General features: G+C 31.9%; 3 protein-coding genes, 1 long non-coding RNA gene and 2 other non-coding genes across 8 annotated transcripts; all 6 read right to left on the bottom strand.

The window, feature by feature from the left end:
* Positions 1–15,034: 15,034 nt before the first annotated feature.
* LOC108470800 (uncharacterized) lies at positions 15,035–16,446 on the bottom strand. Its single transcript, XR_001869389.2, has 2 exons — positions 16,002–16,446; positions 15,035–15,741 (listed from the first exon to the last, which is right to left on the bottom strand). It is a non-coding gene; the product is annotated as an uncharacterized LOC108470800 (long non-coding RNA).
* An 8,989-nt stretch (positions 16,447–25,435) lies between these two features.
* Positions 25,436–27,697, bottom strand: LOC108472648 (probable WRKY transcription factor 74). The gene is made up of 3 exons (XM_017774199.2): positions 26,434–27,697; positions 26,228–26,353; positions 25,436–26,102 (listed from the first exon to the last, which is right to left on the bottom strand). Exons 1-3 carry the CDS (start codon positions 27,138–27,140, stop codon positions 25,955–25,957), a joined length of 981 nt encoding a protein of 326 aa, XP_017629688.1. The 5' UTR covers positions 27,141–27,697; the 3' UTR covers positions 25,436–25,954.
* An 8,461-nt stretch (positions 27,698–36,158) lies between these two features.
* Positions 36,159–36,243, bottom strand: LOC128284606 (small nucleolar RNA snoR114). Its single transcript, XR_008275031.1, has one exon. It is a non-coding gene; the product is annotated as a small nucleolar RNA snoR114 (small nucleolar RNA).
* An 8-nt stretch (positions 36,244–36,251) lies between these two features.
* TRNAG-GCC (transfer RNA glycine (anticodon GCC)) lies at positions 36,252–36,322 on the bottom strand. The gene has a single exon. It is a non-coding gene; the product is annotated as a tRNA-Gly (tRNA).
* Positions 36,323–40,158: 3,836 nt separating this feature from the next.
* LOC108472010 (uncharacterized) lies at positions 40,159–40,665 on the bottom strand. The gene is made up of 2 exons (XM_017773541.1): positions 40,531–40,665; positions 40,159–40,422 (listed from the first exon to the last, which is right to left on the bottom strand). The coding sequence occupies exons 1-2, from the start codon at positions 40,663–40,665 to the stop codon at positions 40,159–40,161; spliced, it is 399 nt and encodes a 132-aa protein (XP_017629030.1).
* Positions 40,666–55,690: 15,025 nt separating this feature from the next.
* LOC108472806 (tubulin alpha chain-like) lies at positions 55,691–57,275 on the bottom strand. 3 transcript variants are annotated; one of them, XR_008274774.1, is made up of 6 exons: positions 57,043–57,274; positions 56,741–56,944; positions 56,541–56,592; positions 56,242–56,301; positions 56,073–56,136; positions 55,691–55,939 (listed from the first exon to the last, which is right to left on the bottom strand). XR_008274774.1 is itself a non-coding variant. In XM_017774363.2 (5 exons), the coding sequence occupies exons 1-4, from the start codon at positions 57,051–57,053 to the stop codon at positions 56,259–56,261; spliced, it is 315 nt and encodes a 104-aa protein (XP_017629852.1). In that variant the 5' UTR covers positions 57,054–57,275; the 3' UTR covers positions 55,691–56,136; positions 56,242–56,258. The 3 variants fall into 3 exon arrangements, 2 of the variants coding, with proteins under 2 accessions (XP_017629852.1, XP_017629851.1); XM_017774363.2 differs by having other exon boundaries at positions 55,691–56,136; positions 56,741–56,949; positions 57,043–57,275; XM_017774362.2 differs by lacking the exon at positions 56,541–56,592 and having other exon boundaries at positions 56,741–56,949; positions 57,043–57,272.
* Between the last annotated feature and the right edge of the window lie 14,814 nt (positions 57,276–72,089).

Below are 72,089 nucleotides of genomic sequence, written 5' to 3'. Positions count from 1 at the left end.
TGCGGCATTTACGTCCATACAAAGCTTCATAAGGTGCCATCTTCAAACTCGATTGATAACTATTATTGTAGGCAAACTCTACTAATGGTAAATATTTTCCCAACCGCCTTGAAATTCCAATTACACAACATCTAAGCATATCTTCAAGTACCGAATAACTCTCTCGACCGACCGTCGGTTTGAGGGTGGAAAGTCAGTACTAAAACTCAACTTTGTGCCCAAAGCCTTCGTAATTTCTTCCAAAACCGTGAAGTAAATCTTGGATCTCTATCTAAAATGATCGATAATGGTACCTTGTGTAGTTTGACTATCTCGACATATACAACTCGCCAACTTGTCAAGTGAATAATCCATACTAAATGGGATAAAATGAGCCGACTTCGTTAACTTATCAATCACAACCTATCTGCATCTTTCTTTCTCGGTAAACGGCAATCTGTCACAAAATCCATAGTAACTCGATCCCATTTCCACTCGGGGACTAGCACAGTCGCAATAAACTCGAAGGTACCGATGTTCGACCTTTACTGCCGACAGATCAAACATCTAAAACAAATTCGAAATGTCCTTTTCATTCCTACCCACCAAGACATTTTTTTAAATCATTATACATCTTTATACTACCGGATGAATAGACAAAGAACTACTATGTGCTTCCTGTAAAATCTTTCGAATAAGCTCATCATTCTTGGTATGCATACCTGTCTCGAACATCAAACAACCGTCAGAACTGATCTGAAAATCTGACTCTACATCCGACTCGCACTGATCTCTTTTGGTTAACAACTCACTGTCATTTTTTTTTTTAAGCTTCACAAATTTCTTCAAGAAACATCGGTTTAGCTCTCAACTCAGCTAAGATAAAACCATCATCTGATAAGGCTAGACTAGTGTTCAAAGCTCTTAATGCAAATAAAGATTTCTTACTCAAAGCATCAGCAACAACGTTTGCCTTACCTGGGTGATAATCGATCATTAGCTCATAATCTTTAATCAACTCTAACCATCTTCTTTGCCTCAAATTCAAATCTTTTTGAGTCATCAAATATTTCAAACTTTTGTGATCAGTGAATATGTGGCACTTCTCACCGTACAAATGATGTCTCCAAATCTTCAGCGCAAAAACAATGGCAGCTAGCTCTAAATCATGTGTCGGATAGTTCTTCTCATGTGGCTTTAGTTGTCTAGAGGCATAAGCAATTACCTTCCCTTCCTGCATAAGTACACAACCAAGTCCATTCATGGACGCATCACTGTAAATCACAAACTCCTTACCTGGTTCTAGTTGTACTAAAACAGGAGCTTTAGTCAACAATGCTTTTAACTTGTCAAAACTCTATTGACACTTCTCAGTCCATTCAAACTTGACATCCTTTCGCAGCAATCTTGTCAGCGGGGTAGCTATCATGGAAAATCCCTCTACAAATCGCCTATAATATCCAGCAAGACCAAGAAAACTTCTAACTTTTGATACATTTCTAGGAGGCTTCCAATCAACAATGGCTGAAATCTTGCTCGGATCAACCTTAATACCTTCACCTGAAACAATATGTCCAAGAAAACCAACTTCTCGTAACCAGTACTCACTTTTGCTGAACTTGACATACAACTGATTATCTTTCAGAATCTGTAAAACTGTTCTCAAATGCTCTGCATGCTCAGTCTCATCATGAGAATAAATCAAGATATCATTAATAAACAAAACTACAAACTTATCCAAATACGGTCGAAAATTCGGTTCATTAAGTCCATGAAAATGGCAGGAGCATTAGTCAAGTCAAATGGCATCACAAGGAACTCATAATGACCATACCTAGTCCGGAAAGCAGTCTTCAAGACATCTGACTCTTTAACTCACAACTGATAATATCCGGATCTCAAATCTATCTTGAAAAACACAGTAGCTCCCTTCAATTGATCAAACAGATCATCAATTCTAGGCAATGGATACTTGTTCTTTATTGTTACCTTGTTAAGTTGCCGATAATTTAAGCACAATCTCATCGATCCGTCATATTACCTTGTTTCAATTCCAGGAATTCCTTTCTCTTCTGGTCAATAAACCTCTGACTGATGTACTTTTTACGAAATTCCTCCTGAAAGAAATCCCAAGTGACCCTCTCCTTTGGTACAACTGATACAAGTGTCTTCCACCAGTAGTAGGCTGAGTCTCTAAGAAGTGATACTACACATTCCATACATTCCTCGGGTGTACAAGATAACTCATCAAAGACTCTGATAGTATTTTCTAACCAAAATTCTGCTCTTTCTGCATCATCATCTTTTGTTGCTCGGAACTCTTCTGCCCCTTGTTTCCTGATTCTATCAACTGGTGGCTTTTCTCTTATCACTGTACCTGTGATTGGGGGAGCTTGAGCTACATGGGTAGCCTGAGAATCATGAGGGGGTGGAGGTCTAACTGCCGGATTCGTACGAACGAACTCGGCAAACAAATCATTAAAAGCTTGGAAGAGAGCTTCTCGAGTCACTCCTCCCTGATTAACTGTTACTGGCCTATTCTCAGATGGCGCTGCCCCTTCTACGGGAGCAGGCGCATTACTTTCTACATCATCATCACCAGCTCACTCGGGATCCATTACAATAAAACAAAATATTTAAAAATCGTCAGGAGTCGTCACACTATCAAAATACAAGTATGGCATGTATAGCTAGACTTTTTCTCACACTAACATTCCGAGAACCGACTAAACCTGCTCGATACCAATAAATGTAACACTCCTTACCCGAGACTGTTTCGAGAATCGAGCACGAGGCATTACTAAACTTATTCTATCCTTTAAATAGGTTTAAATTGTTTATTTAAGCATTTCGAATGTGCTGCCATTCTGCGTCAGAGTCGCCTAAAATTCATATCTTGAGTTCAAACTCGAAATTAAGATCCGTAAATTTTCATGAAACTAGACTCAACAAGGATTATAACCATATAAAGTATACCTTCTAATTAGTTTTTTACAATTTATGGTGAATTTCCAAAGTTGAAATAGGGTTCTAGAAATCGCTCGACCTTGTTTCACTAAAACTCAGATATATCATGAAATATAATACCTTTACCTATTTTTCTTATTCCATAAGAAAATAGACATAATAAGCTTTAATTTCATATATTATTCATCTTCAAACTATGTTTATACAATTTTTAGTGATTTTTCAAAGTTACGTCATTCTTTGTTACTTGAATCATTTTTAGGTTACTTTCACATTTTCATAATTTTCATGTGATAATCACCATTCAATCATACATATTAATAAACATGCATATCATCGGCCATTTTATTAGCTAATCACTAGCAAGTATTTACACATCATTCATTGTTCATATTATACCAAAAGTGGCTAAGTTTCTATACATGCCATACACAAAACAAAACGTCTAATTATACCGAGTTATTTCTTTGATAGTGTGATCGGCCTCGACATTTCCTTCGATCCCCGAGTGACTAGATAAGTACTATAAGAAGAAGAAAATAAAGAGATTAAGCACTAGGCTTAGTAAGCTTACAAGCAAATAAATCACAACATTCAACATAATGGATAATTATGCATAATATCATCTAACATCATAAATTTCTTTACTTCTCAATTTCTATCTTCTTCTTTATTCCTTTACCTTCTTTCTTACGACCTTTCCTTTTCATAAGTATAATCTACTTTTCCTTTGCTGTTAATTCACTGTAATTTAACTCGTATCCTGACCCGTTGAACCACTCGGAATACTAAGGATACTAGGGTCGTTCTGTCTATCAATATCTCGCCAATGCCATGTCTTTGACATGGACTTACATAATTCTTCCTGTCTCCAATGCATATATAATATGGACTTACATGGCTCAATCCTGTCTCCAAAGCCATATTTCTAATATGGACTTACATGGCTCATTTACGTTACATCTGTCAACCCTAATATCCTAACATTCCTAGGGTTCAACCGGGCTTTCTAACACTTTTCCTCTGTCACTTCACCTTAAATTCGACTTTAAATATTTTCATAACATAATATATAAATGCTGAAATTGACAATAATAATGTAAAATAAAAGAATATTGCATTTATTTACTGTAAACTTACCTCGATACAAAATGTGACTAAACTTTACAATTTAGTCCTTTACTTTTTCTTTTCCCCGATCTACTCTCGAATTTCGCTCTTCTTGATCTATAATAGCAAATTTAGCTTATTTAATATCAACATTTATCAAAACAACCCTTTACTCAAACTTTGGAAAAATTACATTTTTGCCCCTAAACTTTCACATATTTGCACTTTTGCCCCAAGGCTCGTAAATTAAAATTCATCCTATTTTCTTATGTTTTATGACATGCTGATCATTTTTCCCTTCTATGGCAACATCAAATTCACACACTAACATGTACTTATGACTATTAGGTATTTTTACCGATTAAGCCTTTTTACTCGTTTTCACTTAAAACCAAGTAGCACAAGTTGTCTAACATAATTTAAAACCTCATATTCCATCATAAAACATCAAAATATACAAATTTCACCTATGGGTATTTTTCCAAATTTGATTCCTAACTTAAATTATTGCTAGCATAAGCTTTATCGAGCTACCCGGACTTCAAAAACGTAAAGATCATTAAAAACGGGGCTTGGAATCACTTACTATGAAGCTTGAAAGTTGAAGAAACCCCAGCTATGGAGAGAGGTAAGGTTCTGCTGGTAACTTGAAGAAGATGATACAATTTTATCATCTTTTTACCTTTTATTAATGTTAATAACCAAATGACCAAAATGCCCTCCTTACTAAACTTTCAAAATTCCTTCCATGTCCTAATTTTGTCCATGAACTTAAAATTGGTCAAATTACCATTTAAGATCTCCTAATTAATATTCCAAAATAATTTCATACTAAAAACTTCTAGAATGCAAGTTTTGCAAATTATTCGATTTAGTCCCTAACCTCAATTTAAGCACTTTATGCATAGAATTTTATCACGAAATTTTCACACAATCATGTAATCATACCATGAACCTCAAAATAATAATAAAATATTTTTTTATTTTATTTTTTTTTACCCTGAATTTGTGGTTTCGCAACCACTGTTCCGTTTAGGCCCTATTTCGGAATGTTACACGGACTGAGTCGGATATAAATGGCATGCTATATGATTGGAAGTGTTCAGGGATACTTCGACCTTGAGTCGATGAGGCACCATAAGTGTCGTATTGTTACTTCGACTTCGAGTCGATGAGGCACCTTGTGTGTCGTACTGTTACTGTTGCTTCGGTTTAATCCGATGAGGTACTAAGTACCGTACTACCACTGTTTACTTCGGCAAAGCCGATGAGCTACTAGTGCCGTACTGGTGTGTTGGTTGGATCCGTGTATCCGTCTAAGTCCGAGCTATGTTAATAGGTGTAAACTATTGCACTGAATATCAAAACGATCAGACATCGGATGAATAACTGATTGTTATTGATTGTTTGATACTGAATAACTGATTGTTATTGAATAACAATAAACAAATAATTGTTATTGAAAAATAATGATTAATACTGAGCTTGTAATAAAATAGAGCACTGAATTAAAATGTGAATATTTGAATAGTTATTGAATTTAAGTAGTGTCATATACATATTTTATAATTATTTAAGTGATGGTTTATAGAAATATCACTGAGTGCATACTTAGCATACGGTTTGTTTCTGTGCGCAAGTTAGGTACAAAAGTGATTAATGACTCAGCATCCAATCCGATCCCGAACTCAAATACGTGGTGATGTATTTTTCTCTTTTGAAAATGGCATGTACCTAGGTCGTAATATGTTGTTCTTTTGTTAGAGAAGTATTACTAATAAATAATGGTAATAGTTGTTCCATACAATTATTTATGTCTTAAACACAGTCTATGTCATAGCTTTGGGCAATTTTGTTAAATGATAATTTAAATGAATCAATTAGACATCTTATGTTAGATTGTTAAAAACATAAAAATGTTAGAACTTTATATTATTAATTTTATTATTATTAGAGATGTATAAATTCATGAATTGATTTGTTTGGATTGGTTTTGGATTGGTTGTTTGAAAATTACAGGGAAGGTTAGATATTTCTAAAGGGATTATATTGAATTTTTATTAAAAAAAATGAATGATTTATTTATTAAGAATTATCCATAAATTGTCCGATTTGTCTAGTAATGCCTCGTAACCCTGTTCCGATAATGGTTTAGAATTAAGGGGTATTACATTATGGGTTTGGGAGGGGCTATGGGCAATTTTAGGAATTGTGTGAGAAAAACTGATATAATCAAAACTTATAATGACATTGTTAAAAATAGATATAATCAGAACCATGTCAATTAGATGTTAACAAATTCTTTTTAGCATGTTCCACATCATTATTTAATAGAAAATTTTTAACAGAGAGGCTAATTTGCACGTTTCAAAATGTATAAAAGTTAATTTGCCTACTTTTTTAGTAGAAGGGTCGAAATGCAATCTGTCTCTGAGTACAGGGGTTTTTTGGTATTTTTACCCTTTGCGACAAATATCAGTAAAGCTACGGGCCTTGCTGCATCAAGGATTGCTTGAGGGTCGCAATAGGTTCAGTGGAACAAACCCCTTGTTGGGGTTTGTCTCTTGAATATAGATGGAACAGTTAAGCTTGGCTCCCGAATGGCTTCTACTGGTGGTCTCTTGTGAAATGAAAATAGTGATTGGATTGAGGATTTTATGTTGAATATAGGGGTGATTAGACTTGTCCATGAGCTGGGCCACTCGACCTGGCCTGAAAGTTCGCCCGAAAAGTGAGAGGATTTGGGAAAAAATATAAGCCTAAAAAATGGATTTGAACAAAAAAATAAGGCCTAATTTTCTAAACAGGCTATAACACCCCTACCCGACCCAATCATTGAATCTGAGCGCGGGTGTCACAACTAAATCGGGTTATCGTTCATACTACGATTTCACTAAGTTAAAAAAAATCATATTACTTATTACAAAAGTAAACTTACATCAGAGATAAAAATTTCCAAATAAGTTTGCTATCCCAACTATGGACTCTAAGGATTCTAAATAAATACAACATAATCGTCCCCTTGACAAAGTCCCTAAATGTGCCCCCTTCTTATGTGCATGACTTAATCCTACAATGAATTATTGATTCCACACGATCTGGCTTAGTCCCTTCCTCGAGTCCTTAATTTCGTATTTCCTACGAAACACATACCACTTTTTGATAAGTTTAGATGAACTTACTGAGTTCCTGTATTACTTGAAATTTAACCCCGTCTTTCAGGGGTTTAAATTTAAAGAAACTAAAAATATATAACTCTCTACTTGTGCGGGTAACTTATCTTAAACTCATCATAGTGGATTTTTCCTATTCCTAGTCTTATCCACTAGTTGATAGATCATTGAGTGATTGACTTTCGGCCATCTTACCGGCCTTCGATCAGCCTTTACCTGTATTCCTTCTCTCTTTTTTTTGAGAGGGAAATCTTCTTTCCACCATGTTTTTAAAAGGTAATCAATAATCTACCCTACTAATAGCCTATGGGTATTTTCCTTTTGGCTATATTTCCATATCAATTTAGTCCATGGTATACTTTTTCATTATCATAAACTTGTATGACTTATTCACCTTCCATTCATTAGCATAACTAACAAGGTCCCATTCCACTCTGGCGGACTAAATCCTACTTAATTTAATTAGTGATTGGATTACTTCTTTGTAATCTGCTTTAGTAGCTTTACCTTACCCTTAAGCGTAGCACGCCATTTTACTACAAACCATTATGGATTTAGTACTCAACCGAATATCGTTGTGTGACCATTCAAGTTCACAATTTCTCTTTCATACTATATCATCGTATAACTCGCCATTTGATTGATAATTCCTCAATGGTTTCCTCTTTAAGAGGAATAGTCTTGACATACACTTCTATCATCCCGTATATGCTTCTTTGTCAATGGATTCTAACCAACTTTCTTGTAGACCAAACTCGTTTTCCTTGTCTCACTTTACTACCTTATAGGGTCTCTCTGAACACCCTATAGCGGTTCTTAGTGGCGGATCTATATATACGATCCCCTAATAACTCTCTCTTTCATTTGCTTATACACTACACACTGTTGACTCAATAATTCACACGTTTCATTCTCATCGGTTTACCCTTCTTAAAGCTTTTCCAGCTTCCATGATTATTGTTTTAGCAAACTATTTCTCTTCCTACTTTTCTTTTTTCCATATTTAACTATTTTCCCAATGGTCTATTGGCTAGCTATCGTTTAACATTTCTTACCTTTTTCTTTCAACCCTTTTTCCTTAGTGGTGGGATTTCCCACAATTACTATCTTGATTTTTCACTCGTGTTTGTCATCCCGGCAGACTCTCCTACTTTTAAAATCCCGTCGGACTATCTCATGTTTAATGTCTCATCGAACTATCTATGATGTCATAGCATCTTTCAGCTATGGTCTTACTCATTATACCGTTAAATCATCCTTTGATGTCATAACATCTTTCAACTATGGTCTTACTCAATATAACCCTGTGTTCATTATCCCAATGGACTACCTAGGTTGCCATAGTCTAAATATGGTCTTATACCTTATATGTTTCCCACGTTTAATGTCCTAGTGGACTATCAAATGATGCCATAGCGTATTTAAGCCATAACCTTAATCCCATTTACCATGATGCCATAACATCTTTCAGCTATGGTTATACTCATCTCAGATGTATAGCCTCTGATTGGTCCCATGACCCAGCCAAGATCTTTTATTTACTCATCCCTACAGATTGATGCTCGAACACCGCAGTGTTCCCTCCGCAAGGCCTGGAGCTTCACATATCAAGGTTTGCACTCAATAAGACTGTATGTCGGTATCTATCAAATTCATACCTTTTTCTCGTTCTTAACTTTGCCTGACCTATAGTTATCACCCCCTTTCATATTATGCATGCTTTAACCATACATACCATGCAGAACATCATTAAGCAATGCACTATGCCAGATATTCATTCAACAATCATCTATGTTTACTATCAACATTAACATGGTAATTTCTGATAATTGCATATAGCAATCAGAGGACAAAGTGTAGATACTCACCTAATGCTTATTTGCCTTGTCCGCTTAGCTTTCCCTAATGCCAAAACTTTCATTCTCCTAATAGCTAAAATGACAATCAAATCCTGTGTTAAACCTAGTGTTTTCACTTTAAACTTCAATTTTCTAGAAACATGCAGAACCCTTAAATTAGTTTTGAAAACTCTTAATTTTGTTTTCTAAGTCTTACATATACTGAAGGATTTAGGGCCTTACCTCCTTATTGGAATTTCTATTTTTCCTATTTAAACCTCATAATTATCGCTCCATGTAGAGCATTCATTAACCATCTCTTATTTAAAACAACCTAGAAAGAAGATGAAGAAGAAAGGAAAATGAAATAGGATGGAGTTGAATCCCCCTAGGAAGTTATTCCCCAACTATATATATAAACCCCCATGCACGACCTTCCACCTTATCACAACCATTCATCTATAATTATTTTGTCCCGAACTAAGGGATAGGCTAGTTCTAATCCAACTGGACTAGATTTGGTTCTCAACCCTATCCAATTTCGGTTATTATCTTTTCCTGATTTTTTAGTAAAGACCGCCAGCTTTTGATGTCTTTCAATTTAACCCTTAAAGATTCCTAGTTTCTAAGTTTAAAGGTAGCTAGGTGTGACACGGGCCAGGCCTTAGGTAAGCTTTTTTTGGCCCGGGTCTGGCTCGACCTAACCCTAATTTGCAAAAAAAAAATTGCTGCAGTTTTTTATACTTTTTATACTATTTTTTCATTGTTTTGCTATCATTTCGCTATTATATTGCTACTATTTTGTTGTTATTGTTCAATTATTGTATAACTTTTGGTTTATTATTAATTTTGTACTATTTTAGAGGTATTTGCTTGTTAAGTTGCACTTATCTTAGTGTTATTTAAGTAATTTTTAATTTTTTCCATTTGTTGGGAAACATTTATTTTAATGTTTTAAATGTATTTGATGTATTATATTTTTAAATTTATTTTTATATAAAAAAATTAATATGGGTAGGTAAGGCTGGGCTTAGGTTTTAAACTTTTTATTCGAGTCAGGCTTGGGTAAAATTTTAGGCCCATTTTTTGGGTTGAACCTAGAAAACGGGCCTAAATTTTTTACTTGGCTTGGCCCGGCCCATGGACAACTCTAGCTGTGACTAATAGGGTTCGTGCTAAACTTTAGGTGGTATGTGGGTCTATACCTTGTAAAAACTTTAGGAGTAGTACGATTGATTGTTAAGGAGACCTCATGAGAATTGTCATACAATGGACACATTGATTAAAGATTACTTAGATTTGGTCAACAAAGGTTGGGTCTTGAAATTCAACATATTTTAAGTGAAGGTAATAAATATCCGGATCACATGACGAATTTGGCCCATGATTTGAGTATGGAGGGTGATACTTCAGAGGAACCACAGTTCTAAGTTGATTCAAGTTTAATTTTTTAATTTAGAAAAAAAAACAATAACACTCATTAAATTCAAATAGCACCATGTATCCATTTTTTTTTCTTTAAGAAATTTTCAAATTATAATCATGATTGAAGAACGAAACCATTAAGGGTGTTAAGAAGGTTATGTTCAACATTCAAATACTTTATTATCAATCTTCTCATTATCTAAACTACAACTAAAGGGGAATACAACATAAGAAAATCTATCTCCGAATCAGCCAAGAGTGTTTTGCTTAGAATCTTAGCGAAAGCAGTAACTATTGCAGCTTGGGATGGAGGAAAACGGTGGTGATGATAGGGTAGGAGGCGATGGGATCTTCCTTTTGGAAAAAAAATTAATCCAATTATCGGTTAAGTGTTTGATGGTAGTACCAAACATGACCCCAACTCTACTTTGCACAATATGAACAGAAAAATCCTACAATCCGGATAGTTTTAGGGTACCGATGAAAATCATCTAGAAGATGAGGAAAAAAATTGAGATTCAACTGGCAAGGCAAAATCTTTTCATAATTGTGTTTGATACTGAAGAAGATCTAAAAACAGTTATGGAAGGGCGACCATAGCTATTTCAGAAAAATCTTGTGCTATTTGATCGGTTGGTTAAACCGATGGAAAGAAGTTAGATCTGACTTAATTCTTCCCCATTTTGGATTAAGATCGGACCGTGTTTACCAGAATTTGACAAAAAAGATTTATTGCATGCCATTGGGGTTACTTTTGGAGGAGTAATTAAATTTGAAATAAATGGAGATTTGTGTCACCTTAGAATCAAATTGGATGTGTAGAAACCTCTCCGTAGAGGTATTTTTTTTGTCTCAATTGATAATCAACAGAAATCGTGGATCTTCTTTAAATATAAGAAGCTACTGATTTTCTACTTTGGATGTGGAAGAATGGGCATGGTTTCAAAAATTGTCTTGGGCTAACTCCTGCAGAAAAAAATAAAATTAGAAACGATCCACTATACTCTTTAGCATTAAGAGCTGAATTAAAAATTAATTGGGAAGGAGAGTATGAAATTTAATGCCCTCTAAAAAAAGATGATGCCTCAATGCTTTTATATAGGGGTCAGGGAGATGCTACTTAAGTTTATTAAACAACCAGAAGATGGGACTGCTATGGTTTGGAGTTTACAAGATAAACTAAAATCAACATGATTGGAGGAGATGGAGAAAAAATAGGAAGAAGGGTCTGCAATGAAGAAAAATGAAAGGGTAATTAAAAGAAATAGTATGTTAGAAGATAAATCAAATCTAGTCAAGAAGACAAGCTGGAAAAGAATTGGTCCAGTGGTCTTGATGGGTCAAAGTAATAAAGATAGCATAATAAGGAAGAGGAAATCTGCAGAATTAGAAACTGAAGAATGATGTACAGGAAATCCTTGCGAAGACGGAGTAAAAAGAATGAAACGTAAAGGAAAAGACATACAAATCGAAGTTTTCTTAGTTGTGCCGGCAGAAAACTCAAAACAAATTTGTGTTCCTAACTTTTATAGATCGGTGGCTGCCAAAGGGCAAGCCAACTGGACGCAATGAAAACTATATGTTGGAATATCCGTGGATTGGGGAGTCCACTGGCAATACGGAGGCTGCGGTATTTGCTTAAGCTGCATAACCCCCAAATGGTCTTCTTAATAGAGATAAAAATTTATGAGAAACGTATAAAAAAGGTCAGAAAGAAATGTGGTTTTATGAATTGGATTGACGTAGAAGCAAAGGGTTCTCGAGGTGGGCTATGTTTGGCATGGAAAGGGGATATTACGGTTAGCTTAAGAAGTTTCTCAAAAAGCTATTTTGATGTGATGATTAAAGAGGAAAATGTCAATGAAGAATGAAGATTTACAGGATTTTATGGTTCACCTTATGTAAACAATAAGAATATTTCGTGGAATTTGTCAAGGAAACTAGGTTAATAACAAAATCATCCTTGGTGGTAAGTGGTGATTTTAATCAAATCATGTATTCCTTTGAAAAAACGTAGAAGCATACCAAGGGAGGAGAGAAGAATGGAGGCCTTTTGTGATGTTTTAGAGGAATGCCAATTAATGGATATAGGGTATTCGGGGGTTTGGTTTACATAGAAAAGGGGGAATCTACCGGAAACAAACATTAATGATAGAAAAGGGGGAATCTACCGGAAACAAACATTAATGAGAGACTTGATAAGGGAGTTACAAATGAAAAATGGATGCCTCTTTTTCCAAAGGGTAGCATTCAACACTTAACTCATTCAATATCGAACCATTGTCCACTCCTTCTAAATACAAATAGTAAAAATATTTTTATGGGGTCCCAAGGTTTAAATTTGAGGTGTGGTGGACCATGGAGGAGTCTATCAAACAAGAAATCAAGGATCTTGGGAGTCATCAACAGGTACGCTAATTGAAAAACTTGAAAGGTTGCAGTTCAGATTGAAGAGATAGGCAAGCATTATTAAAAATGTCGAGAGGGATTAAAGAGAAAGCTCACAAAAGAACTTGAAAATCTAACGGCGAAAGAGAGGGATGAAGATACGATGGCAAAGCTTATTAATACCAATATTCAACTTAATATGGAGATTGATAAAGATGAAATGTATTAGGAACAAAGGGCACGAGTCAATTGGCTCTAATTAGGGGATAAAAATTCTACATTTTTTTACGAGTATGCCTTAGTTCGTATACGGATAAACATAATATCTAGGTTGGAATTAGATGAAGGAGGATAAATTACTGACGAAACAAAGATCAACGAGGCTGCTACTTTATTTATTCAGAAGTTATTTTCGTCTAATGGAATTGGGGATTTATCCCACCTATTAACATGTATTGAAGTCAATATCTCCTCTGATATTAATATAGATTTATTATCAGCTTATGTGGCAGAAGAGGTTCATTCAGCTTTGAAAGGAATGGGGCCTACTAAAGCACCAGGCTCTGACAGTTTTCTGGCATTGTTTTTTCAAAGATTCTGGCACATTGTAGGTAAATATGTCAAAATTTTCTGTTTGGGAATTTTGAATTATGGTAAGGATTTTGACTCTCTTAATCTAACGGATATTATGCTTATCCCACTTTCGTCCCAAGAAGATTAATTTTTGACAATGTAATTTTAGCCTATGAAATTCTATATACTTTTCGTTAGAAGCGTATCGGGAAAAAAAATGATATATGGCAGTGAAGCTAGATATGAGAAAAGCTTACGAAAGAATTGAATGGGGTTTTCTAAAGGAAGTAATACTATGGATGGGCTTTTTAAGGGAATAGGTGGCACTAATTATAAAATGTATATCCACAGTTTCTTATGCAGTAAACATTAATGGGAGAACGGGAAACATTTTTCAACCTACTAGAGGGTTTCGACAAGGTGATCCACTTAGTCCTTTCCTTTTTCTGATATGTAGTGAGGGATTTTCATCTTTGATGAGACTGACAATGAGAGAGGGTTTGTTAAAAGGAGCAAAAGCTAGCAGAAGGGGACTAGAGATATCACACTTACTTTTCACAGATGATTATTTTCTGTTCGGTGAAGCAAAAAATAGAGGGGCATTGATATTAAAAGAAATTATGAAGGAATACGAACGATGTTCAGGCCAATATGTGAATTTTAATAAATCAACGATCTTCTATAGCTCAAACACAACAGAGGGGAAAAAATAATAAATCTCGACATTATTAGGTGTAAGAAGCTCAATAAACCTGGAAAAATACTTAGGACTCTCTAATGTGGTGGGAAGACAGAAGAAAGAGTCCTTTCAAAATCTCAAAGATAGGGCTTATTTATGAATTGAAGGATGGAGTACAAGGCTACTATCACAAGGGGGTAAGGAAGTCTTCATTAAATCAATACTCCAGGCAATACCAACTTAAGCTATGTCATGCTTTATTCTACCGAAATCTTTATGTGGGAAATTAGAAAACATTTTCGCTAAATTTTGGTGGCAAAAAGGCCATGGGAAAAAAGAAATACATTGGTGCCAGTGGAAGCATATGTGTCGTTCAAAAGAAGATAGGGGAATGGGTTTTAGAAATATGACTCAGTTTAACATCTCATTACTAGCGAATCAGGGGTGGAGGATTATAAATAACCCAAACTCTCTAGTTGCGTGAATGTTGAAAGCAAAGTATTTTTCGAATGATGATTTTCTAAATTCGTGATTGGGAAATACAAGTTCTTATATATGGAAAAGTATCTGGGCGACGAAGGGTGTTTTGGCGAAAGGACTTTGTTGGTGGATGGTTACGGGTATGAATTTTCAGTTAATAACGATGCTTAGATTACAGAGGCAAAAAATCTTAGTTTATCTTTGTTTGTTTATAATATGCGAGATTCTAAAGTTTTTGAGTTAATTGATAGTAATGAAAGAATATGGAAATAGGAGTTGATTGTCAATACGTTTTCGGAGGAAGATGTTGGAAAGATCCTCCATATCCCATTGGCAAAAGAACCCCACGATGACTTTCTTGTATGGGGCGATAAATCTTCGGGAGAGTACTCGGTCCGTAATGCCTATAAGCTATTGCAAAATTCTGGTGAAAACTCTAGAGCTTATACTTTACAAACCGACTACAGGAATTTCTACAAAAAAACTTTGGCTCCAAAATCTTCCTACTAAAATCAAGATTACAATCTGGAGAATATCATGGAATTATTTTCCTGCATGGGTTAACATGCAGCACAGGAAGCTAGTTGACATTACAACTTACCCCTGATGTAGAGAAGGAGCAGAAACAATTTATCACCTCTTTCACGAATGCCTTATTTCAGTGGAAGTTTGAACAGCATTATCAATCCCAACTATTGTAATGGATTCTAATCTGGATTTTTTATAGTGGCTTACTTGGGTTTTTGTTCAATAGCCCCCTTTTCAATGCCGACTTTTTTGCTGTGCACTATATGCTAGAATGCATGATAAGAAAAATAGCACTGGTCAGGAAATAACAAGTTTTTTCAATAATTATATTACCGAATTAAATGGCGTTAAAAAAAGAATTCCTATTGTTTTAAAGGGGTTTAGAAAATGGAGCTACCCATCTGGTGAGTTCGTAAAAGTCAATTTTGATGGAGCATATGATGGGCGTCATTTCCAATCGGCTTCGAGGATTGTGGCCAGAACCAATGAAGTGACTGTCCTCTTATCTTGTTCAGAAATTCATCAAGAGGTGGCATCGACCTTCGCTGCTGAAGCGCTCGCATGTCGAAAAGCAGTCCAAATAGGAATCAAAATGCAGTGGCTGGAGATCGTTATCGAAGGTGACTCATTATCAATAATAAAAAAATACAAGGCAAAAAGTCAAGACAAATCATAGGTAGGAGTATTCATACATGATATTCAACAGATAGTAGCTAGATCTAGAAATTTAGTGTTTGTATATACTCCGATATCAGCAAAGCTAGATCTAGAAATTTAGTGTTTGTATATAGTCCGAGATCAGCAAACGTTTTAGCAGATATACTAGCAACAGAATCATTGAAAAAGAAGGAGGAGGTGTACCTAGTTAAAAGCGTCCCTGGATATGCCGATAGAGTGTGAGAACCGGATTGAGAACGGCTGGAGAAGAGGAAATAAGGAAGGAAATCCTCAATAAAGTAGATGAATAGGTTTTTTGTGATAAAGCTTTCCTTGAGAACTGAAACCATCCTAAAGAGAGAAATGATGGCTGATAGACAGAATGGGAATCAGTGATTTCTGATTGGGTAACTTTCGGTGAATTTTGTGTTATTCTAGATTATTCTGAACTAAGTTTTAGGGTGTTTTCTCCTTGGGCAATTTTAAGTTTTTGGGCCAATTTCTTTTATTTTGTTTTCTTTCTTTTTGGACCGTTTGTTATTTAATTTTGTTTTATTTAAAAAAATCCAGTCAATTATTAGTTGAAAAAAAAAAAAAACTACAACTAAAGGGAAAGTAGGTTTTAGGGTCAATAAAAATCACTAGTATCAAGGTTGTTGAATGTCGCATCTCCCATTCACCAATGACATGATCATGTTCGTAGAGCCAAAAAAAATTGATTCTACTGTTAATTTAGATTACCACAATTGAATTTTTAAGGTTTAAAATTTGAATCACTAACTTGTTTATCTTTTCTATATTTATATTTCCACATGGCTTTTCTGTTAATGTATTTGTATTTCCACAAGAATTAATATTAGTTAAAAGTCCCTATAAAATTTAAAATTTAAAATTTAATTTCTATACTTTAATTTTGAGATATTAAATCATTATACTTTTTTTATTTAAAATTTTGGTCTCTCTGTCTAATTTTTTTGTTAAAGTTAACGATGTCAAAAGTAAAATAACTTTCTTAGCCCTCAACTTTATAATTTTTTTTATGAATTTAGTCATTACCTTTTAAAAGCACATGAAAATTTTAAAAATTAGGCTTCGTTTATTTCATTGAAAATGGCTTCTGGAAAATGTTTTCTGCATTATTCTATGTTTGTTTCATGGAAAACAATTTGGTCAGCGGAAAATGACTTACAAGTCAATCGAAAATAGATACTTTTTTCTGTAAAATAACTTATCATCTTGAAAAGTAAGTCATTTTCCATAACAAAGCTCCTTTACGAGTGATTTTACTTTTATATAAAAATTAACTTAAGTCAAGCTTAATATTATTATATTAATAATAAATTTTATTTTTAAAAATATTAAAACTAATAAATTATTAATATAAAATATTATAATTTTCAATATTATTAAACATAAATATTTAATTATCTATATCTAATCATATAATAAATTATTAATATAATTTATTAATAAATTATTTAATATTTAGATCTTAATTTAATAATTAATTAAAATAGCTTTAAATAATATTCTTCATATATTATTGAAAAATATTCAATATTAATATTTTAATAAAATATTTATTACAATTATAAATATATTAATAATAGATGTTTTGTAGTATAAAGATTAAAAATGCCATAAATCTATATACTACTGTACTTTTATTTTCAAGAATTTAGTCCTCTATTTATTAGATTTAAAATCAAATCTAATTGTTAACATTGTTAATTTTTTGTCAATTTTGTTGATGTTACATTTTAAATAAAAAATACTCGTATTCAGTTAACTAAAAAATGATGTTATAATGAACATGAATTTAACAAAATATTTTTAATAATGCTAAGAGTTGAACCTGAATTTTGATATTTAAAAAGTAGAACTAACCCAAAAATAAAAGTACATGGATTAAAATTTAAATTTACGAAGAGTATAAGGACTTATGACATATTTTAATTATATAAATATGATTATTTGTTAGCTTCCTTTATTCCTTACAACTATAGTGTGTCAATAGTTACTCTCATATATGTAATATATGTAATTTAAATTAAGTTTTAATTTAGCATTATTTATTATTAATTTTATATATGACATTGATTATTACAAAATATTTTCTTATTATAAAATAAATTTTGATTGTTAAAAGGAAATTGCATTATATATATTTTATAACAAATATATTTATGTCGTGTTTGTTTTACAAATAATAATGTAAAATATAAATTTATAGATATAAAATAAACTTAATTATACAATGAAAATATAAGAAAATATCAAATGTATGTTTGTTTAATTGAAAACAACTTTTATGAGATATTTTCAGGAAAATTGTCAAACAACATAAAATATTTTACAGATTCATCCAAATACCGAAAATATTAGCTTTTGAAAAAAAAAGTAAGTCATTTTTCAGAAGCCATTTTCAGCGAAAAATGGATCCTTATTTTTTATATTTTAAATAAAAATAAAATATTACAATTAAAAAAATTAAAAATTAAAATTCAAAAAATAAAAATAAATTTTAAAAATATAATTTTTTTTTCTAAAATTCAATGTTATTTAAATTGGATTGGACCGACCAATTGGATCGAGAATCAACTAGAATACCGGTCCAATGAGAGGTAAAAAACTAGTTGACCTGCAAACCAATACAAACTGATTAAACTGCTCTAAAAATAATCGGTCGGACTGGTCTCTCTAGGAACCAATTGATCAGACTAGTTCAAAATCAATTCAACTAGGCCATATCGGTTTACAAGTCAACCAGGTTTTCACCTCTTACCAGACCGAGTCCCAATCGAGTCGATCTAGTTTAGATAAGATTGAATTTTAGAACTTTTGTTTATATTTTTAAATTTTTGAATTTTAAAGTGTTTTTATTTTTTCATTTTTTATTTTTAAAAGTTTTAAATTTTTATTTTAAAAATTGATATTTTTTTATTCTCTTTAGTTAAAATATGAAAAAATTAATTTTAAAAATTATGTAGTTTTAAAGGGTAAGGACCAAATTGATGAAAATATAAATATTGAGGCATAAAAAAGTTATTTTATCTTTAACAATGTTAACTTTAACAATAATAAGATTTTTAAATAAAAATCAAGAAATTCAATGTCTCAAAATTAAAATATAGAAATGAAATTTTAAATTTTCAAAAAATATAAACCAAAACCCTTTGAAGAATATTGAGGTGTACTTCGAAAATCCAGCCAAAACCGTTTGATTTCTGTATCTTCAGTTCAGTATTTGCAAGAGATTAACCCACGTATTGCTTGAGGTTGGGGAGAATACATATCTACATGATTTGGGGTGGAGTATGCGAATATGCGTTATTCTTGAAGAGAGCAGAACCTTCTTTTCTTTCTTTTATGGTTTTTTTTTTGTAATAAATTGAAAGAAAGTTAAATCAAATTAAATTGAGCAAAAAAAATCATTAGTTTTGTCCTATTGAAGGAACTATGAGACCTCAATCGGTGCAATATTAAAAATTTGTAGATTTGATCCCCATGTTAAACTCAACTTTGCTAGACAATCGGTAACTAGATTACATTTTCTAGGAATATATCTTATCTGCTATTGTCCTTTAGCTCTCATAATCTGTTATCCTCCTAAGCATAATGATTTTCGAATCCGCCATCACATTATTTTATAAAACTCTAACCACTTCCAGGTTATATGTTTGAATAATGGCCCTTGTGAAACTTTTGTTAAGTAGAATAAAAAGACCATCTAAAATGCCCCATAATTCAGCCTCAAAAGCTGTTCATCTTTTCAAATAATATCTAAACCCCAAGATCCAATTCCCATACTGGTCTCACAGCATACCACTTTTCGAAGCATTCCCATTATCTCTTGCCATTGCTCCGTCAGTGGATAAATTCACCCATGTTCCTTCTAAGGCAACATGTGAATTAGTAAGATGGCTAGTGCACAGGACTCCCAAAAGGCTTAACTCATACTGCTTTGCCCAATTAAATGAAACCTTGACAATCTCATTACCCATCCAAGTTAAGCCTTGGAATATAAACAAATTCCAGTTTTTCCTGGTTCTCCAATAAAAAAGACCATACATGCAAGACCACGTAACCCCTCTACCAAGTACCTTCACATGACAACCAAGATTAGAAGTAAACCAATCATTTATAGATCCAGAGAAGAACCTGTTATGCTGGCTGAATTGGACAACTTGTTTCTAAACTTCCTTTGCAATTGGGCAGTCCCTAAGCATGTGCAGGATATCCTTTGTACCATGAAAATTTTAATGGGAAGTAAACAAAGTTAGTAATTGGATCAACATTTTCAAGTCTAAAAAATACTACAAAGATTTAATGTCTTAAAATTAAAATATAGAGATTAAATTTTAAATTTCGAAAAAGAGCAAAGATCTTAGGCATATTTAAACCAATTTTTAACTTGCTCATAATCTTTCTATCAATTGCTCTACATCAGTCATCATTTCGGTAGGTTTTGAACTTGAGGATGATGAATATATAGGTTGCAGAAATTGCCAACTTACCTATTAATAATCTAGGTCTACTATTGGAAAATAAGCTACTGTAAAACAAATTTGTTATCATTGACTGGAAAATAAATAACGAATTAAGAAAAAAAAAATTTATTGTGCTATGGTAAACCCACTGCCTTAGAAACGAATCTGCCCTGATCGGTGTAATCGTATAGTAGACGTCGTCCCCCAAGGTTAACATAGTGCTTCAATATTTGTACACCCGAATAAGGAAGATGAAACTCGATTGGTGTTGCTCTTCTCAGGGAAACCACAATAGGATAAATTCTCAGGAAAGTTTGGAAGGGTCACAGTCGATCCTCGCTTAAAACCCAAACTCCTAGATAAAACTTTTCTTTAAAGTGATTTAGGGGAAAATCGACAAAATTTATAAGGAAATCGAAAAGAAAGGAAGAAGAGGAAAGTGTTTTTTTAGAGAGCATTGTGTTTTCTGTTCTGCGTGAAAAAAGAGGAAATCAGCTCTCTATTTATACTAGAAACGAAAAGGCAAAACGGTAAATAGGCAGGGGCAAAAGAATAAAAGACATAGGAACAATTTTAAAATTGTCCCACTATTTTTGCGTCCAACAACAAAAAATATATCAGTTCCAAATTTTTCGGAACAATAAAATTGGAAAAAATAAATCTGTTTAAAGATATTATTTTCTGGAAAAATAATAAAAATTTTATCCAAAAAGATATATAGGTGGTACGTGTTAATCCTAACACGAATGGGTGGGCAATAACGGCGCGCGTGTGATAGGCCATAGGCCTAATTACTCTATGAGAGCAAGAAGTAAAGCTATATAAGAACTCGTTTGTTAGCTTGTACTTAACCAATGTGGGATATACCCACTAGCAACAACCTTTTGCATTACCAACAATCCCCCACTAATTCAAAGTAATTTGGAGATTTTGTAAACACGAGAAAAAGTAAAGTTTTTTTTTAGTTAAAATGTAAGAAGAGCAACAATTAAATTAGTTGCTTAAGCACTAGTATCTTGTGGATTTGAACTAGTACATAGTGAAATAAGTGATTCTTCTCTTTAACAAGTGAACGAATCTTGAACTTGTTAAAATAGGAGTTAACTCATGACACACAACTAATCTCAGATCCAATTGATGTTCCCCGATAACTCAACAAGTTTTAGCCAATGTACCTTGGGACACTTGTAAGTGCTCTAAAAAACTACCCAAAAAGTTTCTCATAGAAGTTGGCTAGTCCTTCACACTTACGTAGGTGATTTCATCAAGTCTATCTCAACATAGACCACCCGAATCAGGGCTATGAAATCATTAAAAGCTTTCATTAAGGTCATCCTTTCAAATTTAAGTTCGGTAAATTTATCAAGTCCATCTCAATAGGACCACCCAAAATTTAGGCTATGAATTCATTAAAAGTAAAACCTCATCCTTACACATGTACATCATTCGACATAAGGATAGGTAAAATGTATAATATGAGTCTTTCCATGGTTTTATTTGACCATATTGAACTTAAAAACTAAGGTTTTGTTTAGCATTGCTTTTCAAAAGTACTTTTGGGGTCAAAAGCACTTTTCAAGCAAGAAGCAATGCTAAACAAACAACTTTTGGAGTTAGAAGTACTTTTGAAAACTGCTTTTGAACTTAAAAGTAAAATAAGTTTTTTTTAGCTTTTGCTATTGACAAAAGTGCTTTTGGACTAAATAACAGCTTTTAACCCTTATAATATATTTTTATTTAATATTTATATTTTGTATGTAATTATTTTCCTATTAAAATTTATTTTATATCTATAATATTATATTTTTAAATTTTTATTGGTTATGTTTTATTATTTAAAATATAGCTTATATATTCGAATTAAATTTTATGAATAATTAATATTAATTTTTAAAATATTTAAAATTTATATTTCATGTATTAAAATATTAACAACAAATTATAATAAATTATTTTTTATATTCTTACTAAGATATCATAATATTAACTAATTTGAACATTATTTAAATGCATATTTATTATTTTATAACATTATGTCTAAAATAGACATTTTATTTGTCAAAAGCACTTTTTGACAGCAATACTAAACACTTAAATTTTAAATCAACTTTTCAAAAGTACTTCTCAAAATTATTTTTCCACAGCACTTTTTAAAAGTACTTCTCAAAAGCAATGCTAAATTAGCCCTAAGTTCGGTATCTACCATAGATTCCTCAACCACTAGGCTTAAGACCCATCCTTCTCAACGAATCAAGAACCATTTTCCTACTTAACCATTTGGTTAGTGGGTCAGCTAGATTCCTTTCAAACCTCACGTACTCCAAAGCGAGTACTCCATTCTTTATTAAATGTCTCACAGATTCATGTCTTATTCGAATGTCTTTTCTTACCATTGTAAACTGGTTTTTCCTATAAAGGAATCTCTGCAAGTAGATTCCTAAGCCACTCGGCCTTTTGCTAGCTAAGTCAAGAGTTATAAACTCTGACTCCATCGTGGAGTGAGCAATATAGGTTTGTTTAGCAAACTTCTACGAAATGATTGCTCCACCCAAAGTAAAGATATGCCCACTTGTCTCATCATTACCTATTACCCAGTTTGCATCACAATATCTTTCAAGGACTGCAGGGTACCTAAAAAATTCTAACTCTCAAGTTATAGTACCTTTAAGATATTTAAGCAAATGCTTTAAAGCATTCCAACGCTCATTGCTTGGATTATGGGTATATATACTTAATCTACTAACTGCTTAAGCAATGTCTGATCGAGTGTAGTTCATCAAGAATATAAGACTTCTAATAATCTTAGCAACTCTAATTGTGAAACATTATTTCCTCTATTCTTTAATAGATGTATGCTAAAATCATAAGTAGTTCTCATAGAGATTACATCAAAACTATTAAACTTTTTTAACACTTTTTCTATATAGTGAAATTGGTTTAATGGAAATTCTTTTTCTAATTTTGTAACCTTAACACCTAAGATTACATTTACCTCTCCCAAATCAGTCATTCTGAATCTAGTAGATAAGAATTTCTTGGTTTTGTTAATGACTTTTATATTAGAACTAAAAATTAATATGTCATCTATATATATACTTATGATGACACAATCAGAACTAAACATTTTAGAATGCATACATGTTTCTGCACTATAACTATAAAACTAAAATTGAGAATAGTCTTATGAAATTTCTCATACCATTGTTTTGGAGCTTGTTTGAGATCGTATAGAGATTTTTTAAGCCTGCAAACTTTACCTTCCATACTAGGTGCCACAAATTTTAGAGATTGCTCCATATAGATTTCCTCATCCAAATCACCATTTAAGTTGTTTTTACATCCATCTGATGTACCAGCAAATTATTAATAGAAGTTAAAGTAAATTTTTCTATTTTCGCGCCCAACAACAAAAAATATGTCAGTTCCAAATTTTTCAGAACAATAAAACTGGAAAAAGTAAAATTGTTTAAAGATATTATTTTCTGGAAAAATAATAAAACTTTTATCCAAAAAAATATACATGCTATACATATCAAAGACACATGTTAACACAAACCAAAATAGACAACTAATAGCAACATGTGCATGTGATAGGGGGAATGTACATTTGCTTGAAACAGCTCCCAAGTAATTGTTTTACGTCTTTGGGCACGCATGGAACCTTTTATTATGTCGCGCCGAAAATCCGATTGTTGCGAATAACGTATTAAAGCCACTTCGTTTGTTTGATCAAGATCATTAGCATCCTTAGTATTAGTATAAGTATGGCGTTTGCCTAGTTATTAGTAAAAATCACTACGTGCTTAGATTTTCTTGAACAAATTTCATGCTCTGCTGTTACATATTCCTTGTTTTCTCCATTTTGTTGTTCTGAATCGTCGATTAATTTGTATGACCATCAAGGAACTTCTTTACTTATTTATTTTATTCCAATAGATTTTTTTTTCTAATTGTTTGATTGTTGGGATTAGTTATAACTATATTGAAAAAAGAATTCAAAATTCTGACTCGATCCTTAGAATCGATATTTCCTTGTTCATCTTCTATCAATGTCAATAAAGAGAATTCTTTTTCTAGTGCTAATAATTTTATATTGAGTGTATCCAGTGTCCGTTCAAATTCGTGATAATCAGTAGTAAAAAATAGAGCATGAATTTTATTTATCCAAAACGGATCTGTGTTTTTTATTTTATTTTATAAGTTTGATTTATGCTTAAAGGAGAACTCCGTTTTTTATTCTTCCGCGGTAGGGTCCATGCAAGAAAGAATCATATAGTTTAGGCAAATATTCTATTTTAATGTCATTATTAGAGAAACAAGTCCTTATCTAAACATTCGACTCTTTATAAACTCCTTACTAAAATTTCTTCTTTTTAGTTCATTGATAAAAGTCCAATCAATATACAATTCATTAGAAAACATTTTTTCTGGTGTGAAAATATATATATATTTGTATCATTTCCCCAAAAGTTGCTAAACTAGGTGGATCCGTAAAATATATATTTTTTCTTTTCTATCACTTTGACATGTATAAAAAAAATATTGTGACATTTCATTTTTTATAGCATTTTCAAACCGATTAATTTTTATATATTGCAAATGTCGAATCCATCGTTTAGAATAAAAAAGATTATTATTCAATGAAAATAAGAAGTAAAACTATATAAAAACGCTCTTGATAGCTTGTAGTTAACCCACGTATGATATGTCTACTAACAACCCTTTGCATTACCAACACCTACCTCATAGGGCAATTCCAAGAAGGCTTAATGATTGGGAGCTGAGAATCAATAGAGTTAGAGAAAGGCATTATGGTGTGGAACAAGATGCTGAGAAGGTTATGTTTTGAGAAATATGGCAAAGATAGAGAGAGAATGATTGCCAACCGATGAGAATAGAAAAATGATGTTGGACCATAGAGGAGCATTATTGTAATTATTATTTTTATCTTGTTCGCAAGTTCACCGATTATGAAAAGATAAAACTATTAAAATTTGGAATCAACAGTAACTTATAAACATTCTACTTCAATTGACTTTTAATCGGTTTTTTCGATTTCGATTCTCATTTCTTTTCGGTTCATTAATATTTCAGTTGAATATTAACTTGTCGCAAGTGTCTGCGTTCGGTCTCTCGTACACACATGTATATAACTTAAGAAAATTAGGAAATCAATTCATAGCAGCATAGTTCTTTTGGCACTGCTGAATTTCATGTTACATGATTTTGGATAACCTTTGTAGTTTTCCTTCTACAATGTCACCACAAATCATACATACAATCAACCTTACAAATCCAAAAACATTAAGATGAAACATAGGGTTACACAAATTCAAAGTTCAAAAAAGTTCACAATTCCTATTCTCTCTCTCTCTCTTTATATATATATATATATAAGAACAATGTTAATCTACCAGCTTAAATTTAGTTTGAAACCCCATATTAGGTATGTTGATGCACACTAACCCCACTTCCCCTACTCATAGTATGGACGGTGTTTTCACTAAGGGCCAATACAGATTCTCAAATACGGCTCCATTGTCGATGCAACGGATCAACAATGTACAATAGCTATCTATTTCACATTTAAGAAGCAAACCGGCTTTTGTTTTTTCGGATTTTAACAACAGGAAGGTTTGGTTTTTTTGAAGATGAAAGAAGGCATTTTCATGTATGCGCAGGGTGTGCTGAGAGTAACCTTGAATGGTTATGCTCGCCTTCGTACGTGACGATCAACATCGAAGGGTCTTCCAAACATCTCTCAACATGCTTCCTTGCTGGGCACCCTCTCACACTGCTACACTTATAGTATCCCCTGCATCATAAAAGCTTCTCCCTTAACACCATAATCATAGCAATTGTGTACAACATGCTACGGATCATTAGTAGATAACATAGCTGAAACTAGTTGGCATTGCATCAAGGGATTGGGAGGGTTACCTAGGGTGTGGAGAACCTTTAATTGGCTTTTGGCCATATTTCCTCCATGAATATTCATCAGGAGGAATATCAGCAACTTTGTTACTAATAGCAGGCACTTTAATAGACCTTTTGATCCTGAGTTTCCTATAAAACAACACACAGATATGATAAGTAATTAGCGTGAACCAATTAACACATGGAATTTTTGAGATAAGAAAACTGACCTCCTCTTTGAACAATGGCATTTACCAGAGGAACCGCATTTCATACTACCATCTTGTCCTTTACCTGAACACCTCTTTCTTGAATGTTGAGAGATATGACCAAAATGGTGTGGCATGCCAATTAAATGGAAGGAATTCCCATCCAAGTTTGCAACACTACCATCCAGGCTCAAAGATGACACAAATGATCCAGCTGATGACATGGTTGGTGTGCAACTAGATCCATCAAATTTAAGGTTTATACCACTGTTACTCTTACCAAACACCATATCTGCATGATATTTCATTTGTTGTTGTTGTTGTTGAAATTGCAGCCTTTGCTGCATCTGTTGCTGCTGCTGCTGAAGATGAACAAAGCTGAAATCTTGTGATGGTTTAACTTCAAGGGGTGGTTTTTGGAACAGGTTAGAAGGGTATACTTGAAGAGGTTTTGGAGATAAAATTGTTCTACAATTGGGACTTTCTAGGAAAATATTTTGAGGCGAACTTGATCTAAACATCTTGGATTTTCTTACCCTTGAATGACTCAAATCATTGTTGAGAAGAGACACAACTTTTTTGAACTTAAACACAGCTTCACTAGTTTTCATCATTAAGTTGCTGTACTGAAGTTGATCCTTTGGTAAAGACAAAAGACTAAGAACTCTATTACAACTCTCAATAGCTGCCTTGTTTGCTTCTTCAACCTTCTCCATACTTAAAAACATCAAAAAACAAATCAAACCCAGATTCCTAAAAACACCTTAAAAACCAAAGTAGCAAAACGTTTCATATGTTTCAAATGATGTCAGATTTTAAATGATTAAACACCAAAAGGTGAACCAAGACCAAGCCTTGGAAATTGGGCATTTCTCAAAACTGAAAACTTTTGAAGCAAAAGTAAACAAGATTGAAATTAAAGACAACACATACGAAATATTGGCCGTTTTCATTGACAAAAAAGAGGGATAAAAAAAAAAACTGGGTATGAAATAAAAACAAACAAACAAACAAAAACTTGAGAAAAAAAAAGCTCAAATTAACCTTGATAAAACTTGAACATATAGAAAGAGAAAGTCCTAGATTTTATCCCATTAATTGAAAGGCGTGAAAGGGGACTTTTACTTTGTTTAAGAGACTTGTTAAAATCGCCCCTAAAGAAAACAAAGCTCCTCTTTTTTCTTTAACTAAAAAAAATGAAAAATTTGCAGAAAAAAACAAAACAAAAAAAAAACCCAAGTGTTTCTGTGGATGTTCAGAGGCAAAACATAAAGTAAAAAGAACTCAAGTCTCTGTCGAAGATCCTCATTTGGGTCCCAATAAATGCTTTTTTTTCCCCTCATATTTTATTTTTATTAATAAAATCCAAAATAAATATGTTATTTTTTCAGAAATTGAGAAAAAAAAGGCATTTCTTTTGATTTTGCAGTGATATTATACAAAAATTAATCGTGTTAGTAAAGAAAAAGAGATTTTGTGTAAAAAAATAGAAAAAATAAAAGAAATGTGGGGAGTGAAAAATGGGGTCCTGGAGTGGAGAGGGCAAGCAATATTAAAATGACACGTGTATAAAGAATGTTGACTAGGCAGGTATTATTGTCTGGTAGTGCGTAATGTGGGATCCATTATGAAGACCTAGTTGACTGACAGAGATTCTCTTTGTCTTTGCTTTTGTTGGATTTATTAGGAATTTTTATTTTATTTTATTATTGAATTTGGGTTAATTTGAAATTTATAGGATTGGAATTTGAATAAATTAACTGTATTACGAAGGTATTAACCTGAATGATGATAATCTCATTATGAAAGCTAAAAGCATGATTTCATTTATTAACATATGTACATGGTTTTGGCTTAAAAGGATGATGGCTTCAACATAATATATATTTATGTAGGGTAAATGTTTAGCTGTAGAAATAAAATTATAAAATTTCATATGTTTTGAAAAAGTTAAAATTTCATTTAAATTTTAACATATATATATATATATTATATATCCATTTAGAGTGAAACATATTTTTACTAATAATATCTTTAAAATTTGAAGCATAGGAATAGGAATGACATTGACAGACATCTACCCCACCATCATTTCCTCAAAAAGTTGATATATTTATCAAATAATTTTTATGGATTGACATCATAATTTTCACCAATTAAATTTCATTTAGTTGGAAACCTAGACACCCTCTAATGATATCCCACTAAGCAAAGACAAAAAGAGGATGATAAACCCATTTTTTTAAGTTAAAAGCAAACTTCATAAAGCAATGAAAATTTGAATATATGTACAAAATATCTAACACCATAAATAATAACATATTCAGAGAACAAACTCCCAGGTTCACATGACAAACATTATCTTGTTTGGAAGTCATCAAATTTGTTGACTTATATGCATTGATAAGGGTTGGGTCATATCAAATTCGGATCCCACTATTTCATATTTGTCAAATGCAATACATCATACCTATGTCCTAACAGACAAATACTAAGAAATCAAAAAGAAAACAGCAATATTAAAGTCCCTAACAAAACTAATCACTATATTAAAGTACGTATGAATTGATGCACTTTTGCAAAATCATTGCAAAAGTATGTATGAATTGATGCACTTTTGCAAAATCATTGCAAGTGCAAATCTCAGCAACAATAGCTCTCTTGTCACTCCATCTTCATGTTCACCTTGTATGCTCGTCTCCTCCTTAAATAAGAATTGTCCATGCGATTGTCTCCTTTCTTCTGCACCAACCAAGGTAAATCAGATAAGGATAGGTAAATGTGGATCTTTTTCACCTTATATCTGTATCCTTGTATCCCGATCTAAAAGTATCCCATTGTGAGAACTCGTTTTATATACTCCTTTTGCCTCCTTAATCACTCAATTGGATTGGGATTGACTCCTTCTTATAGGACTTTATTTCTATGAATCCAAAATTTACACCAGGTGATTGTAAAGTAATCAGATCACCCATCAAGAAAAATAATCATTTTGGGTTATAGCCATGAAGTTATGCTATGGTTACTTGTGCAGAAACCATATTTTGAAAAGAACATTTTGTATTCATGGATCGATCCTGTTTTGAATCACAGTTTTGCACGGTGGAACTTCATTTAGAATCTTCCAGAGAAACATAATTACCTTGTATGGTAATTTTAGTTTCCATACAAGTTGCCATATCTTCGGGATTGTTGAACTAGGCATGTTTGAATTCCTTACCTGTAGATTAGTTAGTTCTCGAAAATAAGCAGTTTGACTAAAAAATATCCATTGTGAGTATGTTTCCATCTTAGCTTCGTAGGTCCTTCGGAAACGATCTTTATATCCCACCATCTTTGCATATCCATGTTAGATATCTCATTTCTAATTATTCCTTGTCTCTGTCTGATTCATTTCTTTCCATTTGTTAACATTGTGCCATGTGATGTTATTCCTGATAACCTCTTTCCTCTTCAATATGATTTTCCACTTCTAAGAATCTTCCCATTGTTCCTGTCTTTCGAGTAAGTTTTTAGTTGCACCGTATTTCTTGACCAAGTTTCTTTTAAGAGCCAACTTTGATTGTCTGTTGTTCTACATGCTATTTTGGTTTGGCCAGCAGGGCTTTGTTGAAGTTTTGCATCCTTTTTTATACTAAGGCCCCTTGAATTCTTGCTTAGGTAAAGATGGTCCAAGTTTAAATAGTGAAATTTCCTTGTGTTCTCTTCTTCTCCCCACCAAAATTCTTGTATTACCCGATCCATCTTATGCAAATGTTTTTTAGGGCTTAAAAAGAAGAAGAAGAAGAGAATTGGTAAATAGGTAAGCTTTCTATTTAAGATTTGATTAGAGTCCGTTTACCTCCTTGGCTGAGTAGCTTGGCTTTCCACGAAAAAAGTTTTGACTCCGGATGGGTTACAAATTTGGGTGCCAATTTTTTATTATCGCGGGTTCTGATTTGTTGTAATTTATACTCAATCTTAAAAAGGAGCAAGATTCATCTAGTATGTTTTTAACTAAATGGCATGATTCCTATTATCTAGAGGTGTGCATGGGTCGGGTTGGGTCGGGTTCGGGCTGGGTCCAAACAAAATTTTAGACCCGGTTCGGCTCGGTCCATATTAAAATTTTTTAGTTTATTTCATTAAATAAAAATTTAAAATATAATAAATCAAATACATTTAAAAATATAAAAACAAATATTAAAACAAGAAACAAATAAAAAGTGAAACAAACAATTTTTAAAATAATACACAAATTGAAAATATAATAAAAAGTAGTTATATTAAAATTAAAAATAAAATGTAAATATAATTAAAAATAAAAAATATATATATTTAGTATATAATTCGGGCCGGGCTGAGCCGTGCCCGGGCCAAAAAAGTTTTACCCGAGGCCCATCCCTTTTCTAAACGGGCCTCTTTTTTTTTGTCCAAATCCATATTTCAGGCCTATATTTTTATCCGAACCCTTTCATTTTTCGGGTGGGCCTTCAAGCCGGGTCGGGTAGCTCGACCCATGCACACCTCTACTATTAACTCTGAAAAAAAAATATCATTTGCAAAGAGTACTCCTTTCCACTTTGAGACTCTGTATATTTACTAATCGTTAAGGAAAGCATAAAATAAATAGGTAATATAATGACTAAAAAATCACATATGTCAAAAAAGATAATTTTGGAACCCCATTTTTATAAATTGGGTTTGTAAATATTAAATTAAAATTTGTACGGAGTTGATCCAATAGAATCTTAAAGTTTAGTCCTTTAATTTTATCTATTAATTATTTAATTTAGGTATAAGGACTAAATTATAAAAGTCTTATAACTATAAGTCAATGACCTAAAAACTTAAATTACAATTACCCAAAGGTCTAAAATGAAAATTAAATTGATTTCTAATATATATTAGTGGATGTTGGTGGATTAAAGAATTAAAATGTGATTATTAACTTAATAATTAAGATTAATTAAATAAAAAATTATAAATCATGGTATAAAAACTAGAGTGATCATGGTTTGGGCGGCTGGACCGGCTCGAAAACCAAGGCCCCGAAAAATGGGAGGGTTTGGGTAAAATATAGGCCGAAAAATGGGCTTGGGCAAAAAACGAGGCCGTTTAGAAAGCGGGCAGGCCTCGAGTAAGAGTTTTTGGCCGATCCTGCCCGGCCCGGCCAATTATATATTAATATATATATTTTATTTTATTTTAATTATTTTAAAATTTTAATATAACTATTTTTATTATATTATTAATTTGTGTATTGTTTTAAGAATTGTTTTAGTATTATTTTATTTGTTTTAATATTTGTTTTATGTTTTTAAATATATTTGATTTATTATATTTTAAATTTTTTATTTAATGAAATAAAAAAATTAATATGGGCCGGGCAGCTAGGCTCGGGCTTCATAATTTTATTTCGGGCCGGCCCGGCCCATGATCACCTCTAACAAAAACCATGTTCGGTGGGAAGAAAGAGTTCTCTTCTTCTTCACCCTTCAAACCGATTTCCATGAAAGAAATATGAAGCTTCAAGGATTCAACTTTCAGTTATTACAATTAAGTCATTTAGTTAGTTCATGTACTAATTTGCAAAACTGTTAAAGTTTTTGAAAGTTTCCATTTTTTATTTCTTGAAGAAATTGGTGTTAAATTGATATATTTTAAGCTTAGATGTGAAAAAGGACTGGATTGTAAAATTTAATTGTTAGTTTTGTTCATAAGAAAAAAAATTTGAATAAAACGTAAAATTAATAGTAGAAATAACAAATAGGAGGTCTCTAATGAGTAATTGTGAAATCGGTTTTAATTTAAGAGTCTAAATTAAAAGTTATGTTTGTTCCGCTTTTAGGGACTAAATTGAATAATTTGTAAAATGTGTGAGATTTAGTATTTAATTTTGATTTGGCTGGAAATTTTATACTGTTTTATTATTGAACTATTAATCATAGCTAAAGACAACGCAAGATCGTCAAAAAAGAAAGAAAATGCGAGAGCTGACGACAAGTGACGCAAGTTTTTAGTTTGTATCTCTATGATCTGAGACCAATCTAGTTACTGTATATTCATGATGTATTGCATTATATAATATTAAAATAAGTTATTAATGCTTATTAAGTTGGAATGCTCCGGTTAAAATTGAATATCGAGACATGAGCTAAATTGAATAGAATAAAAAGTTGTATGAATTAATTGATATAGGAAATTGGTATGAAATTGAACTCCACTATGTTATATTATATGATGAATTGATGTTGAATTGAGAATGTTGAGATATGAATTGAATTATGTGACGAAATTGGAAATTGGTTAATCTATTAAATGTATAGGTTTATACTTTGATTTAGTCGATGATGCACTTACGTACCAGTATAATTGCTTCGGTATATTCGATGATGCACTTTTGTTCTAGTATGATTGTTTCTGTTTATCCGATGATGCACTATGCGTGCTAATATAATTGCTTCGGTATATTCGATGATGCACTTTTGTTCTAGTATGATTGTTTCTGTTTATCCGATGATGCACTATGCGTGCTAATATAATTGCTTCGGCTTGTTCAGTGATGCACTATGTATACCAGTATACATTCTTCAATTTATCCGATGATGCACTATGCGTGTCAGTATACTTTCTTCTGTTTATTAGATGATGTAATGTGGTGCCAATTTGAAATGCTGATTGACTAATCTGAGTATCCGTTGTGAAGATTGATATCTTCTTGACTTTCACATAACTTACCATCTTCATCCATAACTGTATGTATCGTATTCCTAATTCTTCTTTTGTCTGCTATAAAATTAAAAATACCCGGTATTCCTTTCTCTTTTAGTGATCCAGTTTTTCCTTGATTTTTGAAGCCATAGAATATGCTCTTCCTTCAAAGCCTTCTCCAACTCTGATCTTATAAATCTTTCCTCTTCAATAGATTTGAGATCCATAATATTTAACTTTTTTTTTCCAATTGCTATAACATTTCCCAACTGCTCTATTAACTCGTTTTTCTTTTTATGTATGTTTTCAAGTAGTGATGGAGCTCGAAAATTTTTGGAGGGCCGAAATTAAATTATATATTTATAATTTTATTATTTTAATAGTCCATATTTTTATAATTTTTAAAAGATTAAATAAAATTTTTATCATTTTAAAAAGTTAAAATATAATTTTAGTATTACTAATTTAAAATTTTATAAATTATAAATTAAAAATTTACCATTTTAAAGAAGTCTATGGCTGCGTAGGTCTCTTAGTGGGTCCACCACTGTTTTCAAAGCTTACCTTGTTTCGTTCCTTTAGTCTATCCTTAGTGACTTTTAGCTTGGAAAAAAGTTGGTAAGTCGGGAATCCATCGACTCTTACTCTCCAAGCTTCTTTTAACTACATCCTTGCATTGAGGTTCCCCCGATAGACATTACATATTTAAAAAAAATTTAAAATGTAAATCTTTTAAGACATGGTTTGGTACGATGGAATTATCACTTTTCAATGTGTTTAATTAGTCGGAGTGAATGTAACATTTCTTTAGAAGTTGTTTCCACAAGTTTTAGAAAGTGATTTCTTTCATAATTAATAGGAGAGCTACTTTCTAAAGTAAAAAAAAAAAAATGCTAGGACAAATTAGCCTTTCTTTTATTGTTTTTAGGGTATTAATTTATTGATAAAAGAAAACACAATTATTGTTTGTTCATTTGTGCTCTGAAAGTTATTCGTTTTGATACTCAAGATAATATATCTGCTCAATTGAACTTTATAGATGATATAATAGCCTTTCAATTGATTTGCCTCAATTTTGATTAGACTATAGACTATTTAAATTATCTACTAATGTAAGTTGTCTTCTTACATTATAATCGGACCACAAAATGTAACTTAATATTAATTATATATTAGATAATCAATGAGACAATATTTGCTTATAGTTTGCTTTATGGGCGAAAATCGTTGAGGATAATTACAAACAATACTAATGAGTAATGGAATTTTATTTAAATCAATTATAATTACAAAATGAAAAATACACTACACTTAGCGCTTTAGATCCTATCATCTCCATCGTTCAATCAAGGCAAATAGAAATGATAGAATGCAAGTGGCTCTCCCAATTTGGCTTGCGTGATATAGAAACCGATATCTATTAACTAGGGAATGATTCTCACATCATGCGGACCTATATCATATTGTCGTAAAGCCAAGTCACAATAAAATACTCCAACATCATTGCATCTTAAGCAACATGTCCTTCAAATCTTAATAATTTGGTAGCCATTACAGTATGACTGGAAATTGTAGTTTGGAGGTACTTAGCTATGTAATGTTTAGGGTAAAACGTTGAAGACTATTTATTTTGGTTTGTTGTGGAAACTAAAAAAATTTAACTGCTTATTTATAGGTTTTAAAATCATAGTTTTGTTAAAGCTTTTAAGTGAAACTTGACTCCCATTAGTGTTGACTTTAATATATATCATTATTAAAATTTAATTAGATTACATTATCCTTTAAAAAATTATGTTCACAACTTGACACTTATAAATGTCGAGTTTAGCATTTAGGTTTATCCATAATCACTTTAAATTAAAATTAAAATGTTACCGTTTAATTTTCAAATATTATAGCATGAACTTAACCAATACCGCAGTTGAGGTACAATAATAATATCATAATAATTACCCTAATTTCAACGAAAAATTTAAAAATGAAATCTGAACTCAACACTTGTAAATATCAAAATACCCGTAAAACATTGTATTTTAAAAATTAAAATTTCCAAAAACATTTTAATAAATAACATTAAAATCCCTCATATACAAGTAAAGAAATACCAACATAGGCATGCACGCAACTTTGACTTTGGGGTTTGTCTTGATGATTAATTTTTGAAAAGAGGGCGTGCAAGCAATAACGAATATTGTTTGATTAGTTCAATGAATTGAACTCGATAAGACTTGAAATCGCCAAGATTAGGGATATTTTTCACAAATAACCTAAATAAATTAATTTTTTATGAAAATAACTCACCTATAAAATTATGTACGAAAATGACTCATTTTGTACAATAAATTTTGATGTTGTCGTTGTAATTGGCGGTACCATCTGTCATAATGGGGTAATCATTGGCTGATTTAAAAAAAAATTTGGATGTTGCCGTTACCATCGGCAGCACTGAACTGAAGTGTGATTAAATAAAACGTTTAGGGACCTGATAAAATAATTCTCCTTTTTAGATTGGATGAAAAATGGGTGCCGCCATATAATTTAAATAGCCTTTAAAAAAATATAAGAATTCATTTTTTTTAAAAATAATAAAGTTTAAAAAAATTAAATAAAATTTTTATTCAAATTACTCAAATTTAAAACTTGAGGAAAATTTTTTAGGGATATACTTAAGTAATTTGATCAAAAATTTAAAAGCATTTAATTGGGGGTAGCCAGCAGTTATAGCGACACCCATTTTTTCATCCAATGATTTATATAATCACACTCTAGCCTGGTGCTACTAATGGCAACGATGATACTAAAAAAATTATTTTTTAAAAAACTAGCCAATGATTGGCCCATTATAAAGAGTGGTGCCTTCAATGACAACAGCGACACCTAAATTTACTGTTCAAAATATATTATTTTAGTACATAATTTTGCGAGTGTGTTGTTTTTGTAAATAATTAATTTATTTGGTTATTTCTGAAAAAAAAAAGAAAAAGAAAAAAACCAAGGTTAGCGATTGATACATATTAAATATGAAAACAACCCGTTCAAAACGGGAAAAAGAGAAGCTCAGGTTTGCGAATTCTAATCGTTGGATCAGATAGGAGTGATGGACCCTAACCAACACGAGCGCAACTCTCTTCATCGCTCCCACTGTTTGCACCAGCCGGGAATCGAACCCGGGTCTGTACCGTGGCAGGGTACTATTCTACCACTAGACCACTGGTGCTTGTTGAGCTTTTTCTTTCAGTTATTTTTAGTAGAAGATCAAATACTAATTCATCTTTTCTACCATCTGAATTGGAAGGGAAAAGGCTGTGTAAGATTTCACCTTAAATATTAATATATATTATTATTTATATATCGAATGGTCCATTCACTATTACTTGTTGAGTCTTTTTTTTTTTTGTTTTTTTTGCATAATAATTTTTTAGTCTTTTAATTTTATAAAATAATTTATTTTAGCTTTTATTTATATTCTTATTTTTAACTCTTAAACTTACAATTTTTTATCAAATCACTTTTAAATTGATGAAATTTAACAAATATTAACTTTCTTGATATAGACATATGGTTGGATTGCCACATATATGTCATATCAACAATTAATTAAATTTTTTTAAAATAAAATATAAAAATTATTTAAAATTTTATAAAAAATAAAAATATGATTTTTAAAAATAATAAAATTAATTGTTGGTATGACATTCATGTGTATGTCTACATTAGCAAAGTTAACGTTTGTTATCTTTTCTATATATTTCGGGGTGATTTAATAAAAATTGCAAGTTCAAAGGTTAAAAAAGTGAAAAATTAAATGCGAGATTAAAATGATTTTTTATAAAATTAAAGAGCTAAATAAATCCTTATTATTATGAATATCTTATTAAGTGGATGTCCATCATGATTAATATAAAGTTTTAATGTATGTTAAATTCTAATAGTTATTAGAATTAGATCTCTATTTCTATTATACTTTTATGCCTATAAATAGAGACTCTGATGAAGCATTGTAATTATCCCTTTTGATCAATAAATTACATTCTCTATTGCTTTCATATTTTCTTTATTCTTTATTCCCTCCGTCTCTCTTTATTTTATAATACATTATCAGAAAGATGATTCTCTATTTTTTTTCTTTTAAAATCTCTCGAAGTCGTCCCCTAAATCCAATTCCTCTTTCATTTTAAAATTTCACCTTTACAACTTCATCTTCAAGATGTTGAAAGATTCAATCCAATAATGGATCATGGTGGTGACGATTATGTTAAAGATCTTCAGGTATATTTTACTATTTTTATTTATTATATCATATTTATTATAATTGGAGACTAATCATGACAACATTAATAGATAGTTTATGATTTAAAATCCACGTATGTTTGCGATGATGATTATGAAATAAAGAATCTATTGAGATGTTTATAAGCCCGTCCTACTAGATTTGTTGCATTCCCCAAAAGGAATGTCAACATAAAAAAAAATTAAATATATAATCATGGACAACTAAAAGTGGGAACATAGTAATAAATAAGAGAACAATTAGAGTTCTCAAGATAACTCATCAAATGGTAAAGATAACGTATGTTATCAATGTGATATGAAATATTATTGGCCACATATGTGGCATATGCCCAAATATTTTGTTTCTGTTAATATTTTTTGAGGAAGAATACGAGAATGTAGTAATAAATTCTATCATTATAGATAGAAAGTATTTATCTAATTTTGTACTAAAACAAACAAATATTATTTCAATATTTGATAGTATAAAATTAGTTGTAATACCCCAAACACGGCCTAGACGTTATGGCCAAATTTGTCGATGTTACATGAGAGTGATTTGAAAATGCGTTAACCTTCAAATCGTTCCAATTATTAACTTTTACTTAGTTTAGGAAACCGTGTTCTAATTGATTTGATTTAAAATGTTTCTTTTATGCGGAAGCTTTTGAAACCCAAATAATATTTTTTTTTGAAAAACCGTTTCATTTACGAAAAACCTTAGTTTAATTTTAGGAAAACTGTATTTTGTTGCGTTGTAGCTTATAAATCCATAATTAATAGTTCAAAATCCCAAATTAAAACCAAACAATCCCAAAGTCCATCATATATAAAATATCAACAACAGTAAGCGATGTAACCACAAAAACTGAAAATAAGTAGTTTGGTAGTGGTGGTCACCGTTGAGCCCTCCGCTGCACCGATCCGTCAAGTCTGGGGATTACCTAGATAGATTAAACAAAAAAAGTGAGTTTTCGCAAACTCAGTGTGTAATCCCCACAGGGATCACACATACAGAATACACATCAGGTGTCATAAATAAACAGTCTGGGGCAGGAGCCCTTTCAGAATCAGTTAGGGCCTTAGCCCATCGAATACAGAATCAGATTCAACTTAGGGCCTTAGCCCATGTCAGATACAGTATGCAGACAGAATATCAGAATCCTACCCACCAGCCTTTACACACCATCTCCGTCCAACCCTACACACCATGTGGAGATAAGACTGACCCACCCATCCCTACACACTAAACTGTACCGAAATGTGACACATAATCAGGTAATTGCAGCTGAGCTACCAGATAACGGGCTTAAAAGCCTTTCAGAATACTTCCTCCATATAATATCATCTCCATCCCGATGCAATGCAACATACAAAAATGACATGCTAATACGAAATTTATCAGATCATACATTCAGTTCAGATATTGCAGTTCATGCTCGTTGCAGAAATCAGACAGTCAAAATACTCAATGAGGGGTCTAAGTAATGCTTATCGACCCTATGACAGGTCACAGTCGACTTGGGCGACCCGTGCAACTTTACAGAGTTTTCCAAAAAAATAGGCTCACAAACCCATGTGGTCTGCCTGTGTGGGTCCGCACGTCCGTGTGGCCCACAGGGCTCAAATTGGTCTTGGCCGTGTGGATCACACAACCTGGCCCAAAATTCCACACGTCCGTGTGGCCCACACGACCCAATAGGTCGAGTCCGTATCTCGCACAAGGCTTTGCCTGCCATTACACGGCCATGTCATACGCTTGTGTCTTGCGCGCACGGCTTGGTTCATCGATCACACGCCCGTGTACTACCACACGGCCTACCATACGGGCAACCACACACTCGTGCGGCGTTGACAGTTTCATTTTTTGGCTTTCATCGATTCTCGTTTTCTGTGTCTTCGAGTACACATCTGGTATTTATTTGAATCTAAGACAACCCCGAGCACTCCAGAACCTATTATTGACCGATAAATATCAGATTAACACTTGATACGCAGTAAAACAAGATTGAAACGAAAATCTTATAAACGTAAAAACTGCTTACCGATAACAACCAAACTCAGACCTGATTCAGGTCGAAGAATGTGACTTCTAGCCTCCCAGCCGCCTCTTAAACACGGACTAAACTCATTAAATAAAGATTCTACTGCCCCAGAACCAAAACGTTAATAACACACTTACCAAACGTGCAATAACGACGCAGGACAACCGAAGGCAATTTGGAACCTAACAAAAATAACGAACAAAGAATAGGGGAAATGGGGATGAGAATTTCGGTAGAGAGGGAGATGGAAATCTGAATTTTGCAAAAAAAAAAAACAAATGAGATATTCTGATATCCCTCATAATCTTTTCCCCTTTAATTCTCTCCACCAAATCCCCACTACTCAGAATTCTATCGCTACTCAAACTCCTCCCCATAATCGTGCAAAAATAAAGCCAAAACCAAGAATTGAACTCAAGACCTCATGCAAACAAGTACTCCACCTAACCACCAGACCAGAAGGCCCATTCTGATATAATCTTATTAAAAATTAAACATAAGCCTATTGAGCAAGGTTAAGGCTTTATTCAGAAAAATACCAAAATTTACCCAAGCTAAGGCTTGAACTTGAAACCTCTCACACATACCAAGAACACTTAACCACTGAAGCAGATACACAGTTATGTGTCATAAATTCATAAAAACAAAAACATAAATTTTGGGGCGTTACAACTCTGCCCCCTAAAAGAAAATTTCGGCCTCAAAATTTACCTGATCAGAACAGATGAGGATACTGCTAGTGCATTGTATCCTTAGGCTCCCACGTAGCCTCCTCAGTGCTATGATTCTGCCATAGCACCTTTACTAAAGGAATGAATTTCCTCCTCAAAACCTTAACATTGCGATCCAGAATCTGAACTGACTCCTCCTTGAAGGTCAGATCTGGTCGAACCTCAATCTCCTTTACAAGAGCAATATGTATGAGATCAGAGCGGTAGCGCCTCAACATCGAGACGTGAAACACATCATGGATGCGGTCTAACTCCAGAGGTAGCTCTAACTGAAAAACGACTGGTTCCACTCGTTTTAGAATACGTTATGACCCAATAAACCTAAGGCTTAGCTTACCCTTGCGACCGAACCACAAAACTTTTTTCTATGGTGAGACTTTGAGAAAAACTAAATCCTCTACAGAAAACTCTATCTCTTGACGTTTCAGATCCACATAAGACTTATGCCTATCAAAAGCTATTTTCAGCCGATCTCGAATCAAACGGACCTTGTCCTCAGTCTCAGAAACCATCTCTGGACCAAGAATACGTCACTCACCCAACTCAGTCTAGCATAAGGGAGTGCGACACTTACGACCATACAGTGCCTCGTAAGGTGCCATCTGTATACTAGACTGGTAGCTGTTATTGTAAGTGAACTCTACTAATAGCAAGTACTCCTCCCAACTACCTCGAAAGTCTATCACACAACTCTTCAATATGTCCTCCAATACTTGAATTACCATTTCTGACTGACCATCTGTTTAAGGATGAAAATTAGTACTAAAGTCTAACCTCGAACCCAGAGCATCATGAAGCTTCTTCCAGAACCGCGACGTGAAACGAGGATCCCTATCAGAGATAATCAAGACTGGTACCCCATGTAGCCTCACTATTTTAGAGATGTAGAGTTTAGCCAAATTCTGTATAGAGAAGTCTGTCCTAACTGGGATGAAGTGAGCAGATTTGGTCAATAATCCACGATGATCCAGATAGAATCCTTCTTAGTGGGTGTTAGAGGCAACCCACTAGCGAAGTCCATCATTATTCACTCCCATTTCCATAACTGTATCTTTACCGGTTGCAGCAAACCTAAGGGTAACTGATGCTCAGCCTTAACTTGTTGACAAGTCAAACAGTAAGCAACAAAGTCAGTAACTTCACGCTTCAACCCTAGCCACCAGTACAACTCTCGCAGATCTCAGTAAATCTTGTTCCCGCCGGGATGCATAGCATAAAGGCTACTATGCGCTTCTCTCCGAATCGACTGTCTCAAGTCTCTATCATTCGGTAGACAAATCCGATCACGGAAACACAATACCGTATCCTTATTAATCTCAAAATCCGCAGTAACACTACTCTCAGCCTGACGGAAACAAAACTCTAAAGACTTATCCCCCATCTGTTTATCTCTGATCTGATCAATCCATGTCAGTCTAACCTGAAGTTTTTCCAACAGGCTTCCATCATCGAAGAGACTAAGTCAAGCGAATATTGCTCTCAGATCAGTCATAGCCCTACGGCTTAACGCATCAGCCACCATATTGGCCTTACCAAAATGGTACTCGATGGTGCAATCATAATCCTTAAGCAGTTCAACCCATCTACGCTTCCTAAGATTTAACTCCATCTAGGTGAGGGGATATTTGAGGCTCTTATGATCAGTGTAAATAGTACACTTCTCACCATACAGATAATGCCTCTAAATTTTCAGAATGAAGACTACTGCTGCCAACTCCAGATCATACGTCAGATAATTAGTCTCATGAGTCTTGAGCTGGCGAGACACATAAGCAACTACCTTTCCATCTTGCATCAGAACACAACTCAGACACATATGCGACGCATCATTGTAAACACAAAGTCTTTACCAGGCTCAAGCTGTATCAGAACAGAAGCCTAAGTTAAATCTGTCTTAAGTTTATCAAAGTTCTCATGCTGCACATCGGTCTAAATGAAAGGAACTCCCTTACACAGAAGCTTAGTCAACGGAGTTGCGATCAAGAAGAACCCTTCTGCGAATCGTCGATAATATCCTGCCGGCCCCAGAAAGCTACGAATTTCAGATACATTCTTTGGCTGTTTCTAATCCAACACCGCCTCAATCTTACGAGGATCGACTCATATCCCCTCAGCAGAGACTACATGTCCTAGAAATGTTACTTCTCAAAGCTAGAATTCACACTTGCTGAACTTCGCATACAACTGTTTCTCACGAAGAATCTATAGAACCACTCTGAGATGCTCATCGTGCTGATCCTCTATCTTAGAATATACCAAGAAGTCGTCGATGAACACCACCACAAACTGATCCAGATAGGGCTGAAATACTCAGTTCATCAAATCTATAAATATCACTGGTGCATTAGTCAACCTAAAGGGCATAACTGAGGACTTTTAATGTCTATATTGAGTCTTAAATGTTGTCATATGCACGTCAGCCTCCTTTACTCTCAATTGATGATATCCCGAATGCAGATCAATCCTAGAAAAAACATAAGCCCCTCTAAACTGGTCGAATAAGTCGTTTATCCTCCGAAGTGGGTAGTTATTCTTAATCGTTAGCTTTTTCAGCTGTCAATAATCGATGCACATCTTTATTGTTCCATCTTTCTTCTTTACAAATAGAACAGATACTCCCCACGGAGACACACTGGGACGAATGAACCCACGGTCTAACAATTCCTGAATCTGAGCCTTAAGTTCCGTCAGCCCTTTTGGTGCCATTCGGTAAGGGGAGATAGACACCGGAGCTGTACTAGGAAACAACTCAATCCTAAACTCCACCTTACCGCTCGGAGGTAACCCCGGTAACTCTTAAGGAAACACTTCTAGAAAATCCCTCACTGTTCTGATTTCTTTAACTGAAAAGTCCTTAGAATCCGAAACACTCACATAAGTTAGATAAGCCTCATATTCTTTCTGGACAAACTTTTTTGCCACCAACGCAGAAATCACATTAGTTAGAAAATCCCGACATTACCCAATCACAACTACCTCAACGTCCTCCTCGGTTCTCAGAACAACCCTCTTAGTCGTACAGTCCAGACTTACTCGGTGTTTAACCAGCCAATCCATTCTTAAAATCAAATCGAACTCCCCAAACGAAAGCTCCATTAAATCAGCCAGAAATACTATCCCTTGAACCTCTAGCGGAATGCTTCTAAACAGTTTGCTCACTCTGATAGACTGTCCCAGCGGACTCACAACAGTTACCTCGCTAGAAGTACTCTCAACCGGAATGCCCAAGATTTCAGACACAGTACTAGCTACATATGAATGGCTAGAGCCTATGTCTATTAGTGCCAAATAAGGTACATTAAAAATTAAGAACGTACCTGTAATGACGTTTAGAGCATCTCTATCCTTACGGCGACAAGCAACATAAACCAAAGCAGGCTACCTCGTCTCAGTCGGTCCAGCACCTCTACCTGGTGCTATCTGTCTTCGGCCCATGCTGTTACCACCCCTAGCCTGACCACATCCCCTAGGTGGCTGCTGAACTACCCTCGCGGCTGTACAATTCCAGTAACTGGAGCTTGCATCTGATCTGTTTTTAACGGACAATCTCGAATACAGTGCTCAGTCAACTCGCATCTCAATCACGCATCAGTAGTCCTCCAACACTCGCCCGGATGGCGTCTACGACAATGCCCACACAACGCCACCCCAGTAGGTGCAACAGGGGCCCCAACTCTAACTGGCCCATCAGGTTTAACCTTTTTTTGAGGCCTTATCACAGAACTCGAGGGCTCCAATTCCCTCTTATTCTTTTCTTTCTCTTGGTTTTGGCGCTCAGCACGCTTAGCCTCATCGGCGATCTTCGCCTTCTCAACTAGAATAGAGAAATCACGCTCCCTCTGCGGAGCTATCAGAACTCGCAAACTGTTCTTGAGACCATCCTCAAATCGGACACAGCATTCATACTTAGTCGCCACCATGCCTCGCGCATAACGCCTCAACCTCAAGAACTCAGCTTCATACTCGGCCACTGAACTGTCTCCTTAGGTGAGATTAAGGAACTCACGCCTCCTGGCATCAATGTAGTTGGCCCCCACATACTTACCCTGGAACGTAGTCTTAAAATAATCCCAGGTCAATCGGTCGGGCTGAGTGCCCTCATTAACCGTTAATCACTACTGGTATGCTTCGTCGCAAAGCAGAGAAACAGCCCTTTTAAGCTTTTACTCGGCAGTAAAATCCAGGTCATCCATAATTCTCTCCGTGGCTTCCATCCAATACTAGGCCACATTAGGGGCGACTCCAGCGACACCCCTAAATAACTCAACCACATTGGACCGGAGTCATTTCGTAACCGACCCTCAGCCCCTAGATCTAGTGTTGGGCCCAACAACCCTCTCCAAAATTTGTAACATTGCTTGGGACATGCATCATCCCCAGCTGCACGATCATGAGTCCGTGTGTAACACCCCTAACCTGTATCCATCGCCGGACTAGGGTTAAGAGGCATTATCGGACATATAGAAACATAGTTCAGAATTGACATTCTTTACACTTCATGCACCCAATAATGTATTCTGCTTTATAAAATTTTTCTAAATTAAATTAATAAACCAACTTCTTATTCATAAAATCAAATTTGTATATTTAAAAGACGTAGCCAACCACACAACTCATGTTTTATCGAACATTCTCTTATATGAACTATGTTTCTATATTTAACCATTTCAATTCCGTTTGCCTATATAAAAATTTCGAACCAAGCTATCAAATATCAAAACCAAATTGAACATATTTCATAATTAAAAAATTTGAACCATATGGCCATCATTTCCATAACATTTGATTACTCAAGTCATAATCAAACATATTTCATTTTATATACCGAACATATATCAAAACATCCATTTGTATACATCTATTTCATAACAAATTAACGATCATGCCATTTTATAAACCTAAGTACAAATGCATACTAAGTTGTTTCAACCCATATCATTAGCTAAACAGAAAACATAACATCTAATAAACATTATACATGCACTTGTTAAATCAATTTAGCCATACCTCACGACTTAAATATTCATTTGCACATAAAACATTAGATAACTTTATAACATAACCAACTATACTTTTAAATTTATCATATCATGCGCATAACACCCAAAAGCCAAAAGCCATTTCTAATTACAATTACTAATCATAGCATTTTAAACACCATTACCCTATATGCATTATACCAAATCAAATTTAACTATTTTTGAACACAAATGTTAAGTCATACTGTACCTGATTCGCAAGCTAAATAACATATTTAACCATGTTATATTCAACCACATACATGAACCACATACCAAAGCCGAATTTACTACCACATATATATCACATTTTCTAATCACTTATTGAACCAACAATTTGATTTTTATTTAAAACCAAACTACAAGAAAACATGTCATAGGCATATGTATTCATATTTCATATGTTTAACAATTCAAATAGATAACCATTCGATTATCAAATTTAACCTCAATAAGTAATAACATTTCCATCACTCAAATTTTAAACTAAACATACTATCTCATATCTTAACATTAAAACATTATGTCACTTATAGTTACTCAAATGACCATCAAACATAACCAAAATATAATCATCATTTTACTATATTACCAATCCAAATTATACCACTTCTTATGCTTCTAAAACGAGCTAACTAATAAGCTGAATAAACATCCTACTTACCATTTCTCAATGCCGAATCATATAATTATCATCACAACATATTTACCATGAAATATACCTTCCAATTTAAGTTTATAACATGACCGAATATATATATATACCAACATTAGCATCATGATCAAGCCATTTTCGCATGGCTATATATATACACAAATTTCAAAACCAAATATATCAAAACTAGCGTATACATGCCATATAACCAAATCTCAAAGCATTTATTTACCGAAGCAAAAACTGGATAGTGTGATGAGGTCTCCTACGACTTCCAACCCTAGCAAGTCTCCGAAACTCTATAAACATAGGAAAAACACACAGAGTAAGCTTTAAAAGCTTAGTAAGCCATAAGTAAATAAAATCAACTCAATGATATATATAATTCAATTTAACTAGGCCGAATTTAACAAATCTTAACCACATATACATTCATCATACTCATAAATTCATATGATTACATTACGTAACCTCATTTACCTCAATTTTCAATGAACATATAAATCTCATACATACTTGATTCATCTAGCTCATTTGTTCATATTCACTTGCACAAAAGCACATCTTATTCTCATACATTACATCTATTTCACTTACTCATAATTCATTTACATACATTCATCATTCATTATCGTGTATTTCACATATAATCATTAGATACATACTCACCTTTCATTTCTGAATTTCATAAACAAAACATACGTACCTGAATCAGATATACTTTCACATAGTTATTCATTTCTTAGAATGCCCGTTGAACCGTTCGAAATCAATAAGGATACTCAGATAGCTCAAAGCTCGTACAATGCCAATGTCTCAGACGTGGTCTTACATGTAATCAAATATCGATGCCATTGTCCCAGACAGGGTCTTACACGAAATGATATACGATGCTAATATCCTAGACATGGTCTTACACGTAAATCTCAAATCGATGCCAACGTCTTAGATGTGCTCTTACACGATAACACATATCAAAATCCTATGTCATGACATATGTATCCTAACTATTCCTATGGTTAGTACGGAGATTTCAGACGTCGTAATTCGATCGGTTCAAGCTCGTAACTAATTCTCTAATGTTTAATTTATTTCGACATATACACATATATTTATTATAATTCAATTCGGCACATATAATACATATACAATCAAATTTAAAAATATTTATTTACTTATGAACTTACCTCGTACTAACACGAACGGATCGGAATGACTATTCGACAATTTTTTACTTTCCCCGATCCAAATCCAATTTCCTCATTTCTTTATCTAATTCAAGAAAAATTTAACTTATTTAATCTCATATTCAATCAAATTTATCCAAAAACACATAAATGAGCTAATATTTACCCCTAACATTTTATATTTTTCGCAATTTAGTCCCTATTTCACAAAACACAAAAATATTCAAAATTTGATCACATCCATGCTTGGTCGAATTTCACTAAGGTCCCTAATAGCCCATTTCTTTCATTTATTTCACATTTTGACTCCTCAATTTACAAATTTCTCAATTTAGTTCTTAATACTCATTTTTATCAAAAATCATTTAATTAAACATGAAAATCTATTAACACGTATTTATTTTTCATCATCAAACACAAAAATCATCAAGCTTTCAACAATGGAAAAACAAAAAATCATCATCAAATTCAAAAATTCAAGCATGGGTTTACTAGTACTTAAAACAATGATCTGAAAAACATAAAAATTATCAAAAACAGAGCAAAAATGAACCTTGAATCAAGCTTGGACCATGGAAGAATGTTTGAAAGCTTTAAACCTTTTTCTTTATATCTCAACTTTCGGTCAAAATATGAGCATTTGCATGTGTTTTTATTTTGTTTTTATGTTATGATTTATTATAATAACATTTTTAACTAATTACAAAACTAACCTTAATGATTTTAATGATAAAACTTATAATATAATCCCATTATCGTCCATGCATGTTTTCAATCGTCAAATTAAAATATAAGGCCCCACATAATAAAAGCCATAGCAATATAGCACTTTAATAAATAGAAGGCCACTTTTACATTTTACGCGATTAAGCCCTTTTTCACAAATCGACACTCAAACGATAAAATTTTTATACGAAAATTTCACACATATCAATTCACATACTTTAAGCACAGAGAATAATATTAAAATATTTTTCTGAATCTGATTTTTGGTCCTAAAATCACTGTTCCGATTTGGGTCTAAACCGGGCTGCTATACCTTGACCCAGTTTCTGTAACAGGCGACACCAACGTCTTGCTAGTATCTAGAGTCAAAATAGTATCTGATGCTAAGGACTCAGGTCGACCCCTCTAAGGCCCCTACCACGTCCTCTAGTGCCCCGTCCACGAGTACCACGTGTGCTCATCGTAAATTTTAGATTTTATCTGTATTAGCAGTTTTATGCATTAGTTACAGTTCCAATATTTATTAACAGATATTTTATGTAGTACAGTATCAGAATATTCAAAGTCGGTTATCGCGATTAGTAGTTTCACTATAATTTTCAGTTTACACTACCTAGAGTGTTTTCAATGTAATATACTACCTAAAATAGTTTCAGTATATTCTACTCATATTTTCAGACAATTTTAACCAGAGGTGTAGAAAACTTACAGGATCGGCGCCGGAGACTCAGTGCACCACATACTTATTCCAAAAATATTTCAGATTATTTACAAATCATTTCTTTAAAATCAATCTTTAAAACCAAAATTCACAGCCGAGTTTTGCAATCTGGCTCTGATATTAATGAATGTAACATCCCAAACCCAGCATGGATGTTATGGCCGAATTTGGCGATGTCACATGAGAGTGATCTGAAAACGCGTTAACCTTCAAATCATTTCAATTATTAACTTTTAGTTAGTTCAGGAAACCGTGTTCTAATTGACTTGATTTAAAATATTTCTTTTATGCGGAAGCTTTTGAAACCCAAATAATAATTCTTTTTTTGAAAAATCATTTCATTTACGAAAAACCTTAGTTTAATTTTAGGAAAACTGTATTTTGTTGCGTTGCAGTTTATAAATCCATAATCAACAGTTTAAAATCCCAAATTAAAACCAAACAATCCCAAAGTCCATCATACATAAAATATCAACAAAAGTAAGCAATGTAACCTCAAAAATCGTAAATAAGCAATTTTGTAGTGGTGGTCACCGTTGAGCCTTCTGCTGCACTGATCCGTCAAGTCTGAGAATTACCTACACAAATTAAACAGAAAAGGATGAGTTTTCGCAAACTCAGTGTGTAACCCCCATAGAGATCACACATACAAAATACACACAAGGTGTTATAAACAGTCTGGGGCCGGAGCCCTTTACAGAATCTGTTAGGGCCTTAGCCCATCGGATACAGAATCAGATACAACTCAGGGCCTTAGCCTATTTCAGATACAGTATGCAAACAGAATATCAGAATCCTACCCATCAGCCTCTACACACAATCTTCGTCTAACCCTACACACCATGTGGGGATAAAATTGACCCACCCATCCCTACACACCAAACTGTACCGAAATGCGGCACATAATCAGATAATTGTAGCTAAGCTGCCAGATAACGGATTTAAAAGCCTTTCAGAATACTTCTTCCATATAACATCATCCCAACCCCGATGCAATGCAACATACAAAAATGACATGCTAATATGCAATTTATCAGATCATACATTCAGTTCAGATATCCCAGTTCATGCTCGATACAGAAATTAGACAGTTAGAATACTCAATGAGGGGTCTAAGTAATGCTTTCTTACCGACCCTATGACAGGTCACAGTCAACTTGGGCAAGCCGTGCAACCTTATAGAGTTTTCTAGAAAAATAGGCTCACACACTCATGTGGTCTACCCGTGTGGGCCCACACGCCCGTGTGATCTACACAGCCCAAATTGGCCTTACACACGACTTGGCCCAAAATTTCACACGCCTGTGTGGCCCACACGACCCAATAATTCGAGCCCGTGTCTCGCACACGGCCTCGTCTACCATCATACGGTAGTGTCATGCGCCCGTTGCACCTGTGTCTAGCGAGCATGGCCTGGCTCGTCGATCACACATCTGTGTACTACCACACGGGCGATCATACGCCCGTGTGGCATCAATAGTTTTATTTTTTGACTTTCGTCGATTCTCATTTTCTGTGTTTTCGGGTACACACCTGGTATCAATTTGAAGCTAAGACAACCCCGAGCACTCCAGAACCTATTATTGACTGATAAATACCAGGTTAACACTTGATACGCAGTAAAACCAGATTGAAACGGAAAATCCTATAAACGAAAAAACTGCTTACCGATAACAACCAAACTCAATCCCGATTCAGGTTGAAGAATGTGACTTCTAGCATCTCAGCCTCCTCCTAAACATGAACTAAACTCATTAAATAAAGATTCTACAGTCCCAGAACCAAAATGTTAATAACACTCTTACCAAACACGCGATAACGACGCTGGACAACTGAAGGAAATTTGGAAACCAACGAAAATAAAGAACAAATAATAAGGGAAATGGGGATGAGAATTTTGGTAGAGAGGGATGGGAATCCGAATTTTGCAAAAAAATAAACCAAATGGGATATTCTGATATCCCCCTAATCTTTTCCCCCTTTAATTCTCTCCACCAAATCCCCACTATTTAGAATTCTATCGCCACTCAAACTCCTCCCCATAATCGTGCAAAAATAAAGCCAAAGCCAGGAATCAAACTCAAGACCTCATGCAAACAAACACTCTATCTTATCAAAAATTAAACATAAGCCTATTGAGCAAGGTTAAGGCTTTATTTAGAATAATACCAAAATTTGCCCAAGCTAAGGCTTAAACTTGGGACCTCTCACACACACCCTAAACATTTAGCAACTGAAGCAGATACACAATTGTGTGTCATAAATTCACAAAAATAAAAACATAAATTTTGGGGTGTAACATTAGTCAAAAGCTCTAGAAGAGCTAATATATTAATATCTTGTGATGGTTAATCTATTGGTTTTAAAAGATATTTATAATGGATCTCATATTAAGATTGTGAATGAGGAAAATATTATATTTCATATGAATAAATAAAGGGATTGAGTTGCTAATTTATAATCTTTGTGATATTCTTTTGTCATCATCCCTATTAAAGGGTTGAAAGTAAAATATTTGACTGTAAAAGATCTACTCATGAGCAATAGAATATGATAATTCTATCTAAAACTTATTATGGTTTGATGCACCTAAAGTTGCAAGTTTTTTTTTAAACACTGTGAGTATAACTCTACAATATTCAGAATAAGTTCTCAATTAAAATTACCTGGTAAAGTATTGCTGATGAGAACTTGCAAGAGAGAAAACTTATGTGTGAAAAGTCATTGGTTATGTACCTGTTGTACGCCTGGAAAATAAGTTCCACTCTCAAGGTTTGCTATTAATAGATTTTTGGGCATATTCCTTGAAGCGAATACTGCATATAATTATTTGGAAATTATATTTATTGACTTAGTGGCATTATAGACTTCACATTAATTTAGCCATTTCCAGTAGTAAATGTCACAATAGTACTTATATGTGGATACAAACTAGAAGGAATAATAATAAAATTATCAATTTGTTACAATTTAGCACAATTGAAACACGTTGAAGTAAACCAAAAGTTTACTAATACAAATGTGTTTACTACTTGGCATGACTAGTTAGACCATCCTAAATCGTATATGATGCGAAAATTAATTGAGAATTCATATAGACATCCATTAAAGAACCAAAAGATTCTTTAATTTAAAGAATCTTCATTTGTTGCTTGTTCTCAATAAAATTTGGTTCTTAGAAACTCACTAGCTAAAGTTGAGATTTAATGTCTTGCATTTCTGAAATGAATATGGGCCCATTCATCCATCATGTCGATAGTTTTATATGATTTTGGTAGATGCATCTACAAAATAATCACGTATATATTATCAACTTGCAACCAGTCGTTTGCAAGATTACTTGTTTAAATAATTAATTTCAGATAATGCAATAAAGACAATTCATCTTGCTAACACTGATGAGTTTATATCTCAATCTTTTATTGATTGAGTTTGAAAAAATTCCGTAAAATTTTGCACATAATGGTTTAGAGAAATTATTGATTAAACACCTCTAATTAATGTCTAAACCATTACTTATGAGAACTAAACTTTTTATTTTAACATGAGATATGTTGATTTACGTGTTGTACGCATCAAGCCAATAAGATATAAATACTCTCCATTACAATTGGTTTTTGATCAAGAGCTAAATATTTCTCATCTTTCAAATTTTATGTGCATGTATGTATTAATTGCTCCACCATAACGTACAAAGATAAGTGAATTCTTAAAGAAAGTTGGGAATATATATTATTAGATGTTTTGAATGTATTTGAGATTCAATTATGACGTGGTTTGTGATTACAATTTTGGTTTGATAGTTTTACATACATTAGGGGGAGAGAAATAATATCTTGTAATGAGTTAGAGGAGAGTAATTTGAACCAGAAGTTCAACAATGATAACTCATTACAAGTTAACTATCAGATGTATTTACAAAATTTATGAGAATAACCAAGTTAATATTTTAATTTGAATCAAAGTCCCAAGAGGACAATAAATTAGAATAAATAATAGATTGATCGGTTCCAAAGATGAAAATTCTTCTAAATGGTCATATAGTGGAGGCGGGTGCTCTAGAAGAGACTTAAGACATAATTAATAAGTACAACTCCAGAATAGATTCAATTACTTGAAACTGAATTTTAAAATAATGAAAATAAGAGATCTCGATAAGTTATGTCAATTCGAGAAAATGTGGAACTAAATAATAAAAATGGTCTATAATGATTTTGCATGTAATATTATTATTGAAATAGTGAAATAAAATGAGGATGTTGAATAAATCTATTGAGAAATATAGATATGGAATAAATTGATCAAAATAGAAAGATGCAACTCAAATACAATTAAATTTGTGAAATTTTTGGACCAGTAGTCCAAATATCTAAAAGCATAAAGCCAGTGAGGGTGCAATTGAAGTAGTTTTGCAAAAGCAGAATAAAAAAATGAAGTTTTCCGCTAAGTCCTGACATTGATTAGAAAAGATATAATATTCTTTTGTGATGAATGTAATAACCTTTAGATATATTATTAAATTGACAATTCATAAAAGATTTAACTTGCGTCTAATGGTTATTGTTATAACCTTTATAAATCATTATATAGTAAAGTTTATATTAAAATTCTTAAAGGATTTAGGATGCTAGAAGCATATTGAAATTCTCGAGAAATTGTTCATTTATATAAATTGAAATAATTTGAACATATGTGGTAAATTTGACTTAGTGAATAGTAATTAAAGGAGGATTATAAAATGATCTAAAATACCTATTTGTGTTTTTATAAAAAAAATAATGATTAAAGTTTGCTATGATTATTGTTGAATCTTTTGAAGAGATCAAAATATATTTTTCCAAATTTCCTTCACTCGTGACTTTTAAAACAATGGTAATATAAATGCTTATAAAATACATTCAAATAGTCATTTGAAAAACTAGTATTCAAAATTGAATACATAGAATGTGAGAAAACATGTGATGTTTATACGCGTTGCAATTTTTTTCCCTTAATCGAGGTTTTGTCCCATTGGATTTTTCTGGTAAAGTTTTTAGTGAGGCAGCATATTATGCATATTATAGATTGTGTACTCTTTTTCCTTAATTAGGTTTTTATCCCACATGGTTTTTTCTAATAAGGTTTTAACGGGACACATTATCTATCAATGGCCATCTAAGGGGGAGTGTTATGAATATCTTATTAAGTGGATGCCCATCATGATTAAGATAAAGTTTTAATGTACTTTAAATTTTAATAGTTATTAGAATTAGATATCTATTTGTATTATACTTTTTATGCCTATAAATAGAGACTCTGATGAAGCATTATAATTTCCCCTTTTGATTAATAAATTACATTCTCTATTGCTTTCATATTTTCTTTATTCTTTATTTTCTCCATCTCTCTTTATTTTATAACAATTATATATATTTTTATATATCAAGTAAAATCAAATAATTTAATTTATTTTTAAAATTACAATTACAAATAATTACAATCATAACTATTAAGTATTTATTGTATTAGCTGCTCAGACTTGAACTTAGAAGCTCAAGTTTCTAAAATTCCTTCTTAAATTAATTTAAATTTTTAAATATGGATGTAAACATTAGCATTACCAAAAATAAAAATAAAAAAATCAATGAATAAAATAAAATAATGTAAAGATAAAGTCGGAGAAAGTAGAGATCGAGTGATTGGAAGATTTGGAAAAGGAAATCAGCATGTTTGATTCATCATAATCGAATAATTATTCGATAATTAATAGGTATTATATAATATAGTTTATTAAATCAAAATAATATTGACAGGAAAATAATTTATCAATTGGTATTTACATTATATTTTTTATATTGGTACTTTTTTTTCAAATTGGTATTTGAAAGTTAGTTAAACTATTAAATCTATTTTATATATATATAAAAAGAAAAGCAACCTACAACTTGGTAACTAATCTATGCCTTCTTCTTTTTTCTTCTCATTTTGGTACTTCATTATTTTTTTTCTTAAGTAGTACTTAAACTATTTTTTTTCTCAAGTTAGTACCTCTGTTAATTCAACCGTTAGTCAATTAAAGATTTCAGAACTAGACCAATGATTGAACAAATTAGACTGCAAGTTTTCAATTTAATTAGTTTATTTAGTTCGATCAAATAAATTATTAAAAAAATTTAAAAAATAAAAAATATTTAAAATATATAAGATGAATTCACCTGACTTGTATTGATTTGTATCGATTTGCAAGTCAATCGATTCAACTCTTAATCAATTCCCAATCGAACTAGTCTGATTAACCAATCTGATCTAATTCTGAAAACATTGGTTTTAATCAATGAAAGAACTTTTTTTATCCCGTCAAGTTGAGTAAGCATGCAGTGAAGTTTGAAAATAGAATTAATCGCCAACATCTTTATCTTGGGAGGATGAATTTCAAGTATACCTAACATTGCTATATATTATAAAGGAAGAATTAAGAAAAAAAAAAGGGGGGAAAAATGAAGAGAGAGAAAATTAAGATAAAATAAAAATAAAATAAAATAAAATAAAAAATTATTTTTAAAAGTTTATATGACATGAGAGTCTATTATTGGCTGGAATTTTTTAACTGATATTACATTTTGGTGTAAAATGAGTAGGGACAATAGTTTAGGTATCACTTGTGACAAAAAAATTTAGGCACCAACTTGAAAAAAATGATATAGATTAGGTACTAATTTATGGGTTAAACCTTTTTTTTATAAAAAATAAATTTAATAGTTTGACTAACGGAGTTACCAATTTGAGAAAGAAAAAGTTGAAATACCACTTTTGAAAAAAAATTTAGATACTAAAATATAAAAAATTATACAATTTAAATATCAATTTATGATTTAAGATTAAAACAGATAATGCTACAAATGATTAGCATGATAGATTGTTAGTGAAAAACAAAAAGTATGATTTTGTGCCCATTACGGTTATAATGATTAGGAATAGGAAATTTTCATTTTCTTCACAATCACACCTAAAATGACACGTTCGAACATGTAAAGTTCACCGTTACACTTCATTTCAAAGAGGCCGAAAAACATAAACTGCAGACTGGGAACACCACTGATAGCAATTGAACAATCCTCTCACTGTGAGTACTCTTCGAAAAATAACTGTTAGCTATAAAATGTGTTCTATTTTTATGAATGGGGCAAATCCCCGAGCACATGATTAAGGTTTATGATGACGAATCATCAAAAGAAGTAGAAAAATGAAATCTTTTCAAGAAAAAAGCTAAAAAAATGAAATCTCGTATTTTCACTTACAAACAAGTCTCGGAAAAGCCTCTTCAAACCGCAAAGATCGACAGTAGTTAAAATACAAGACAAATTCAGATGGATATCACTTACAGAGCACCTATTAAACAACGAAGCATGAGCGATATCATAAAAATTAAATTTCTCAATCGATGGACGGGGCAAGTAAACATATTATTTCCTGCCAGCTTTTAGCCCGTGCCAGGGAAGGCTGAAGCAAAGAAATTGTGCAAACTGAATCAAATTCAAAATCAATGCGAAGGGAAACTAAGAAAAAAGATTCAGCAACAAGAAACAATATAAAACCATGAATGAAATGAGCATGGGGTGATCATATACACAACCTTCCTCTCAGGAAATACAGAAGCACATAACCAAGGGATTCCAAATCATCTCTACCGTTTTGCTCTGCCGTTAAAATAGAAGAATGTATTAAAAAAAGTAACAAGTAAAATTTCATCTGTGATATATGATTTTCTGCTACTAGTTGAGTCGCAAAATAACACAACTTACCAATTCCAAGGTGTGTGTCAACACTTGCATAACGAGCAGTGACTGAGGTTTTTGTTTTCTCTGCAGCAAAAGAATCCGATCAGTCGTTTCGCAAACAAACATATTTGGATACCAGCTTCAATGTGAATTGAAATGCACTCTCATTTGGTTAACAAGGGGAAATTGCTGAAGAGGTTTAGGGGGTAAAGAAGAAACTGAGTGAGCTTTTTGTAAAGGGTATTATATAGATGGAAACATAAATGGGGGACTCAAGTGTTTCTCCTTGTTTTGCTGGCAAACTTTAAAGTCTTCTGCACTACCTTATGGGTTTTGTCATGAACGCTTGTAAGGCTCTACAAAAGATGTGGAAACCTGTGGGAAGGGTAAACAGTGAAACCCAGTTTTTAGTTCTTACCATAATCCACTGAAAGCCTTTCAAGAAGCAATAATCCAAGAACGAAACACCAAAATGGTTAATTTAGAAGAAAAAGACCCAACTTTTCGAACACTTATTGCTTACTTGTGAATTGGCCTCTGGCAAAGTTATTTGCAGCATCTTCTTTGGCACTAATAAAGTGTTCAGGTTGGAATAATTGACGATAAGCCCCGGTTCTAACTTCATCAACTACGGTCGGTTCAAGATCCAAAAATTTAGAACGAAGGGGATGTTTCCCGGCGCCGGTTTCACTGAAAAAGGTGTTGAAAGCATGGTCTCCACCTCCGACTGTTCTGTCACCCAAAAATAAAGAAAGAAGATTACATACCCAGCGAAGAAAAAGAAGAAAATATTGAGTTTATATGGTAAAAAGAGCACAAAAAGACCTGAATATCATGTTCAAGACAGTAGAGCTCCCAACAAGCGTTACCAGCTTGACCAATGTGAACTGAAATGCAGTCTCATTTTGGTTAACAAAGGGAAATTGCTGAAGAGGTTTAGGGGGTAAAGAAGAAACTGGGTGGGGCTTACAAACTGCTATAAATCAAGAAGAAAAGAACAAGGGGGAGTTCTTTTTCTAAGAAATTGGGTGGGAAACGACTAGATATGCGGGTTTAAAAATTTAAAAGTTTACAATTTTGAATAGGGATGGTATGATGGCCTAGTGGATTAAGATGGCATGATTTTTCATTTCCTCAAAAAAAAAAATTAATAGCTTATGTAATTTAATTTAAATTAAATTAAATTAGAGAAGATATTAAATATGGGTTGTATAATAAAATTTTTACATTTTTAAAGTTAATATTAGCTTAAGTTCATGGGTTGAGCTATTCGACCAGGCCCGAATGTCTGAAATTTAGGAGAATATAGATAAAAATATTTGGCCTAAAATATGGGCTTGGGTAAAAAAAATTAGGGCCATTTAAAATATGGATCAAGTTCGAGCTTGACGTTCAAGGCTCAAACTCGACCCGACTTATTTTTAAGTTTATAATATTTTATATTATATAATTTAGAACACGTTAAAAAATAAACATATACTAAATATATAATACTATTATAATGTAAACATTAAAAAAATGTTATATAAAAAAATTCAATAAATAAAAAATATCTAAAATATTAAAATAGTATAATATAAATATTTTTAAAATTAAAAATAATATGGGTGGGCCTAAAATGAGCTTGATTTAGTCTTTTACAAATATAGGCAAGTTTAGACAAAATTTTAAGCTTACATTCTGGGTCAAGCTTGGACAAGCATAAAGTATATTAATATTATACTTAAACCCGACCGAACCTAACTCGACCCAGCCCATGAGTACCTCTAATTGTAACATTATATTATTGAGGATTAAAATTTATATATTTTAAAATTATCCTAATATAAATTATTCTCTTAAATAAAATTTTTTATTTAACTAATAATAAAAATAAGCTTTTTGATTAAAATAATATAAAAATCATTTACTAAAATACTACACCAACCTTTTATTGATTAGAATTATATTTTTAACCTAAATTTGGTTTTTAATGTGCCAACACCAAATTTCCATTTAGGAATTTGTAAATTTTTATTTAACTAAATTATTTTTAAAATAGTTAAAAGAGAAAGTGGGGCATTTTACTCTTTTTTCATTATTTTATCTCACCCTTAAAATTTTGAAATTGTCATTGTTTTAAATTTTAGTAAATTAAAAGATATAATCACTTATTTGGTTTTAAACTTTATAAAAAATCATTTTAGCATTCAATTTAATTTTTCATCTTTTTTAGCACTTTAAACTTGTTGTTTGTCAAATTACTCCAAAAAATGAAAAATTAATGTTTGTTAATTTTTTGAAATGGCATCCACATATATGCCATGTCAGCAATTAATTTTAAAAATAAAAATATTTTTATAATTTTTAATGAAAAATAAATGAAAAGTTAATGTTTGTTAATTTTGCTAAAATGACATTAATTGTTGACATGGCATCCACACATTTTCCACTTCAACAAAGTTCAAAAACAATAATTTTTCCATTCATTTTTTGAGTAATTTTACAAATAATACAAAATAAAATACTAAAAGAGGTGAAATTTTAAATTAAGGTTTAAATGATTTTTTTATAAAACTGGAGAGACAAATAAATCATTATGTCAAAAAATAGTTAATATCAAAATCAAATACATAAAGATTATCACGGTTTTCTTTAAATTTTGGTAAATTAAAAATTTAAGACAAGGTAAAACATATTTTACACACATTAATATTTACCAAATTTTTTATTAATTGTATCATTAATATTTTATTAAAATTTTTATTTACCAAATAAAAATATTAGATAATTTTCAAATATTTGATTTCAATGCTCACTATTTTTTTATTAATAGGTAATCGATAATTACCTAAAATTACTTGTAAAACTAAGATTACATATATAATCAAGACTAAAAGCAGTACTATGAGAGCTGACAAAAACTTCTAAAATTGAAAACTCTTAAACAATGGAAAAACAAACAAAAAAAAATAAAACTTAAGATAACACAGGTCCAAATCGACTCATCAAATTATTTATTATTCTAAAATACTCTCAAAATAGAAACATATTAAGAAGCTGGTGAAGAGCCACCCACTTTCCAAGAAAATTTATTGGTGGCCGGTAGAGTTTTAACGAACGATAGGCATGTCATTTGTCCATCACAATTTGTGAAACTATAAAGATATCCACAAAATAAATCTACAAACTGAAAATGGAAAAGACATATGGAGTGAATGAGAAGAAAAAAAGAAAGAAAGGGATGGTGGAAAGGAGAAAAAGGCGAGCAATAACCAGCTCAAAGGCTGACACAACTGCTGGGCAAATACGACATGGAGAAAGAAAAAAATTAGGGATTTTAAACCATTTGGAGTTTTTAAATGTTTATCTTTGACGACTTTTAGTAGCTTATTACTGAAGACATGTCATGTAATAATCAAGTCGAATAAAGATTGTATCAATACATTCAATGTGATTAAAATTCTCATAAATGAGAGATTTGATCTTCAAAGAATTTGATGTCGAGAAGATTTATACAAAGAATTAGATATTCACATCGACTGTATCTTAACATGCCATTATGTTTATATATAGGAAGACTTGTTTATATTTAATGATGAGGAACTGAATTTTGGTGCATATTTGTGAGTAAATTGTTTTGTTTATCGATTTATAATTAAGCTTTCAAGAAGAGAAATTCAAGAGGAAAATGATCTTGATCTGCAAAAATCTTCATCTTTTATTAATAAATTTCTTAAATTAAAAAAATCAACGATTCTCATTTCTGTTATGAATATCTTATTAAGTGGATGTCCATCATGATCAAGATAAAGTTTTGGTATACTTTAAATTCTAATAGTTATTAGAATTAGATCTTTACTTCTTTTATACTTCTTATGCCTATAAATAGAGACTCTGATGAAGCACTGTAACCATCCCTTTTGATCAATAAAGTACATTCTCTATTGCTTTCATATTTTCTTTATTCTTTATTCTCCCTATCTCTTTTTATTTTATAACATGTTCAGCACGATCTTATTCAAAGTGATAGTTCCTTTTATCAACGATCAAATTTATCCTTCATGATTTTCAATATCTTTGATGACAAGATGCAAAGTTTTTGCAGGAAGTTTATTTTATTTAATTTTCACATCTGACTATTATTTTTCATTCTTCTTTCATTATACGTTATCATTATTTTGATTAACTTATTTTACTTTTTGTTCTTAAGGATGGTGAAAGATTTGATACTGTTATCTATATGAAATCGAGAAGAGGTTTATAATCACTACTTCTCATCCATGGTAACGATGTTGAAAGATTCAATCTCATAATAGATCATGGTGATGACAATGATGTTAAAGATCTTGAGATATATTTTACTATGTTTTATTTATTATATTATGTTTATTATAGTTGGAAAATAATCATGAATAGATCGATTTTGATTTGAAATTTCACGAATGTTTACAATGGTAATTATGAAATAAAGAATCTATTGGGATGTTTATAAGTTCGTCCTACTATATTTGTTGCATTCCTTGAAGTGAATGTAAACATAAAGAAAATAAAAGATATACTCATGGACTACTAAAAGTGGGAACATAGTAATAAATGAGAGAACAATAAGAGTTCTCAAGATAACTCTTCAAAGGGTAAAGATAACTTATGTTATCAATGTGATATGAAATATTATTGGCCACATATAATATTTTGTTTTTGTTAATATTCTTTGAGGAATGATATGAGAATGTAGTCATAAATTCTATCATTATAGATAGAAAGTATTTATCTTATTTGGTACTAAAACAAATAAATATTATTTCAATATTTGATAGTACAAAATTAGTGAAAGCTCTAGAAGAGCTAATATATTAATATCTTGTGATGGTTAATCCATTGGTTTTCAGAGATATTTATAAAGGATCTTATATTGAGATTTTGAATGAGGAAAATATTATATTTCATATGAATCACTATTGCTATAAATATCTATTTTGAAAGGATGAAAAGGGAGGATTGAGTTATTGATTACTCTTGTTATTAAATTGAATTGATAGTGATAATCTTTGTGATCTTCTTTTGTTATCAACCCTATTAAAATGTTGAAAGCAAAATATTTGACTGTAAAAGATTTACTCATGAGCAATAGAATATGATAATTTTATCTAAAGCTTATTATGGTTGGATGCACCTAAAGTTGCAAGTTTTTTTAAAAAACTGTAAGTATAACTCTACAGTATTCAGAATAAGTTCTCAATTAAAATTACGTGGTAAAATATTACTGATGAGAACTTACAAGAGAGAAAACTTATGTATGAAAAGTCATTGGTTATGTACCTGTTATATACATGGAAAATAAGATTCACTCTCAAAGTTTGCTATTAATAGATTTTTGGGCATTTGAAGATTTTGGCATATTCCCTTAAGTGAATACTGCATATAATTATTTGAAAATTATATTTATTGACTTGGTGGCATTATATACTTCACATTGATTTAGACATTTTCAGTAGTAAATGTCGCAATAGTACTTATATGTGGATACAAATTAAAAGGAATGATAATAAAATTATCAATTTGTTACAATTTAGTACAATTGAAACACGTGCTAAAGTAAACCAAAAGTTTACTAATACAAATGCGTTTACTACTTGATGTGACCAGTTAGACCATCCTGGATCGTATAGGATGCCAAAATTAATTGAGAATTCATATGGACATTCATTAAAGAATTAAAGAACCAGAATATTCTTTAATTTAAAAAATTCTTATTTTTTGCTTATTCTCAATGAAAATTGATTATTAGAAATTCACTAGCTAAAGTCTTGCATTACTAAAAAAAATATGGGCCCATTCATCCACCATGTGGATAGTTTTGATATTATATGATTTTGGTAGATGCATCTACAAAATAATCACATGCGTTATCAACTCGAAACCTGTCATTTGCGAGATTGCTTGTTTAAATGATTAATTTTAAATTATGCAATTAAAACAACTATTGCTTGTCAATTGGGATAAAAATTGAACATCCTATAGCTCATATTCACACACAAAATGATTTAGTTGAATTGTTTATCAAATGCCTCCAACAAATAGCTAAGTCATTACTTATGAGAACAAAACTTTCTATTTCAGCATGAGATTCATGCTTGTATTGATTTACATGTTGTACGCATCAAGCCAATAAATTATAAATACTCCCCATTACAATTGATTTTTGGTCAAGAGCCAAATATTTCCATCTTACAATTTTTTGATGTGCGGTATATGTTCCAACTGCTCCCCCACAACGCACAGGTCATAAAAAGAGATTGGGAATGTGAGCAATTAATTTGAGATTTAATTGTGACATGAGTTGTCAGTTTTCCCAACATTAGGGGGAGAGAAACAATAACTTGTAATGAGTTAGGGGGAGAGTAATTGAACCAGAAGTTCAATAAGGATAACTCATTACAAGTTAACTGTTAGATGTATTTACAACCTATGAGAATAACCAAGTGTTATATACCATCTAATATTTTAATTTGAGTCAAAGTCCCAGTAGGACAATCAGTTAGAATAAATAATAGATTAATTGGTTCCAATGATGAAAATTATTCTAGATGGTCATACAGTGGAGGCAGGTGCTCCAGAAGAGACCTAAGACATAACTAATAAGTAAAACTCTAGAAGAGATTCAATTACCTGAAACTGAATTTTAAAATAATGAAAATAAGATATCTCGATAAGTTATGTCAATTCGAGAAAATGTGGAACTGAATAGTAAAACTGGTCGACAATGATTTTGCATGCAATATTATTATTGAAATAATGAAATAAATTGAGGATCCTGAACAAATCTATTGAGAAATATAGATATGGAATAAATTGATCAAAATAGAAAGACGCAACTCAAGTACAATTAAATTCGTGGAGTTATTGGACCAGTAGTCTAAATATCTAAAGGTATAAAGCCAATGAGGATGCAAATGAAGTAGTTTTGCAAAAGCGGAATAAAAATATAAAGTTTTTCGCTAAGTACTGGTATTGATTATGAAAAGATATAATATTCTTTTGTGGTGAATGCAATAACCTTTAGATATATTATTAAATTGACAATTCATAAAAGATTTAACTTGTGTCTAATCGTTGTTGTTACAACCTTTATAAATCACTATATAGTAAAGTTTATATTAAAATCCTTGAAGGATTTAGAATGCTGGAAGAATATTGAAATTCTCGGTAAATTATTCATTTATATGAATTGAAATAATTTGAACATGTGTGGTAAATTTGAGTAGTTGAAGGAGAACTATAAAATGATCCAAAATACCGATTTGTGTTTTTATATAAGAATCATGATTAAAGTTTGTTATGATTATTGTTGAATCTCCTAAAGAGATCAAAATATATTTCCCCAAATTTCCCTCACTCATGACTTTTAAAAGAATGGTAATATAAATGTTTAGCAAATACATTTAAATAGTCATTTGAAAAACTAGTATTTAAGATTGAATACATAGAATATGAGAAAGTATGTGATGTTTTTATGAGGAGGAGTAAATATGCGTTGTATTATTTTTCCCTTAACTGAGGTTTTGTCCTATTGGATTTTCTTGGTAAGGTTTTTAATGAGGCAACATATTATGCGTATTATAAATTGTGTACTATTTTTCCCTCGTTAGGTTTTTATCCCACAGGGTTTTCCTAATAAGGTTTTAATGAGGCACATTATCTACCAATGGACATCCAAGGGGGAGTGTTATGAATATCTTATTAAGTGAATGTCCATCATGATCAAGATAAAGTTTTAGTATATTTTAAATTCTAATGGTTATTAGAATTAGATCTCTACTTCTTTTATACTTCTTATGCCTATAGATAGAGAGGCTCTAATGAAACATTGTAACCATCCCTTTTAATCAATAAAGTACATTCTTTATTGCTTTCATATTTTTTTTTATTCTTTATTATCCTCATCTCTCTTTATTTTATAACAATTTAATATTCTATGATTATATTACATTATGAACCAATGAATTAAATCGATTCATGTTTTTAAATGCTTAAAATATTTAATTTTAATTTACTGAAAAATATAATGAAAATATTTTTAAACAAGCTAAAAAAGGATTCAAAAAGTAACAGTTATAAATTTTAAATAAAAGGAGATAAAGAGTAACAGTTAGCGAGATTGAAAATTTGAAAATTGAAATTTTGGATAGGGATTATATTAACATATTTTCTTAAAACACTTTTCAAATTTTTAATAAACGAATTTTTATATTAAAATATTAAAATATTTCTAAAATATAAAATTTTTAAGTATTAATAAAATAATATCAAATCATAGGTATTTAAAGATATATAATCATTATTCTCTACACAATTAAGTAATATTATCTCTAATTTAATTTGAATTTAATTAAAATAATTAAAATTGTGGGAGGAAATGTTAAAATTATATGCAAAAAACATAATAATAAATAAATAAATTTTGAAAATTCTTAAATCAATAATTAAAAAATTAAAAAAACAAGCTTCTTATATTTTATTTTGCTCATCGGCAATGTTAGCCTCCGGGCTAGCTATTGCCTGTCTTTTTCCTCTCCCATCATCCCTTTATTTCTTTATTCTTCTCATTCACCATACATGTCTTCTTTCTTTTCAGTTTGCAGTTCTATTTTGTGAGTATCTTTATTATCTTCACAAGTTGTAATGGATAGATGACGGTGCCTATCATTTGTTAAAACTCCATCGGCCGCCAGTAGTTTTTCTTGAAAAGTGAGTGTCTCTTTATCATCTTCTTAATTTGTTTCTGTTTTAAGAGTATTTCAAAATAATAAATGATTTCATGTGTCAATTTGGACCCGTGTTGTCTTAAGTTTTATTTTTTTTGTTTGTTTTTCCATTGTTTAATAAATTTTCAGTTTTAAAAGTTTTTGTCTATTTTTGTAGCACGTTTTTTAGTCTTACTTATGCATGTAATCTTAGTTTTACAAGTGGTTTTAGGAATGATTTTGTTGTCGTCCTCTCTAATTTGGTGAATGCTTGATTTTTTTATCGATTTTTACTCGCCGCTTTGGACCGTTCGCGGTTGATTTCTTTATCATATTAAGTGCTTGCAACCACTCCAGATATGTCATGCTTGACCTGTGACAAAGCCAATTGTCAACGTATCATAATTTTCTATTGATGCTGAGGCTAAAATCTTTTTCGTATTGATGGAGCTTGTCATTCACCATCTACGACGAGTGTTTCCTATTATTTTTTCTCTGAATTGTATGGTTCTATTCATTAAATAAATTAATGAATTTACCTTTTAAAAAAAAATATCATAAACAAAATTGGAAAAAAAAACTAAAATCAACCATTAAAAATCTAGAAAAAAAATCTAGTAAAAACTTGAAATTTGAAAAAATATAATCACCATCGGTGGTTTTAGAGCTGAGCATGGATCGAGCCACTCGGCCCGTTGGAAATGTAGGAGGGTTTGGGCAAAAATATAGGCCCAAAAAATGGGCTTGGATAAAAAAATAAGGCCCGTTTAAAAAATAGACCAGGCCTCGGGTAAGACATTTTTGGTCCGGCCCGGCCCGAATTCACTAAAGGACAAAAAATCTAATTTTTTTAATATTATTTTCTTGTTATTTTCTCCCTATTTTGCTACCATTTTACTATTATGTTGCTATTATTTTATTGTTATTGTTTTGATATTGTATAAAACTTAATTTATTGTTAATTTTGTTATTATTTTAAAGACATTTGTTAATTTTGTTATTATTTTAGAGACATTTACTTGTTAAGTTGCATCTATCTTAGTGTTATTTAAGGATACATATTTTTTAAAATTTATTTTTAATTTGTTAGGAAATATTTATTTTGATGTTTTAGTATTTTTGATATATCTATATATTTTAAAATTATGTAAAAATAATATAAAAATTAACATGGTGGCGAGTCAGGCCTAGGTTTTAGCATTTTATTTGGATTGGGCTTGGGCAAAATTTAGACTCATTTTTTGGGGTAATTTGGTAGAAGCCTAGCAAATGGGCCTAACTTTTAGTCGAACCCGACTGCCCATGCTCACCTCTAGGTGGTTTTATCCATTTATGAATTTTGAATAAAATTAAAAATGGAAATATATAAATTATATTAAAATTAAAAAGAAAAAGAAAAGATACTTGCCAAGAAATTAAAAGAATTAAAAAGATTGACTGCATAAAAATAAAACACAATTTGAAAGCGAAGAAATAAAAGAAAATTAACTAAAATAAAATAAAATAATTTAAAATTATAAAAAATATGTTTATTTATTTATTTATTAAAATTTTAATTTATTAAGTAATTTAATTACAGTTAAATTAAATTAGAGAAATTATTAAATATGGACAAGTGTATAATAAGACTTTTACATTTAAATATTTTTATGTAAAAGTTGATCATGTGACATTATATTATTGATGCCTAAAACCATATATTTTAAGATTATCCTAATATAATTTATTCCCTTGAATATTATCCTAAAGAGATTAAGGATGCCCAATTTTTTTTAATGTGTCAGACATCAAATCACAATTTAATTAAGAAGTTGTGATAGTAATTAACTTTCAATAAAGAAAAGATGTAATGATTACCGTGAGATAAAATAAGATCATATTAGGAGAACGAATATTATCTTAAAGAGATTAAGGATATCCTCTGAGAATAACACACTAATGATAAGATAATTGGACGAGTACAGATCGAGTAGCTTTCATAACGGTATGTCATTATGAGAGCTTAGTCATGATACTATAGTGGAATGACTTCGTGACTAAATTAGTTTATAATTAATAGGCGAAAAGCTAAAACTTAATTATAAATCATTTAAGTCATAATTGCATATGTCCAATTGGTCCCCACAACTAGCACGTTAAGACCAGAAATGAATTGTATTATGAATCAAATGAATAGAAATAGATGAAAATAATAACGTTAGAGAAATGAGTTACATTCGAAATAGAATATGATTTTCTCGCTAAGTAGGAAATGACCTTAAAATTAATTTATGGTTTTTGAATTATTAATTAATTAAAGTTTGAAAATAGATTTAAATTAATTGGTTATTGTAAAATTTGTTAAATATAGAAAATTAAATATATTTTCTCATAGATTCTTAATGGTAAAATTGCAATGGTTTTAATAGAATTAGAATTGGGTTGTGAAAATTATTTAATTAAGAAATTAATTTAAATTAATTAAACAAGTAAATAAATATTAACTTGGAAATAGAAAAAACATGAACTGAGTTAAAATAAATTATAAAGTGTTGGGTTAAAGTCTCGGAATCACATATAATTACACCTAATACAGGTTCCCTTTTATGATATGCATGAGACGACAAACCCTAATATTCTTATCTAGGGTTGCCACCCCTCTCCTTAAATGATAAGGAGTTGGAGATTTTTTCTATAAAATTAATATTATTTGAATTATTTGTATTATTCTATTTCAACTAGGATTATGCCTTCTCTCTCTATAAATAGACGGTACCGTTAGGGCTATTAACACAACTTTCAGATTTTACCAAAAAATAAAAAATTTTATTCAATAAGAAATAAATATATTTTTCCAAAATAATGATTCTGTCGGTTTTTATTTGAGAAAATATTTTTGTTTTCACCCTAAAAGATAAAAAAAAATTATTTTTGGTTTTGTATTTGATTTGATTTGTTCGAGCCCACACTCGAACTAATTTGTGGTACGAGAATAGAAAAGAAGATCATTTGATTGAAAGCAGGGAACGACAAGGATCTATCTATTCAAAAACACAGGTGCAAATTCGATCTAGGGTTATTGTTATAAATATCACAAACTGGGTCAATTTTCAAAATTTTATTTTTTCACTGTGCAAGAAAGTCGTTTTCAAACTGGGTTTTTTCCAACAACAAGTTTTAACGTTGTGATGAATATAAAGCCCTAATGCCCTTACAGGCTCATCTTCAATAGCCTCCAAAACTTATTTCTTTCTTCTTCTCGCTATTTTTACTCTTCACAACCTCAACACCTCATTTTTCACTATTCTCAATAGGCTTCTCATCTATCAAGTCAATGTTCTTTTCGTCATTAACATCCTAGGCTAGCTAGATTGTCGACGTAATTTGATTCCAGAATACAAATGTGAACAATAAAAGGAATAAACAAAGCATTAATCTTGTCAAGAAAATTCAAGCTAAGCATGAAATCGTAATTATCCATGTAAATTACCTCGCAGTCTCCATTGCCCTTATATTATAATATCTATAACTCAACTCCTTGTGTTACTCCCACAATTGAGATCTCATTGGAATTTACCAACTTAATTTTCTTAATAGATTTGCTAACCGAGAGATCAAGTTTACCCACAGATTTCTCCAATATGAACAAGTTCAATACCCTTGTATCAACAAAGACCACTATTTCCTTGTCCTACGATATTGATGTCCACATACATCAACTATTTCTACTTGCAATCCATTTTTGCTTTCACATTAATTATGATTAACCCAAAATTTAAAGCCTCGCCCTTTAGCTCCACTACATATTCTTTATTGATTGCGGACAACTTAAATTGCTCTAAATAGTCTCGCATCTTATGCAGACCATAACGTAAAAAAACACTCCACTAAGTTCTTCTCATTCTCTTTAAACCACTTGGCTTTGATAGAATGCACGATCTAACAGTCTCATCATTGAGTTATCTAGCTCATCATCCCCTTCAATAGTAGAAAACACAGGTTTCTTGTGATAATCTATAACAACCTCCCGACAAAGTCTTTATGTATGGTTACTGTTTATTGTACTAAGTGTAGTTTTGAGTAAGTAAAGTATTAGTTATGGTTAAGTATTAGATTCTGTGTATGCACCAGTTGGAAAAATCTGTGGTTTGGAGAATTCTTCTATTGAGTATACGCCACCCCAAATGTTTTGGCGAAGACGTCAAATCTGTAGTTTTATAGATTTGTTTATTATCTTTATAAGATTATTTAGTTAGTTAAGTGAGAACCGGTTTGAGTGGAACTCAGATACTATAATTGATAAGACTTAAATTATAATAAGTGCACTTATTCACGAAAATCAAGAGTGCTAGTGGAATAATCTAATCCTTCCACCAAACATTGTCTCTGTGCTTAAGTATATAAAGATATCAGTGTCTTCACCAATAAACTTTTGTGTTTTCTTTACATTCATCTTCTTCTAGAAACCTTACTGAGTTTGGATTCGCTATATTCAACCAACTCCCACCTTTGTGTTAGCTCTCTGGTAAGTACTGATGAACCCTAAGTTACTTTCATAATTGTTTATGTATTTTTAGCTCTACATGCATAATTGTTAAAATTATAAGTAAGGAAGGAAGCTTCCTAATTTTGGGTTGTGTTAGTATTTCTTGCATGCATGTTTGGATTCAATAGAGTAATGATCTGATAAGTGTAATTATCCACATTTTAGCTCAACCTGCTATTGCAAGACCAAGTGACAAAGCCAAAGATCCTGCTTTGTAGACTTTACTGTATTTCTGTTGAGTTTCTTCTTACTTTCATGTGTATAGTATTCTTATTTTATAATTCGTGTAAGGTAAGTACTTATACTCTAAAAAACTGAAATGTGTGTATATGAAAAATGGTTGTTCAGATTTGCCGATCTATGTATGTAAGGTTTGTGTTAAAGTGTAAAAACCATTCTTCATACTTAAGCCATTACCTTCTACTTTTGACAATAATGATATTGACTGAATCATGGAAATGATGTTAAGGAAGTATATTGATGGTATTGTCTTTGATGGAATGTACATTGAACTAGTAGATTGTGATACATGAAAATGGTTGTGTAGCCTCTAATAGGGCAAAAGTATATTGCAAACCAGATTGGCAAAACACGACAAAAGGATACAAACCAAAGGAATATGTATGGAATGTATGATATGAATCTGACTAAGAATTTAGATACGTGGTTGACATGAAGAAGGTTTGTCTCTATGGTCATATGTGCGTATTATATATGCCAAATAAAAAGTAAATTAGTGTATAGACTGTTTGGGTATGGTACTTACCATCTGGCGAATTTGTTTAATTGTTTTTGAATTTTTGAAAAAAATTGCTTGACGTATTATTAACTATTGATATGTTTTCTTCTGAAACTCACTAAGTTTTTTTGAACTTACTTAGTTACCTTACCTTTTCAAGCTTGCTTGTGAAGAAAAGTAAATTCCGTTTAACTACGCCAAAGGACCCCAACTGTTGTGAGACTTCTATTATTTTATACTATACATGACATGAGGGGATGATGTCCATATGTTTATTTTTGAAAAAGAATTCGTATATAAGACTTATGATTGATAAACTACGTTTTTAATGAAGTTACTGTAATGCCCCCGTACTCGAGACCGTCGTTGGAGTCGAGCACGAGGTGTTAACAGACTTAATTCATTAATTAAACAGCTCAAACAAATTATTTTAGAATTTCCAGACAAGCTGGCTAACTGCGTCACAGTCGCTAAAAAATCCATATCTCGAGTTACAAAACTCAAAATTCGATTCTATAAATTTTCCCTGAAATTAGACTTATATATCTACTTACTAATTTTTTTTCTAGAATTTTTGGTTTTATTAGTTAAATTCTCCCCTGTTTCAGGGTTCGGCTATTCTGACCCCTGTGTATTACGAATTAGATATCTCCATGTACAGAGTTTCAATGACTATGCTGTTTATTTTTCATAAAACTAGACTCAATAAGGATTTCACAAATGTAAGGTACAACTCCTAATTGTTTTTTTACAATTTATGGTGAATTTTTAAATTCAGAATAGGGGATTCAGAGATCGCTCTAACCCTGTTTCACCAAAACTTAAATATCTCACAAAATATAACTCATTTACCTGTTTCGTTTCTTCCATATGAAAATAGACTCATATTCTTCGATTACATAACTTATTAATCATTTAATTCCATTTCTACTATTTTTTGTGATTTTTCAAATTCACGTCACTGCTGCTGTCTGATTCTGTTTTGTGACCAATTTTACCTTTCCAAGGATTTTCATGGTTTAGTTAAGACATAAAGCATACATGTTATCATATATAAACCAGATTAGCCATTCCAATAGCTAATCATTCTCAAACATTTCCATTCTATCCATGGGCCATATCATAAGATTATTCACACAAAATGATTGGAATGCTATACATGCCATATTTCTAGAAATTACAAGTCATTATACCGCGATTGTCCAGTGATAGTGTGAGCGTGCCTCCGACCGTCCCGATCTCTAAATTGACTTGTCAAAACTACAAAGAATAAAAAAGAGGGAGTAAGCATAGATGCTTAGTAAGTCCACATGCAAATAACAAATAACTTAACAAAGCAATTATACCAACCAACATTAGCATAATATCACCAAAACATATATCACATTTCTATACATCATTCATCATCTTACCATATTATTGTTGTCGTATCAAGTCTCAACCCAAGAGTTAAGTACATACCTGTCCAAAGTGCCCATTCCACAACACTTACCAATACGTCACTTGCATCTTGAGTATTCTTCCATTTCACTAGAATTTTACCTGTTGAACACACCGGAATATAACTCAGATACATGGAAAGTTTGCACATAAGTGCCACATATCTAGCCAAGCTACCATGTAACCCGCCCATAAGCGAACTCGGACTCAACTCAACGAGTTCGAATGCCTAGTTACATCTCACGAACTCGAACTCAACTCAACGAGTTCGGGCGTTCGCATCCATAAGTGAACTCGGACTCAACTCAACGAGTTCGGATGCCCAAATATCCTAATCTATTCCTAAGGTTCAACGGGACTTTCCTCGTTCATACTCCTTTACCATTCTCCTTGGAATACCAATGACGATACTTCGGTAGTCTTTCACATTTTTCACATAATT

Source organism: Gossypium arboreum, chromosome 11, assembly GCF_025698485.1.
Source record: "Gossypium arboreum isolate Shixiya-1 chromosome 11, ASM2569848v2, whole genome shotgun sequence".
NCBI classification, from domain to species: domain Eukaryota; kingdom Viridiplantae; phylum Streptophyta; class Magnoliopsida; order Malvales; family Malvaceae; genus Gossypium; species Gossypium arboreum.
This window is presented reverse-complemented; position numbering and strand designations above follow the sequence as displayed.

Bases quoted from the DNA above. Each gene is read 5' to 3' on its own strand.
- LOC108472648 (XM_017774199.2), bottom strand. From the start codon at position 27,140: ATGTTTTTAAGTATGGAGAAGGTTGAAGAAGCAAACAAGGCAGCTATT. The intron at 26,354-26,433 runs GTCAGTTTTCTT...GTTGTTTTATAG, and splicing joins TGCCATTGTTCAAAGAGGAG to GAAACTCAGGATCAAAAGGT. The intron at 26,103-26,227 runs GTAACCCTCCCA...TTTATGATGCAG, and splicing joins AAAGGTTCTCCACACCCTAG to GGGATACTATAAGTGTAGCA.
- LOC108472010 (XM_017773541.1), bottom strand. From the start codon at position 40,665: ATGGTTTCTGAGACTGAGGACAAGGTCCGTTTGATTCGAGATCGGCTG. The intron at 40,423-40,530 runs GTCTCACCATAG...GTCGTTTTTCAG, and splicing joins AGGATTTAGTTTTTCTCAAA to TTAGAGCTACCTCTGGAGTT.
- LOC108472806 (XM_017774362.2), bottom strand. The intron at 56,137-56,241 runs GTAAGTTGTGTT...TTTTAACGGCAG, and splicing joins TGACACACACCTTGGAATTG to AGCAAAACGGTAGAGATGAT. The intron at 55,940-56,072 runs GTTGTGTATATG...TCTTTGCTTCAG, and splicing joins CTGTATTTCCTGAGAGGAAG to CCTTCCCTGGCACGGGCTAA.